Below are 72,089 nucleotides of genomic sequence, written 5' to 3'. Positions count from 1 at the left end.
CAATTGATGACTCAGGGATGTCCGCCTGATTGGACGAAGGGATAGGGAGAGTTGAGCCTGGGATGAAGTCCCGTAAGGTCGGCAGTGGAGGAAGGGGCCTGAGAAATTCTTCCTCAACTGATGGCTGAGGAATATAATTTCCTCGAAGAGCAAACATGGGTGCTCGTCTCCTTTTGGATCCCTTAGGAAGGGTTTGGTCAGCTCTATCGGGCTGGTGAGTAGCCCTAGCTTGGTGGACTGCCTCACACTTCAGGGGCTTGAGCCTACTACGTCCGTGGTAGAATTCCCAAGGTTGAGAAGTCGAGGGCTCTGAAGGGTCCAGTGTATGCTCATAGGGGGCCTGTAGAAGGACCTCCTCTTGAACAGAAGCGGTAGCTTGGAAGCATTCTGGGAGGGCGGCATAAACGATGTGGCCCTTCTGGACTTCCTCTGCGACTATAGCTTCGAACCAAGAGCATTCTTTCAGCTCGTGGCCCCATACCTAGTGGTATGGGCACCAAAGGTTTTTCGTACCCTGGGCAAGACGCTTAATCTTCCTAGTGGGCTTGGAAGTGACAAGACCTTGTTGGAGCATTTCCTCTAAGAGGGCCTGCAGAGGATCTAGCTCAGTGCTTCCCTGGGCTTGTGCTTGCACCGGTGGAGCAGCGACTTGAGGGTGTCGTTCTGGTTTACCCTGAACTTCTTGACATTACTGCATCTTCTTTGCCAAAAGATCGTGGAAGCCAATACATTCACTCAGGTCGTGGCCTCGTATCAAATGATACAGACACTAGAGGTACTCAGTTCCTAGAGGCAAGAACTTGGGCTTGCTTGTTGGATTGGAGCATTATGGAGAATAGTGAACAGAGGATAGCGGGTGCTTCGTCACCCTCTTGGATTGTCACTATTTGGTTAGCCTCAATTGCCCCGAACACTTTCTTTAACTCTTCGAGCTTTATCGAGCCCTTATTAATAGGCGCTTCGATAACATCTTTGCGTGTATAACAGTCTTGAGTGTGGTGGCCTACTCTCCGATGATAGGCGTAATACCTCTCATTTGTCTCCTGCCCGGCCAGCTCTGAGGTTTTGACCTCTAACAATTAGATCATATTTTTCTCTAGCAGTAACTGAAGCAACATAGGAACCCACTCCTTCTCGAAGGGGTACACCTTGTTCTGGTGATGGGTCCAGAAGTCATTTCGGTTTATATTCTCAGGGGGCTAGACCCTGTTGTAGGATTGTTGCGTGCCTCCGGCCTAAGGCATTTGTGCCTTGGAGAAGTCTAAGGTTTGAGGGGTGACGTTCTTAGTGTCAGTCACGGTGACAGCCACGCTAATTACTGCCTTTTTCTGGTTGCCTCGATTGTTGGAGAGGGAGTTCGAGCTAGAAGGTTGCTGACGAGATCCACTGTGGTGCTTGGACAGACCTTCTATACGAAATACTTTAGAGATGAGCTCTAATATGGGGGGTGGATTGGAGGCCTCAACATACAGGGCGATCTTGGGCAGCATATTACATATGCAGGTATGAACTGCTGCTTTTTCAGTCATGGGAGTGGCATGAAAGGTTTCCAACTCTCTCCACCGAGTAATGAACTTGTCACCTAGCTCACCAGGGTCCTAAGTCAGAGTGAGGAGTTCGATGGTTTCCACATTCCTTAGGACTTCATAGAAGCATTAGTAAAACAACTGCTCCATTTCTTGCCACGTGTGTACCGAGTTTGGAGGCTGCCGAGTATACCACTGGAAGGCTGGCCCTTCAAGAGTCGCGGCGAACTGATGGAAGAGGAGTCGCCTGTCAAGCCACTTGGAAGTGAGGAGTATGCTGGTGAGAGGACGTAGTACTGTTGAACAGGGGGAGCTTCCCTTTTTGATAGTTTGGGGGCAACGACACCTGATCAATATACAAAGGGTACGGCTTCTGGTAGAGTGGCGCCTCTTGCATGCCCGAGATCTTGTTCTTGAGACTGTGGGTCACCATGGCATCGATATCAGCTTGCGAAACCACGTGGGAAGCAAAGCTGTCTTAGGAGACGGAGTTTGCTTGGGAATTGTGTCTGGGCCAGGCGGGTGATCGGTCTCATGGTGAGAAGAAGGGGACCTAGAGGCTTCTAGGAGATCCATCTTTTTGAGGATGGACTGCATCATTACCTAGAACCTGTACATCCGCTCTTCTTGGGCGTCGTCCAGATGGTAGTGGATACTATGATTTCTGTTATATGAAACTGAAATATACATTTGATTTGTGGCCACTACGTAATGGGTCCTCCATTGGTAGTGGATACTGTAATTATGTTATATGAAACTGATGCATGTGAATTCTGACCCTTACGCAATGGGTTTTCCATTGGTAGTGGATACTGTACTATCGACAAGTTCTGACTTGACTCTAACTCTAATGACGGGAGTGAAGTCAGGAGGTATCTGTAAATAACAGGGTGGGTTGCACCCCCCAAATTGTTATAAGTACTACCCATTGGGTCCTTCAATGGTGGTGTAACGCCCTCTCGCCTGAAGGCACAAGGAGAGGGTTGTGTCTTGCAAGGCCTCAGCCTATCAAAAACCCCAAAGAGCGTTGGGGATTATGTGTGTGAGTAAGGACATTACAAAATGGGACCGCCATTTGTCCTCCCTCCTGAATGAGGGTAGAAGTCCCAAGTTACAAGACTGGCTTAGCCTGATCGATGGGGCTTCTATTTTAGAAGTAGGCTCCGTTAGCTTCTGTCCATATGAACTATATGCTTTAGCTGAGTTTCTGATTGTGTGATTTTTGAGAAATGTTCATATAACCATTAGCTCATGTAAATATGTGAAGTTTTAATACCTGAACTTTACTTTATTTATTTCGTCAGTATACTCTAATGCATGACCTTGTTCTGTAGCACCGCGTGAACTGTAATAATCTATGGGCCTATTATCCCTTATGTGCTAGATGATGGTAGTAGACTTTTGAAGCTCGAGTTTTTTCCAGGAATCTTTTGATTGTAGTTGTCAGGTAGCAATGCCACAATGTGATTCTAATGAATATTGTAATTTTGTGGACTGGCTGGTAGTGCCTTCAACATTATTGTAAAAGAATTTTTAGAGCCTGGGTATATATATATATATATATATATATATGAAATGGTTTTATTTTGAGCAGTTTTTGGCCTTTTGTTTATGAGTTTTATTTTTTTTCGTGCTTTGCTTTGATTCTGAAAGTATAGACGAGTTGAGTCACTCCCACCTGAGTGACGTACGAGACCTCCGGTCGCAATCCCGTACTTCGTCGTCATTCGGTATGGGATGGTAGGGGCCAGAGGGCGGGGTCGTGACACTTGACATATTACTTTATGGGAATAGAAAAGCACAACAAAGAAATAAGATAAAATAAGTAAAATTGTATGAGATTAGCTCAACCGGGCTTAGTACACCTCACATCAAGTTTCCGCCTTCTAATGGTGCTCGAGATCTATGGTCGGTCTCTTAACTCTACTATGTATGGCAAAACCCTCTCAAAAGCATATGGATCTCGATCTGGAGCCAAATTGCTAAGGATTCAATGCCTTAGATGTCTTTAAGCCCCCTTAGCTTGATCTTAGAGAGAAGATATTAATCAAGAGAGAGAGAGAGAAGATCTCCTACTTGGGACATGCCCCCCTATTTACCAACTAGAGAAAGAGAGAGAATATCTCTTACTTACGGCATTGCCCCTTTTTACCAACTAGAGAAAGAGATCTCTAAATGGGGTATGGCCCCTAGATAAAGAAAGAGAGAGACCTTAGAGAAAGATAACGCTTTAGAGAGAGAAGAGAGAAGAGGAGATGTGTAGAGAATTATGAGGGGGAGAGCCTCTATTTATCGATTTTATATGCTTTAGGGTTTACCATCTTTAATGAGATAAAATCTAAACCATTGATCTAAGGATATTTGTGGGGTGAGATTTGTGCGTCATCCTTTCATTCGATCCACCATCTAGATTCAAATAAAGGTGTTAAAACCTTATCCTCCATTTCCTAAACCTATTCCCATCAAATAGTGAAATAAGGAAAATATTACTCATACTTTCTCTTGTTATGGATAATCATTCCTTATTAATTTATTCTTTGAATAATCCAAATTCCTTAAATCACAAAACACTCCATCTTGTTTTAATCAAAATCTCTATAAAATACTTTTCATAAATTTTCAATTTAATTAATTGTCTTGAATCACAAGGTTAGAAAATAAGAAAGTACCCCCACTAAGTGGGGTGTGCCACCCATGGGCCCCCAATGTGGGCCCCACACACATCACAATGGTGGACTTAGTGGGCCCACATGAGCCCTCTCAAATATTTATGAATTAAATTGATTTTTAAAAATAATTTTTTATTTCTCTTTGATTATTTAAGACATTGAAAATTGATTTTATCTTATTTTATAAATCCAAATGATAAAAATAAATATCAAGAGAATAAAAAAAATTAAAATAATCATTCTAAAACCCATATAACATAAAATTAAGTAAAAAAATTAATTTTGATGGAACGAATCCGTATAGGTCTAGGAATTATCAATATATTAGAGCACTCCACCTTCAATTGTGGACCACGATCTACACCAGCTTTCTGAAATTGACCCAGCGATTCCTATGACCTACAGTCCACAGTAGGAGTTCATTATTGGACCACCAAAGTCAGCCAATAAGCTAGGGGATGTAATCCCAGTTTAAGGATTTCAGATTCTCACCTAGGGACAAATCCATGGTCCCCTAGACCATGATGCAACAACGGCTCTATGGTGCATAGGGGTAATCTCTCGAACATGTACACACTTCACCCTCAATGGTGAATTGCTATCTCGATACGTCTATCTATGTACATGTTGTGTGATGGTACTATGATGAGGTTTTAGCCTAATCTCTAAAGGCCAACCATTACACACATGGGTCACACAGTCTATCGACTCACTCATCCAAGCATACTCCGACCACATCGAGGGCTAACCACTGAACCCTCATCGATTTTAACTCTATGCCCAAGTACCTTGGGTTTTCTAACTCAACTGGCCTAGCACGTCGAGCCTAATCCAAGTATCGACAAAAAGCATGTGCCTAGTATGGTCCAAAAGAGGCCCACACTCCTACAAGCTCTCATAAGGCCTTTAATGACCACATAAACCAAACATATACGAGCATCCTTTACTCTATATCAAAACAGGCCTCTCTCTCTTGTGCATAATCTCTCTCTCTCTCTTTCCCTAAAGTTAGGACTGTGTCTTACAATCTCTATAGTATTAGGGTTCTTTCTTATTTTCATGACATATGTCCACCTCTTAACTCTGGGTTAACAATGGTTATATATATATATATATATATATATATATATATATATATATATATATATATATTTGTTATATTAGGATGCTCACACTATGGAGTAATTACTCAATAATTTTAGACACTTCTATACCCCTGTTTTGTACATAAACCATTTTTTTATTGAAGATATTTTTTGTCATTAAGAGGGTATGAAATTATCCATATGCAGCATTAATGCTACTAGGGTGCTTCATGTAGGTGATGTCACACCCCATGTTGATGACATCATTTCTTGAATGTATTTTTCAGCACCTTGGTGGTAGGAAGAAGGTTGATAAAGTCTACAAAACAATGAAAATTCCCGACAGTCTCATAAAGGCCTCAAAATTGGTCAAGATCGTCATCAGCACTTCAAAAACCACTTGTCGAGTTTTGTCAATTTCAGACATGTCTAAGGTAGTGAACACGAAGAAACAATTTCAGCAAAATCGATCTCTAACATCCTAAAATAGACACTGTAACTAGAGTCATACTTTTGATACGTCAAACAGCTGTGGGGACCACTACCATTAGATCTGGCATGGTCAAAACCCCTATGAGTTAAGTTTCAGCTTAATCGGACTCTCCGAGACAAAGTTATGGGGAAAATACCGAAAAGGGGTAGGCTGCACATTATTCTCGTGCTGATTTGATCGAAAGAATATTGTTTTCTTGTAGGGCTCGGCATGGCGATCATTTTCATATCAACTTCGAGCTATGAATCATGTTTTTAAGCCATGATCATGAGACTTGAATCTTGAAACGTTCGGATTGATTGTGTGCTCGTTCCTTGATGTTTCTTCATGATTTCTTCATTGAATCACATTGAGCATACCGTCATGGTCATGTTGCAACGAACGTAGCTTGATTTCATGTCTGGATGAAGATTTTGTCATCTTGAGTTTTTGGCTGGAATCTTGAAATCCGGCTGCCAGAATTTACAGCAGCTTTGATGCCTTCGTGTGTAAATTCCAACCGTTCATCATACTCAAGATTTGGACCAGAGATAGCCTCGGACCTCACGCACATAATGCAAATAGTTTCATGCCGATCGGGTATGTGAGTGTCGTGATCGGGCTGCTCGAACGAGGCGTGCTGCTGCTGAAGTTTTTGCAACTTCCTTCACGGATCAGCGACTTTCATTTAGTTTTTCTCTTTGCTAGGGCGTCACCACAGGGCATATCACATATCGAATTGTTCGTCTTGATAAGACAAACACACTCACCAAATATGGGAGCGATCTGACTTGGAATGAGTGAGATATAGGCCCCGAAATTGACTGTCTGTGACAATGTAAACAATCACCTTTAATGCTATTTTAGTGCAGGAGCATGTTGAGAAACAACGGCTGACAATTGACTTCTTCTCCGATAGTTCTTTGAGACCCTCGATGGCCCAGCATTTCAATGGTATGCCCGACTTCCTCCAAACTCAGTGCATATGTGCGAGGAGATGGAGAAACTATTCTATCGACGCTTCTATTAGGTCGAGAGAGAGGTTCAAACCATCGAAGTTCTCACCCTGACTCAAGACCCCGATGGGCCAGTAGATCAGTTCATATCAAGATGGAGAAACTTGGCTTCCCACCATCCTAATCCTATGCTTGAGATGGAAGGAGTCCAAACTTGGTGTGGAACATGCGACCCGAGATTGCTCTACATGTTGAGGCCTCTAATCTGACCTCCATGTCAGAGCTGATCTCTAAATCAATCCGCATAGAAAGTCTATCACGCCACCACGGTGCGACATGACAACCATCTACAAGTTCAACAAAAAACCGGGGCAATGGTAACCCTCAGAATAACACACAGGACAGCCAAAAGAAAGGGGTAATCAGTGCAGCTGTCATGATGGTTGATTCAAAGATGTCTCCCTTCCAAACTTTGGACCTCCCTAAAGAGGTCAGCACAGTAAAGGTAACACCCCAGGCTGACAAGCAACAACAGCTGTACAATCGGGTACCCCACCGGGTAAACTTGATTAGGGTGATTATTTCACCAGGCATAGGAACAAGGTCTACCCCTTTGAAAAGGATTGGGTCCCTGCGATGTTCTAGTTATTATTGGAACAGAATATGATCCACCTGCCAGAAACCAAATTCTCTGAGCAACCTGGCCTTGACACTCAGGTGAATTATTATGCTTACCATCGGAGGATCAATCATCCTAGAGATGACTGCTACACGCTGAAGGATATTATCGAGGACCTGATTCTGAAGGGTCAGATAAAGCTTGAAGACTTAAAGAAGGCCTTCGGGGCAGTCGAGGCCTCTCATGCTATGACTATCTAAGAGGAAGACGAAATACCCGATATCCTTTATGCCTTCTTCATTGTAATGCTTCAGGAAGGCATAATCACACTGAAGTAAGCAAGGCAACCTCATCACCTTGCTAAGGGGACTGAAGATTGATGGTGCCCGTATCATCAGATAAGAGGCCATTACCTGTCAGAATGCACAAGTTTCCTTGATATATTCGCAAAGAAAATACGTGAGTGTCAGGAGTTTTACGATCTCCCTGTAAGTGATCCCCAAGTCATTCCTCCATCAGGGCAAGGAGATCTCCCAAAGCATGAACTTCTTATCAATGATTTCGACTCTGCAGAACCCTCAATTCCTTAACCATTGATAGTCTAGCATGGTCGAAGCAGACTCAAGTCATTAACGGGCGAAGCAGTTCGCCAAGCAAGGGTTATTTGCCAGCCTAGCAAGATGAATCAAGCATCACCTCAGAAAACCAGAAAAAGGTGGCTACCAAGGGCTACTCATCGAAGAAACAAGACCGCTCAACCCACAATTGAGTAGGAATTTCTCAGGCCCCTTCCTTCACTGCCAACTTTACTAGACTTTATCCCTGGCATGATCCTTCTTCCTTCTTTGTCCTATCAAGAAGACATCTATGTGCCATCTCCCACTCAGCATATGTCCGATGAGGATGATGGCATTAAAAGCACTCCCCAACGGTCTAAGAAAGGGAAAGACCTAAAAGACCCCCTGCACCTGTCCAACTCTGGTGATGATGTAAAAAGCTGTCTAGATCAGTCTGATGAGGGGCACAACCTTATATTCCCCCCACCTTCTAACCCTTCTCCTCCTTCTTCTCCTGCTTCTCATTCTCTCTCTTCTATGTCCTCTGTAGGTACAACCTTGATATACCCAGACTTCGAGGCTCTCGATCGAGAATTCGAAGGAATCAATATAAGCAAGAAGCAGCGGACGATTAATAAAGACCTTGGCACAGGCAGCAGGATTTCTAACAGTTGTTGATGCCCTGGAAGCTAAAGCCAAGGCAGAGCCTCCTTCTTCAAGAAGCATAAGATGTCGAAGCCAAAGAAGCCCAGTGGCCCCCTAAGCCTGACTTTGAGCAGAGGTAGAGAGAGTTAAGAGGGCAAAGTTTCTACACTCAAGAAGCTTGCCACATGATACAAGTCTGTGAAGAACCAACCGGTTCGGAGAAAGCACTCCAGGCATTCGTATGAATACCATGTGATTCATATGAAGACACTCTTCACATCATTATCACTGAACCTCAATTTTCCTTTAACTTTCGAGATAAGTCTCTCCAACCTGATGTGTTTTCCACTTTTGAGGTAACCTTTCCGCCACTTAGTTCGAGAAAGGTGCAGAAATTATGATCCACTCTAGACCTCTATCAGAGGTAGAAATGTCAAGATCATGGGTCAGAGGTCAATCGAAAGATCTCTGAAAGCAACGATGAAGAGTTGCAAGAGGCCCTAAAAGAATGGGAAGAAGGTGGTCAGGCCACAGCTGACGAACTCGAGGAAATAAATCTTGGAGACGAAGTAGATCCTAGACCCGCTTTCATTTCAGTTAATATGTATCCAGAAGAGAAAGAAGATTTCACTACCTTCTTGAAAGCAAACCGAGACGTCTTTGATTGGCACTACCATGAGATGCCTGGTTTAGACCCTCAAGTCGTTGTTCCATCCGACTGTCAAACCTGTCAAGCAGAAATCTAAAAGGTTCAAGCCTGACCTTGAAATGCAAAAAGATGCTGAGATAACCAAGCTCAGACAAGCAGGTTTCATCCTTGAAGTCAAATACTCGAAATGGCTAACAAATGTCGTCCCCGTTAAAAAGAAGAATGGTCAAATCAGAGTGTCCATTGACTGTCGTGATTTGAATACCGCCTGTCCCAAGAATGACTTCCCATTGCCATTCACCATGATGCTCATAGACTCTACAACTCACTGTCAAATCTTTGCCTTCATGAACGGATACTCTTAGTATAATCAGATAAGGATGGCGCCCAAAGATGAAGATGCCACTGCATTCCTAACTTCAAAAGGGGTCTTCTGTTACATAATGATGCCTTTTGGATTAAAGAATGTTGGCGCCACATACCAGAGAGCAATGATGACCATTTTCAAAGACATGATGTACAAAGAGGTGGAGTGTTATGTAGATGACTTGGTGGTAAAATATGAAGAAAAGGATGCTCACAAGAGAGACCTTGAAAAGGTGTTCAAGCAGTTGCACCTTCATCAACTAAAATGAACCCGTTGAAATGCGCTTTTACTGTGCGCTTCGAGAAATTCTTGGGGTTGATCGTCAGACATCGAGGCCTTGAAGTTGAGCCAGTCAAGATCAAGGCAATCCAAGAAATTCCATCACCAACTACACTTCGAGAATTGTGCTCTCTTCAAGGGCAGCTGGCATACATTCATAGGTTCATCTCGAACCACTCGGGTCGCTGTAAACCCTTTACACACCTGCTAAAGAAAGATACCCCATTCATCTGGGATGAATCATATCAGGCAGCCCTTGACGACATCAAGCATTATTTACTCAACCCTCCAGTGCTCTCTACACCAATATTGGGAAAATGCCTCATTCTATATGTGACTGCTTTGGACAAGCCACTCGGAGCATTGTTGGCACAAAACAATGAAGAGGGATAAGAGACTGCATTATATTACCTCAGCTGAAAGATGCAAGGAGCTGAGAAGAATTATCCCCCTAATGAGAAGATGTATCTGACCCTAATCTTCACAGTGGGCACTATTGCTGATGGAATTCGACATCACCTATGTCTCGCAGAACGCCATCAAGGGCCAAGCCTTAGCTGACTTTCTCGCAGCACACCCCGTACCAGCAGAATCTCCTCTATCAAGCAACTTCCCTGATGAAGAAGTATTATGTGCTGACCTTACTCTTGTGTGGGAATTGTACTTTGATGGAGCAATCCAATTGGATCGAGGAAGCACCAGAGTAGTATTCTTGATGCCGACAAGAGGAATATTGCCACTTTCTTTCTCTCTCGCTCAAGCTGGTTCTCATAATGAGGCAGAATATCAGGCCCTTATAATCAGACTGGAGATAGCCTTCGACCTCGACTTGGAGCAGCTCAAGATCTATGGTAACTTTGAGTTGGTTGTCCAACAACTCAAAGGGATTTATGATGTGAGAAAAGACACTCTCAAGCCTTACCACGATACTACAACATCATATATGGCTTAGTTTGAGGACGTATCCCTGAGTCACATCCCCAGGAGGCTAAACTCACAGGTTGATACACTTGCAAAACTCGGTGCTATAAGTCAATTATCCTAATTAAGGCCCACACTTGTCTGGGTGGCAGAGTGGAGACACATCGAACTAAGAACCGAGGTCGATGCAGATGACGAAAGAAATATCTTCCCCGAGTGCCCTCCTTATCCATTTGGAGAACTTCTATCAGCCAAAGAAGTAATCAAGACTAAACAAGCAATAGCATATAGTCAAGGAGCTAAGGGTCGAAATCAAGAATCAGAATTCTTTAACCCAATGTGTGCAGAAATTGAGCATGTAGAAGATTGGAGAGAGCATGGCAGGCTCCCGAAAGATCGTAGCGAACGCAACAGCATACATCGAATGTCTACCAAGTATACCCTCCTTGAAGGAGATGCTCTCTTCAGATGGTCATTTGATGGCATTCTTCGTAGATCCGTCGATATCCAAGAAGAAAATAAGGTGTTAGAAGAAGTCAACTCAGACATTTGTGGACTACACTAGTCCGGTCCTAAGCTCTATGAACGAATACGTAGGTTGGGATATTATTGGCCTTCCATGATTGTCGATTCTTTAAGCTATGCCAAAATGTGTCAAGTATGACAAATACATTCCAGCCTGGGTCACCAGCCTCCAGAGCCATTACACCCTATGGTTGCATCATGGCCCTTCTCACAATGGGGTATGGACATCGTAGGGCCTATTGACCTTCCTTCCACAATGGGTCATGTTTTTATCTTAGCTGCAACAAATCATTTCTCTAAGTGGGCTGATGCGGTCCCCCTTAAGCACGTTCCTGGGACAGCGGTGGCGTACTGTATTCGACATCATATCATATATCGCTTCAGGGTGCCCAACTGGATTATATCCGACAATGGTCCTCAATTTAAGAGTCATCACATCAATTGCTTAGTTAACCAATGCGGTTTCGAATGGAGGTACTCGACTATGTACCACCCTCGGGCGAATGGATTCGTTGAGGCTTTCAATAAGACTATGTGCAACATTTTAAGAAAGTCAGTATCAAAAACAAGGAAGAACTGGCATGAGAAGCTTCCCGAAGCACTATGGGCTTATCGTACAACTACACAAAATGCTACTGATTCAACTCCTTATTCTCTGGTCTATGGGGGTGAAGTAGTTTTACCTCTCGAAATACAAATCCCTTCGCTGCGAGTCGCTATTCACTAAGGAATAACAGAAGATGAGAGAGTCAAGCTCAGGTATCAAGAATTGGATGCGCTCGATGGAAAGAGGTTAGAGGCTCAGCAGAGCCTTGAACTCAACCAAAAGAGAATGAAGAGGGCCTTCCACAAGTCTGTTAAGTCCGCTCATTCACCCATGGTGATCTAGTCTTAGCTGTCAAAAGGCCTATTGTTATGCATGGTCGGCGTAAAGGGAAGTTTGAGCCTAAGTGGGGAGGTCCCTTTATAGTTAAAAAGGTCTCGCCTAATGGAGCCTATATATTGACACATCCTAAAGGAGGGGAAGTAATGCCCCCTATCAATGGATGATACTTAAAGAAGTACTACCCATAATGCGTATTCAAAAGAAAGGGGCTAACCGCGAAAATAGGCAAGGTAGTCCAAACAAAATTCTAACTCTTTTTATTGCAGTAAAAATGAGTTACAAGTTACAAGAAGCCCATTACTAAGGAGGTTACAAGTCTCTTCCATCTAAGGATAAGAGGACAGTTACAAACCAAAACTTCTACTTTCGCTCGTGCTTCTGAGGATAAGAGGACGGTTACAAGCCAAAACAAATGCCTACCCCATGATGAAGAAGCAAACCCACCAAAGAAAGGCATACCTCATGAAGAAGTAGTGAAACCACTTGAGAGTTAGCTTTAATGCATGTGACGAGTAAGAGGATGGTTACAGGCCAGAAGACAAAGTAGAGCCACTCCAAGAAGTTAGCCTCAGTTCATCCAACGGGTATGTCAAACATGCAAGCCAGATATCTCATCTGACGTCTATATCAAATATACAACGAAGGATTCGTTTGACGTGCGTATCAAATATACAAAGTGGGCTGCTCTGGCAAGGAACTGACTTATGACGGAAAGCATACCCTATTCATAGTGGGTGCCCTTCCACATAACAACATGGACCTCATTGTAATCCTAGAGGATTTGGCTTCCAACAGGTACCACAAGCCATGTCCTATCATCATTCACCACTTTTTGCCGGCCCATGAACATCGTTGTATGTAGCTTGTCGCTGAGCATCGCAAATCCCGCATGTAACTTACTACCATAAGCGAGCATCACTCTCTTCACCATGATAAGCCACATGTGTTCATGAGCGCCGACTAAAGCCGACGCCGGCTGTGTCCTCCAAAGGCCAGCAACGGTTGAGATTGCCAACACCCAGCGCCGGTTGCGTGCCAAATGACTAGCACCGGTTGAGTCCTTCAACAATCAGTGCCAGTTGAGATTGCCAATACCTAGTGCCGGTTGAGCTTGTGATCAAATCTTTCGCCCGAATCTTAGTCGTGACACCTCGAACTTAGCTGCGCTGACTGACAACCGTCACTAAGTTTTCGCACCTCCTTAATGGTCGCATGATTTTCGGAGATAACCGTACACCTTCCCTACGACGGTTAACCTCCACGATGGCTCACCTCCTACAAGCGTACACCTTCCACGACGGTCCGCCTCCTACCGAAACTTCTCCTACACAGCTAGAAAACCTACTGAAACATTTTTTCACCAGCGTTTTTCACTTGGACGTTACTAGAACCCCACCGAAAACTTCTGCAAACTTCCCCTAAGTCCCCAGGAACCTCTGAAAACACCACTAATACGTCGAAAAGTACCACAATCCCTGGGAAACTTCTTAAAATCCTCGAAAAACTCCTAAGACGTGCGGAAATGCTCACAATTTCACTTCCCACCTCTTCTACCAAAAACTATTGTAGCTAGAACCTCTTTTGTTTCCCAGAAAATTCCCTGGAGAACTCTCCTTTCCCTCCAACTTCACCAAATTCTTGGCAAAGTCTGCACACCGAAGGTCTTCCTTGCAAAAACGCCTGGAATCCCACTGTTGGTCGAGAACCTTCCCTGCAAAACCTTTGCCGGAGTCCCACTGCTTGCCGAAACTTCAACCGACTACCCGCTCCTCACCGTTAAAAAAAATTCGCTGAAGTTTTTTTTTACCCTTAGTGAAAAAGTGAGGGAAAATAGGATTTTACCCCATTACATAGACCACACTAACCTCAAATGCCCCTCACAAACTAGGAATTCCAGTCGCGTCCAAGGGAAGCCAAGTGACGATGAACCAGGTAGGACTTTGACTCGAGGCCCGAGGTAACTCTCATTGATCCATCCCCAGCTTTGGGTGCATTTCAAACAACCGTAGCGTCAGTTGACGTAGTGCCAGATGAACGGGTGAATTTCAAAACAACCCTAGCGCTGTTTTCAAAACAACCCTAGAGTTGGGTGTGTTTTCAAAAAAACCCTCACGTCGGCTGACTTGACGCCGGGTGTGTTTCCAAACAACCTTAGCGTCTATTGATTTAACGTTGGGTGTGTTTCCAAACGAGCCCAAGCACCGGTTAACTCAGCACCGATTTTCTTCAAACAATATCACGGGTCGTGCACATCGCCAGCTGAGTCTTTAGCAACCTAGCACCGGTTGTATTTTTGAGAACTTAGCGCCAGTTGGCTACTCGCAAGAAACCACTAGTGTTACACCTAGCGCCAACCGTATTTCTAGCGGCCTATTGTCACCTACTCCAGATTGAAGTCTTGTGCATCCTACCACTTATCCTTAGTGGGGTTGCACCCAAGTCGTGACCTGTCATCCTCAGTGATGTTACACCCAGGCTGTTGCACCCAAACTGTGACCTATCATCCCTAATGGATTCAGGAGCTATCCCTCGTCCCCATAGGAGTCATGCCCATACTACAGCTCATTATCCCTAGTGAAGTTAGGGTCATTCTTACCAATTTTCGGTGGGTCTGTTTCACACCAAGCCATCTTTCACCCTAGAGACTATGCTTGCCCCCCACTGAGCCTTAGTGAAGTCCACTTTTGTTGGCCCTCCTTCATCAGGACACCATTTCCATCTGAGCCCTCAGTTTGTGAATGGGCTTAACCATTTTATCCCCAGGGAGTCAAATCGCCATCCACATATCTATTCCCCATGGAGCTTCACCTACATGGCGGTACAGCCTTAGTCCGTGCTGCATGACCCTAAATTGCACAGCCTCGGTCGATGTTGCATGACCCTAAACTACATAACCTTGGTCCGTGCTGTATGACCTTAAACTGCATAGCCTCGATCCATGCTGCAAGACCCTAAACTGTACAGCCTTGGTCCATGTTGTATGACCCTAAACTGCATAGCCTCAGTCCGTTCTGTATGACCCTAACTGCACAGCCTTGGTCCGTGTTGCATGACCCTAAACTGCACAACCTCGGTCCGTGCTGTATGACCCTAAAGTGCACAGCCTCGGTCTATGTTGTATGACCCTAAACTACACAGCCTTGGTCCAAATTGCATGACTCAAAACTGCATAGCTTTGGTTCATACTGTATGAACCTAAACTTCACAGCCTCAGTCCATACTGCACCACTGTCTTTGGTCTAAACTATATGACCCTTAAACTATAGCGGAGGTCTAGCTGCACGACCTTAAATTGCACGGTCTTAGTGGTATGACTTTAAACTGCATAACCACGGTCCAGTTGTATGACTTTAAACTATAGTACACATTTTAGCAGCATGACGTTAAAAGGCTCAACACCATGGCCTGAACTATATGACCTTAACCTGGAGTGGAGGTCAAGTTGCACGACCTTAAACTGCACGGTCCTAGTTGTATAACTTTAAACTGCATAACCATGGTCCAGTTGTATGACCTTAAACCATAGTGCACGTCCTAGCCGCATGACAATAAATTGCTTTGCATAGGTCCACGAGGCATGACCATAAACTCGCCCCCACATATGTACGTGCACTTTCACGCACACCTTCCCTGACTTACCTATTAGTGTGCGCTCACCACCTTCATTACCTCCCCAATGAGTTCATTCACGTCATCACCGTTCCTCACACCCCAGTGAGTCTCACCCACGCTCACAAAACGGCGAACCATCCCGCCATCCATACTCGTTGTAAGTTAGTGGGTCACCATCATCCACTCACATTTCATACATCATTCATCTCTCATTGGTAGCCTAATGTCAATTCCCCAAGTGAGTCAAACCACCACCATACTCACTTCATGGCCTCTACAGACTGCCATTCATCACCACCACGGTCCAGTTGTATGACCTTAAATCATAGTGCACGTCCAAGCCGCATGACGTTAAACTGTTTCGCGTAGGTCCCGAAGGCCTGACCTTAAACACTCCTTCACAAAAAAATAATGAAAAAATCACGGGCATGGTGTATACCTGGACAAGGGAACTCCATGAGTAAAAATGACGGACGAGCATGGTCATGAAACTATGAGTAAAAGAGTTCCGTGTATAAAACAAAACTGGGCACGGTGAAAACCTAAAAGGGCATTGTGAGTCAAAATGGAAGAATAAGGGTGGACATAGCCAAAAAGGTTATGGGTAAAAGAGCCCCAAAATAAAGAGAAGTTGGTGAAAATCGTCTCTAAGGCACCGCTTCCCAAGTTCAAGTGAAAATCCATGCAGGACGCATGGATCAATAAACAGGTTGATGTAGCACTCGCCTTAACAAGTGACTTCATCCCTCACTCAAACGAAGAAAATCTTTGGTGTCATAAATGTCAGAACTCCAAAAATATGAGCTTCAAGAAAAAGATTTTGACAGCCTGAGTCTAGTTGCAAAACGACTCAAAAGACAGAGGACTTGTCAAGACGGCAAGACAAGTCTCATGAAGAAGAACATTATTCCCACGAGGTCACAAACATACTCTAGAAATAAATGCTCCAAAGGCAAGAAATTGACAAAGCCAAGGGAGAACCTGCCAGAGACGTCAGCTCGGCTAGCCAGCACAACCAAACCTTTGGGATCGGCTAATAGAACTTTCCCCTGACTAGAATCGGTAGATGTGACTCATAGTGGTGCTCTAAACGTCAAAAGCAAACCTGGTGTAGCAGAAAACAGTGCCTACCAAAGAAAACCAATGAACCCATACCAAATGGGAACGATGCCCTTCTACATGGCACTCAATTGCCAAACGAGTCTGACTCTAACTGATGAGGTCCATACAAAAACCTCAGCTTCAGAATCACCAACAGTCCGCACGAGGGCGAGGACTTCAACAAGATCCCTAAAAAATATCTCTTCTCCCCTTAAAGTCTTCACGGACGGACCCTCGAACAATGCATCCCTACGTCTGAGTAGCTTAGTGACACCATTATGTGAATCTCCTCGGCGTTCACGTGGTCCTGTGCCAAGGAAGAAAAAACGGAAAAGCCGAAGGAAATTTTGTGAATGATTGTCCTTCTCGCTTCTCTTTAAGCACAAAATTTGGCGGGTCAAGCTGTTTGAATGTATTTTTCAACACCTTGGTCCCTGGTAGGAAGCAGGTCAATAAAGTCGACAAAACAGTAGAAATTCTCGACAGTCTCAAAATGGCCCCAGAATTGGTTAGGATTGTCATCAACACTTCAAAAGACCACCTGCCGAGTTTCATTGCGATCATACATGTCTAGGGTAGTGAACACAAAGAAACAATTTCAGTAAAATCAGTCTCTAGCACCCTGAAATGGATCATGTAACTAGAGCCATAATTTTGATGCATCAAACCGCTGTGGGTCTACTGCCATTAGATCCAGAACGGTCGAAAACCTATATGGGTAATGTTCCGACTTAATCGGGCACTCCAAGACAAAGTTATGGGTAAAATACCAAAAAGAGGGAGGTAGCACACTATTCCCGTGTGGCCACCCTGCACTAAAACACCATTAAAGGTGGCTGTTTTCACAGTCACAGGCAATCACTTTTGGGGCCTATATCTCACTTGTTCCAAGTCGGATCACTCCCAAATTTGGTGAGCTTGTTCGTCTCATTAAGACGAAAAATTCGATATATGGTACGCTGTAACGATACATGAGTAGAGAGAAAAACTAAATGAAAGTCACTGATCCGTGAAAGAAGTTGCAAAAAATTCAGCAGCAGCATGCCTCATTCGAACAGCCAGATCACGACGCTCGCATACCCGATCGGCATGATACCAATTGCATTATGTGCGTGAGGTTTGAGTCTATCTCTGGTCCGAACCACGCGTATGATGAACAGTTGGATTTCACACACGAAGGTGTCAAATCCACTGTAAATTTCGGCCTTCGGATTTCAAGATTCCGACCAAAAACTCAAGACGACAAAATCTTCATCCGGACACGAAATCAAGTCACATTCGTTGCAACATGATCGTGACGGCATGCTCAGTGTAATTCAATGAAGAAATCAAAAAGAAACATCAAGAAACGAGCACACAATCAATCCGAAGTTTTCAAGATTCATCCATGATTCAAGTCTCATGATCATGGCTCAAAAACATGATTCATGGCTCGAAGTTGGTATCAAAATGATCATCAAGCCGACTTCTACAAGAAAACAATAATCTTTCGATCAAATGGGCAACAAAATGACATCGGGTTAGTCATGCAAGATCATGCAAGTTCTCGAGCAGTAGCATGGATTGTTCTGGAATTCCACACATTGTTAAGCAGGGGCAAAGCGGTTCTTTTGCATCCATTTTTAGAATTTCTTTAAATTCAATTAAATTGTAATTATCTTCAATTCTAAGTAGTTTTTTGGTGTACACCCACGTTTTAGCCCAATTCTATATAAACAGACACTGCCTCATTAATAAAAAAGATGGATTCACTCTTCTTGGATCAATCAATAAAATTCTGATTTTTTCTTGAGTTTGTGGGTACGTCTTGGAGAGAGAGAGAGAAGAGAGAATAAAAGGGTTGGTACTCTTTAGGAAGGTAACTTTCTCTCTCCTCCCCTCTTTTTTCTCCTCCTCTCTTCACGTTTTTATCTCTTTCTCTCTCTCATCTCTATCTCTTTCTCTCTCTTCTTCTCATCTCTATCTCTTTCTCACTCTTCCTCTCATCTCTATGTCTTTCTCTTTATTCTTCTCATCTTTATCTCTTTGTCTTTCTTCTTCTTATCTCTTTCTGTCTCCTCCTCTCTTCTTGTCTTTATCTCTCTTTCTTCTCCCCTCTTTGCTTTCAATCGATGAAGCCTATCGCCTATTGGTTTTCTACCTCTTATGTCAATCGGTGAAGCCTAGCGCCGGTTGGTTTTCTCTCACTCTTTTCTGTCACACGACGAGCCTAGCGTTGGTTGGTTCTCTCTTTCTTCTGTCATAACCGGCAAAGCCTAGCGCCAATTGGTTTCTGTCAAATTGGTGAAGCCTAGCACCGGTTGGTCTTCTCCCTCATCTTCTATCAGTCGGTGAAGCCTAACGTCGATTGGTTTTCTCTCTCTTCTTCAGTCAATCGGTGAAGCCTAGCACCGATTGATTTTCTCTCTCGTCTTCTATCAGTCGGTGAAGCTTAGCAATGATTAGTGTTTCTCTATCTTAGTCTATCAGTCGATGAAGCTTAGTGTCGCCTGATTTTCTCTCTCCACTTCTGTCAGTCGGTGAAGTTTAACACCGACTAATTTTCTCTCTCCTCTTTTGTTAGGTAGTAAAATCTAGCATCGACTAGTTTTCTCTCTCTTCTTCTGTCAGTCTGTGAAGCCTAATACCGACTGGTTTTCTCTCTCCTCTTCTGTCAATCAATGAAGCCTAGTGGTGACTGGTTTTTTCTCTCCTCTTCTCTCAGTCGATGAAACTTGACGTCGACTGGTTTTCTCCCTCCTCTTCTGTCAGTCAGTGAAGCCTAGTGCTAACTAGTTTTCTCTCTCCTCTTCTATCAGTTGATGAAGCCTAGTGCCGACTAGTTTTTTGTCTCTTCTGCTGTCAGTCGGTGAAGCTTAGTGCCGACTTGTTTTCTCTCTCTTCTTCTATCAATCAGTGAAGCCTAACGTCGATTGGTTTTCTCTCTCTTCTTCTGTTAGTCGATAAAGCCTAACATTGACTAGTTTTCTCTCTCTTCTTCAAGTCAGTGAAACCTATCGCTGACTGCATTTTCTCTCTCTTCCTTCTAACACAGTCGGCAATGCTCAGCACTGACTGCGCCCTCCTTCCCTCTCTTTCCTTTATCCTCTCGTCTTTCATACTCTTATCTTCCCTTCTTCTCCCTCCCTCTTTCTTTCCCTTCTTCTCTTCTTATTCTTTCCTCATAGCCTTAATTCTGCCACTCCTTTGGTGCGACTAAGAGGGATTGAAGTTAGCCTCTCATGGTAGTCCTGCCGTCTATCCATAATGTTGTTGTGCCAGGATTACTTGGCCCGCTTTATTGCCACGACAGACATACCATTGTGTCTAGCTAATTGGCATTAGTAACGACGTCTAGTAGTATTCCTGTGAGCCGGCCTTGGTCACCGAGCCCGTTATGCTACCACGTCAGAACAATTATTCACTAACCTAGTTACCGTTTTGATCCTCTCACTGAGTCGAATTCTTCTCTCCCCCCTCTTTCTTCTCTTCTTCCTTTTGAATGTGCATGCTTGTGTATGTTCATCAAAGAGGAAAAGGGTGAGGTCTTACCCACCTATCTTACAACATTTGCCATATATGTGTGTGATTGCAGAAAATAAGAAAAATTCTAGCCAACAGAGGCGATTTCGAACCAGTTTTATTACTGAGGGGCTTTCTTCGTGATCGAAGAGGACGCAACCCATACGAGTCAACCCGAGTAAGTCTCGAACTTAGCTTTAAATTCCTCTCTCACTGGTTGGTAACACCTACCCCCGTTCTCAAATGAGGTAGCCGAGAGGGTGATCTCGAAAACATCTCGGGTCTTCCGTCGAAACGCGAGACGCGCGCCTCTCGATCCCCAAAGGATTAGGACGGCGAGATCGAGGCACCTAACCAATCGTACATTCCTAATGATAAAAAATACCCTTATTAAAAACATACTATATGCATAAAACAAGGATATAAAGTGTCAAAAATTGTTGAGTACGATGACAAATTATTCCATAGTATGAGCACCCTAACATAACCAATATATATATATATATATATATATATATATATATATATATATATATATATATATATATATATATATATATATATATATATATATATATATATGAGCAATGATCCAATACAACGGTTGTATCATAGTATTATGAAACGATACTTCTAGAAAACCATGTTTGTGGTATTTATATGACCCCAAATTTTACACACTATGAGCAGTGATCCAATACAACGGTTGTATCATAGTATTATGAAACAACACTTCTAGAAAACCATGTTTGTGGTATTTATATGACCCCAAATTTTACACACACTCTCTCTTCATCTTAATAATCAATTCCCAAAAAAAAAAAGTTCAATTTGAACCCTAGTTATGGTCAAAATGAGCCCCTCCAAAAACAAATCTAGGCCATTTATTTTGTGATTTTCATAATCTTAGCCTTTTTATTTTTTTCCTTTTTTAACATTGTTCATCTAATGATAATAAATTCAAAAAAATTGGAAATGAAAAAATCCTTCTAAGACCTAAATCTAAGCATCTCACCAAAATGAACGGCTTATGTTAATCGGGCTAAAAAAATACTTTTTAGGTTGTGTTTTTAATTTTTTTTCTTTTTTTTTTATTGTTCATTAGAATGAAAAGAGTGTATATATAGGGAAAAGATGGGATTAGCCCACTAGCTCATATGAACATATGAGCCCAACGGCCCATATTGAATTTGGGCCAATCTGACGATCACGGATGGCTGATAGTATTTGAATTTTATTTTTTTTCTACATATTCAAATCGCTTGAATTTTAGATGTGTGTTCTTCTCATCAAGGCACACTTAATAAAAATATTAAAAAATTTATTCGCTAAGAACAAAATGATCGAAATACCCCCCAAAATATTTGGGGGTATTTTTGTCAATTTATTTCATGTAAAATATTTTTTTTATATTTTTCAAAAATTAATCTATTTGTGATGAAGACACAAGTGATTTGGATTTATATAAAAAAAACTAAAATTCAAATACTATCGAACATTCGTGATCGTCATATCTGCCCATAATCAATCTGGGATATTCGGCTCATATGTTCATATGAGATATTGGGCTAATCCCATTTTTCCCATATATATATATATATATATATATATATATATATATATATATATATATATATATATATATATATATATATATATATATATATATATATATATATATATATATATATATATATATATATATATATATATAATGATTTCATGCAACCGTTGTATAGTAATATGATGCAACAATCTTAAAAAACCATCTTATGGCCATTTGTTTGATCCAAATTTTGAAATATACATTCCTTTCATTCTAATGAATAATCACAAAAAAAAAATTAATTGAAAACACAACCTAAAAAGTATTTCTTTAACCCAATTGTCATAGGCCGTTCATTTTGGTGAGATGCTTACATCTAGGCCTTAGAAGGATTTTTTCATTTCCAATTTTTTCGGATGGATTTATTATCATTAGATGAACATTGTTTAAAAAAAAAAAATATTTTGAGTTTATAAAGGCTAAGTTGTTGAAATTCCCAAAATGAATGGTCTAGATTCATTTTGGGAGTTAACTCATTTTGACCATATCTAGGGTTCAAATTAAATTTTTTTTTTGTTTGGGATTGATTATTGAGATGAAGAGAGTGTATGTACAAAATTTGGGGTCATACAAATACCACCAACATGGTTTTCAAGAAGTATCGTTGCATTATACTATGATGCAATCGTTGCATTGGATCATTGCTATATATATATATATATATATATATATATATATATATATATATATATATATATATATATATATATGAAAAAATTATATAAATATCTGTTATCCTTTGCGTTATTACGGATGTACCAAATAGTTTATGTTATTACATGTATGTCCATTTTTTACCTTTTATAACGTAATTTTTTTAAAAAGATGACTTTACCCTTTTTCGTATGTTAAACAACAGAATTGAAGGGTTATGTCGATACATTCGGATGTTGGACATCCGAAAATATCATATTTTCGGATGTCCAACATCCGAAAATGTCATATTTTCGGATGTTCATCATTCGAAAATGACTGCGAAATTTAAGAGACTTTTTTGAATGTCCAACATCCAAAAAACCCTTCAATTCGGATGTTCAACACCCGAAAATGGGAATGTGAATGTTAAACTTTCATCTTAATATCGGATGTTGAACATCTGAAAAACCCTCAAATTCGGTTATTCAACATCTGAAAAAGAGTAAAGTTGTCTTTTGTAAAAAAATTGTGTTATAAAAGGTAAAAAATTGACATACATGTAATAACGGAAACTATTTGGTACATCCGTAATCATGCAAAGTATAACATATATATATATATATATGGTTGCGGTTTCTATAAGGTTGCAACCTTAGACAATCTAATTAAGGCGCACCTTAAAATTTTATCATAACATGTAATTTTGTTGTAAAAAATTCTTAGTATTATCTTAAAATCTATTTTCATACCTAATTAGAAAATTTTAAAATCAGAAAATGGTTAAAATGAAGTAGATCTACAAACATATGAAAATTTTGAAAATGGACGGTTTAGATAATGTGTTGCAAGATGCACTATTTCGGGGGACTCAAAAACTTTTTTTTCATATTCATACATCTCGATATCGAGATGATTGATTAGAGGGTTTTTTCAACATTAAAACAACATTTTCGATAGATTTTTGAGGTGCATCTGTGATTCTACATTTTAAAGTTGCAACCTTATATAAACTTTTCCCTATATCTATATATATATATATAAATGTTACTTGACAAGTTCTAAAGGAGAAGTGCATTCATAAACAAGACAATTATGAATAAGATGACTATATGAAGATGATTGGTTGCCTCATTGATGCACGTTTTAGATGCAATAATGTTATTAGTTCAGTGGGTTGTTCCGAGAAGCCTTATTTATTTAATTCAACTCACGCTAAATTTATAGAGAGAAAGATATGTAACTAAGTCCATGTAAATTCGTTTAAAAAAAAAAAGCAGATAATTTTTGAAAAAGATGATGGTAGTGGGAGAATTCTTGTTTCTTTTTAATAATATAAATATAGAGTTGGCATGGGTTCAAATAGCATTATTAGGGACTTTTAACTTCTTTTTCTATGAAAGTTCCCCACAATTTAGATGGGATATTTGATAAGAGATAAAAGAAGACCCCTGCTCATGCTTGTGCTAAAGGATGGAAAGGAAAACAAAAGGCTGTGCAAAAGTCCTCGGTTCTTTTCTGGGCACAGGTTGTAGTAGGCGCATCAAAATTCTTGACATTGACCAAATGAGTTGAAACTTGAAAGAGCCACTTGAGGAGCCCTCCTCTGAATGTATATATGATTTCCACTAAATGAAGCGTGATTCTTTTAGAATTTTTAAAGAAGCCAACAGAATTCTCCGAATAAATAATGATAGAAAGAAAGATATGCTGGTCACGCGATAGTTCATGGTAACATCTAGACTTCAAGATTCTTAGCTTGAGCTTAAAGGCAATTTTGGAAGCCCTTTCTTTCAATTAAGTTCACACAAAATTAGAGAGATTCTTGAATAAATTTATAGGAAGCCCTAATTCTCTTAGTAAAGTAGGATGAAATCAAACATAAGGACAGAAAAAGGCAAAAGGTAGGTCAAAAAGATATAGTTGGAAGTACTCTGAAAAGATATATATGATATCTAATATAGGAGAGTGGAGAATCACGATTCATATAACCAACTCCAATTAATTGAAAAAAGACTAAAATGATGATGATGATGATAATGATGCGAAAGAACGTAGGTATGAGTACATGAGGTGACCAACCCCAATTAATTGAAAAAAAACTAAAATGATGATGATAATGATGATGAGAGAACGTAGGTATGAGTACATGTACATTCTAAAATGCCCACTAAATTTGGAGCTCTTTGAAATTTTATAAATGGGAAATATCCCCGTACCCCCAATTTTTGGTTTTCATATTTAAAATATATCTCCTAACCCCTTGACTAACTTTACCTACTTTTAACTATTTTTTTATCCCTAACAAATATAAAAAAGACATGCTCATTCGAAACCTTTCCTCTCTTTACGTGATATATTCCCCCCAAATTTCTCTCTTTCTCTCTTTTCCTTGAGATTCTCCCAAACCCATTCTTTCTCTCTCTCTATGTATTTTCCCCCACTTTTTCTCTCTAGGTCTCTCGTTCTGTCTCTCTACCCCTTATTTTCCGAAACCCCTTTTTCATTTTGGGTTCCAAAAACAGGTGCAATCTACATATAGTTAATCATCCATGCGAATAATATCCAACCAATCAATAGAAAAAATCAACAGAAATCAAGTAAATATATAAAGAAAAATAAACCATGGAAAGAGAGAGAGAGAGTGGGAAAATAGGGAGAGAGAGAAAGGGTTTGAGAAAAGTCATGTAAAGATATTTAGGAGAAAATCACGTGAAGAGAATGAAATGATGTTATTTAGAAAGGATATGTTTTTATTATATTTGTTTGGGGCAAAAAATTCGGTTTAAAGGGGATAAAGTTAGCTTAGGGGGTTACAAGATACAAGACTTAGAATTTCTGTGACCCAAGATATGTTTTGAAACTTTAAGTCTAGTGAAATATAAAACTTAAAAATGGAAAGTATGAAAATATTTTCCTTTTTATAGAATCCAATCATGTAATCAAGGGGTGGAAAGAAGGATGAGATGACACTCTAAAAATTGGCCATTCCCTAAGAGAAATAATAAGAAAGATGAGATGGTTGAGTAAAGATTCTTGGTTCTTTACTTGATATAAAATTTTCAGGTCTACGCATGAGTTGAGAGAGCCATTTTAGATATCCCTTCCTTTCTATTCTGGCCTCATACCGCTTATTCTTTGCTAAACTTTTAACATATTAATGAGCGGTGAGTATACTAACTTTTAATGAGCGGTGAGTATACTCACTTTTTAATTAAAAAAATTTACGCTATCCTTTTATTTGTGGGAAATATTTAAAGGGAAAAGTTTATATAGAGCCGAGCCTCTAAACAATCAAATTCGAGCCTCCCTCAAACATTTCACTAGAAGAGGTTGTTTTGATGCCCAAATATCCTCAAATTGATCATCTCGACATCAAGATGCATGGATATGAGAAAAAAAAAAATTCAATTTTTAAAAATTGTGTATTTTGTAATGCATTTTTGGACCGTCAATTTTCAAGTTTTCATAGATCTCTCGATCTACACTATTTTTTAAGCTTTAAACTTTATAAATAAAGATAAAAATATATTTTAAAGCTATAAAAAAGATTACCAGTATTGAAACCATATTTCTTGACACTATTTGAAGGTAGGCTCTAATTTGATTGTTTAGAGCCTAGGCTCTATACAAACCACACACATATTTAAATATGGTCATATGGTTTTCCTTCCAAACCTCGTCTTAGAGATGGATTAAGGATCTTAAACCCAAGATGACTAAATTTAGGTATACTTAATTTACCCAAAAAAAAAAAAAAAAATTAGTTGTGTTTCTGCTTTAGATCTAGATGTGTGAAGTATGAAGATGAATAGCTCAAAAACAAAAGCTATAACATTTTTTTAAGGTTCAATATTCATTTGTCTTAGATTCATGATTATGGGGATTGAGATCCCTTGTATGTAAAATTTTAGGTTCAAAATCTATATTTATGATGGATTTTTGTGAGAGATTGCTATAACCCAATCCTTTAGTAATCACTTTGAGTTTCAGTTTTGTTAAATTTTAGGTAAGCTATGTAAAAACTTGTTTTATTTTTTAAATTAAAAAATAATTCCATATATTTCATATTTCATATTCAAGTCCGCCTTTTCAAAAGCATATAGTATATTTTTTAACTTTATCTTTTCTTTACACAGCAGGTTAAGCTCAAAATTCGTATATATGTACCTCTCACAATCACACATCTATAAAAAATCATTAAAATAATTTAGTTCTTAATAAAATACCCGGAGGTATTTTGGCTACTCATTATTTTATTTTATTTTATAGGTGTGATAATATGTATGGATAAACGAATTTGAGGTTATCTAACATAGAGGAAAAAAGATAAATAAAACTAGACTTTATGCTATCATAAAGTGAGATGGAGTGTAAAATATCAAGAAGAATTGTTTGGTGCGACCAAGCCTGCATTTGTTACTATGCGGGCTTGAAGATCTACACCATCCACCAAGGAAATTGTTGATCTACACCATAAAATATAGTTAATTCAAAAAAAAAGTAACAATCAACTATTCAAATATTTTCTCCAAAAATTATCATTTGTACTTTTTAAAATTTATTCATTTTTACAAATTAATAATCTACATGTTAAAGATTATATACTCCTTGAAAATTAGGATTAAATTTTATTTAAAAAATAAATGAATAAGGGGCCTCATTTCTACATTGAGTCCGTGACTCATAGAAACCGTGTCCAAATATAAAACATATGAGACTAGTTTTTAAATTTTAAAACGAAGCGGATTTTCTGTAGATTTTCCCTGAATTTAAAAGAGAATATATTGTTCTTCAAAAAAGCAACAAAGTATATGACAAGCATCGGGTTCCTGAATGGGAAGTCTCACACGTGACTCAATTTTCGCATCCTCGTTTCTTGGAGACGGGGAAACAAAAACATGGAGAAACCATTTTTCTCTAAGGGAAAGGGTAGCGCACATTCCTTGCCCTTTCTGTTATGACTTTGCTGCTTACTTTTCTTACTTTCTGATCGGCTGGCGGCCACCAAATATATCAACCCCCATACAAGTAGCAAATAAAACTTGAGAAAATTTGTTTTAAAAAAAAAAATTTGAGAAAAGCCTATGTAAATAAGCCTAAGGAGCAAAAAGTCTTGTTATTGCAACATTAATAGAAATAGAGGGAGAGAAATTGACCACAGAGGCGCCTCCAGGATAAACTAAATGGCGAGTATATACCATTGCTCCCGTGGGAGTATATTGTACTGAAAAATAGATACTTGGGAAAAAATTTTGAGTCTAAGTTTTGGGATCCATCTTAATATCCCTAGATAATTATTAACAAAAAAAAAAAAAAAAATTTGGATTTCGACTTCTTGAACATCTAGATCTTTCCCTTCAAATATTGAACGGTGCAATCTTGGTATGTCACTTTTTTATTGGATTATATACAATATGACCATTTACCAGGGACATCACAATTACTTACAACCATCATGTAAAATCTTAGAGCTTGGGTTTATCGCAAAGTTCTAGAAAATTTCTTTTAAACTTTGATTTCGGTGAATGAAATTACTGCAACCATCCAATTTCACATTCAATAGTCAAGAGTAATTGTAACCACCTTGTACCAAAAGTAAATAGTCTTAAACATGTAGAGAGTGAGACTTATTTTATTTTATTTTTCTTGAGGTAGGTCCATCCCAAAATTTGGCATCTAAAAAATATTCATTGCACCGGATTTTCCTGAGGGAGTACAAAAACAAGGGAAAATATCTTATTATTCCTTATTTTTAACTTTTCTATCTCATCAGTCTAAAAAATTGAAAATATTACTTATAAGTAAAAAGATTCCATCTTTTCTATCTTCCAACCCCCTAAACCCTTTTGATAATGTATTATTAACCTTAACAATTTATAAAATGACATTATCTCTCTCTCACATCTTCGTCTCTCTCTCTCTAAACTCCATCTCTCTCTAAAACTCAAACTCCATCTCTCTCTCTAAAACTCTCTCTCTCTTAAATTCAAACTCTATCTCTCTCTCTAAAACTTCATCTCTATCATACACATAAGAAGGTGTGCTCATGTTCGAATCCAAGCTAGACACCTTGGCTAGTAAATTTATCGAGAAGCGAAAAAAGAGATGGAGTTTTAGAGGGAGAGATAGAGTTTGAAGAGGGTGTCATTTTAGTGTTTGTTTGGGTAAAAAATTTATGTTCAAAAGGATCCGAAGGTTTATAAAGATCGAAAAAATGGAAACCTTTTGTTTAAAAATAATATTTTAAATTATTGAGTATCATGAGATACAATAAAACCATATTTTTACTTAAGTACAATGTAATCTACAGGGTAGGAATTCTTTTGGCTGTAAGTAAAACATCTTGCAGTAAAGGGAAAAACTGACTTCCTTTTTTTTTTTGAAAGGTAAAAAGCTAGTATGAGTGTAGGTAAAGTAGATAAAGGAGAGAGCGCACAAATTGTTCGGGTTCAAAGAGCTAAGAAAGAGCGCAATCAGGATTGAGCGTTGATTTGAAGAAAAGGAGAGAGAGAAAGAACAAAAGCAAGAAGAAAGAGATATTTTCACACCGACGGAATCCAGGATTGGAATCCACGATTTCCATCTGGCTTTTGAGGTGGAGAAAGCGAGAGTTAACATTATTTCAGAGTTTGTTTGCCATTCGTGGCAAAGCGGAGAGGAATTCAAAGATGTTAGGTAATAGAGAGAAAGAGAGTCCCTCCCTCCTCTTCTTTGTGTGCCACTGCCACTGTCACTGCCACGAGAGAGACAGAGAAAAGACCCTTATAAGAGATCTGCTGACTCCCAAAGCAACATTTGCATGAGCCCTTTTTCAACAAGGGGCGCTCTCTCTTTGGCTCTGTATTTCTCATTCATTGTAGAGCTTAGGAATTGCAGGTTCTTCCTTTTCTTTGATGAAAGTGAAGATCTACCCCACAATGGTCTCCTCCTCCTCCTCTGCTTTGATAGTTATTGCTCCACTATTGCTAATGGCCTATTGTTTCTTTGATTTCGTGGCCGCATTTCCTGGAGAAAGCCCTGATCAACTGTGGCTGAAGAAGAAGATGGAGTTTCTCAGGCCATCTCCCTCTCTTACCCGCAGACTCACCGCAATTTCTCTTACTCCTGCTCCTGGTGGCTCTTTTCCCGTAAATGCCATCGGTCTTCCGATTCCCTTCTATTCTTCCCTGCTCGTTCTTCTTTGAGTTTGTTATTCTTACCCTGGATTTCCATCGTTTCTGCTCTTACTTAACAGCTGCAAAAAGGTCAAGCTTCTCGGATTCTATACGTTACAGCTTATGGTGCAGACCCCACTGGGAAAACGGACAGCACTGATGCCCTCCTCCGTGCCATCTCTGATGCCTTCCGTCCACAGAACAGCCACAGACTCATGCCCGGGATTCCAGACCTCGGTGGTGCCCAAATCCATCTCGAAGGCGGCTCTTATCTCATCAGCAGACCCCTTCGACTTCCGGCCTCTGGTGGTGGAAACCTCATGGTACTCGAATTTACCCAAATTTAAACACTTTAAATTGCAAAAACATACATACACAAATGGACTCACTTGAGTATTGTAATTCACAGATTCATAGTGGGTCATTGAGATCAACAGACGATTTTCCATCTGATCGTCACCTCATTGAGCTGTGGCCGGAATCTGTCCCGAAGCTTGACACTCGCAACGGTGATGCTGCAAAGGCCTATGGTGCCCCCTCCGGCGCCACCTTCCTCTACGAGAACATCCGACTCAAGGACCTGCTTCTCGATGCCAACTTCAGGGGTGGAGGCATTGCACTCATAAACTCCCTTCGCACCACCATCGACAACTGCTACATCACCCACTTCTCCACCGACGCGATCCTGGTCCAAGGTGGCCATGAGTCCTACATCCACAACTCCTTCCTCGGGCAGCACATCACAGCTGGTGGTGACCCAGGGGAGCGTAACTTCTCGGGCGTCGGCATCAACATAATGAGCAATGACAACGCTGTCACCGATGTCGTCATCTTCTCGGCTGCTGTTGGCATTCTTGTCTCTGGACAGGCCAACACGTTCTCCGGGGTACATTGCTACAACAAGGCCACAGGATGGGGTGGTGTTGGTATCTACCTGCGTCTCCCCGGTCTGACTCAAACTCGCATCGTGAATTCGTATTTTGATTATACTGGAATCATCGCAGAGGACCCCGTCCAGCTCCGAGTGGCAGATTGCTTTTTTCTAGGGAACTCTTACGTGCTTTTGCGCTCAGTGCACGGGGTGGCGAAGGGCGTCAGCATCGTCGGGAACATGTTTTCGGGGACAGGGAAGCCTCTGGACATTGTCCAATTGGACGAGTCGAAGGGTCCCCGGTTTGGGACAGTGGAGCAGGTGGTGGTGGATGGGAACAATGTAAAGGGGATGACAGCAAGATCGACAGTTGCAAAGCGGTCGGCAAGCACGAATGGCACAATGTGGACAGTCGATTTCTCGGATGCTTTGTTGTTCCCAGGGAGGATGTCACATGTACAGTACACACTCCAGGTGACCGGTGGAGGGTTCCCCGTCCATGCGCTCAGGATTGCGGAGGGGAACCGGGTGGTGGTCGAAGCAGACCGGCCTGTGCAAGGGACCCTACATGTATCTGTGGACCAGAGCAGCTAGGTTATGACTGCTGTGTAGCCACGTTATCTTTGGTTTGGAGGGGAGGGTTCCAGCTGAGGTGGAAGATGTGCAAGTACATAATTCCTTTTAAAATTTTAATTAATTAACAAGATCCCATTTCATTTGATTTTGATCCAACTGTGGAAGTATGTGTTAGTATATAAACATTGTCTCAAATTTCAATTTTTTTTTTTAAGGCCTCCAACGGATGCCTCTTCCCTGTTTTCAAAGGGTTAGGACCTGAAATACGTTCTGAATTCAGGTCATCTTCTCTGCAAATCCATGAATTTGTGGCTCCCAAAATACTGTAGATCTTTTGAAAATTGGAGAATTGAAGTCCCAAAAAGGCTACCTGTTGGGCCGTTTATAAGGCTCAAATTTCATTAGTGTTTTCAACTTCACAAGGGCGGTCGGCATATTTACTTGATTCATCTCCAAGATGAATTTTTGGAAGGTAGAAGGACAATGTAGGGACTCACCAAAACCCTACCCTTCAAATTCTACGGATTCGATCCCAGAATTGGAGTACTACTTGATTTGTGGCAAACCTCCTCCCAAAAGGCGGGAGTGATTACTCTGGGTGCTCACTGTCTCCCCTATGTATCATCATCGTCAAAGGCTTTTGCTCATCAGCAATGGAAGGTTCAACACGTTTATAGGAACGTCAATATGGTTGCGGACTCTTTGGCCAAAGCAGCAGTCTCTTTAAATGAAATAATTGTGTAGCGTGGTCGACGGCCCTTGATGTTGTAATGCCTTTTATTTTATTTAATGTTGCTAGTGTTACCTTGCCAAGGATATAAGAAATGTTCATGTAATACTTCTTTTGATTCTTTAATAAAATGGATAGGGATCCGATATCCCCATTCACTCATCCAAAAAAAACCTTTTTCCAACTAGTCGGGTGGCACAACCCTTTTATATATACTCGGAATTTCAATCCAAATTTGATGAGACATTACTTGGAGGTACATTGGGCTTTTTGTCCTAATTTGTTGATGTGCCGTGGAGATTAAATGAAACATGCTTGATCCCTCTTTTAGAATGCAATTTTTAGTGAATTTAATTGAGCCTAAAGACAGTTATGACAGATATGTTACACTTTATGCATAAAAATGGAAAAGAATGTACTAAAAATTGCCCAAGGTACACAACTTTGGCCAAGGCGAGTCCAAAAATGAGAAATGTATAGAAAACAAAGCCCAAATAAGCTCTGAGTTCCAGACAAATTAGCAAACGACACGTGGTTCGTAGTTCGTTGGTAATTCCCAACGTCAAGGGTTTCCAGCCGAACGTTGGTCAAAATTTGAACTTATAATTTTGAATGTATTAAACAATTGGTTTAAATTCGTTTCTTTGAACTTTGGTCAACAATAGATGTGATCTTGCTGAGTGAGTGGAAGCGTGGAGCCTCTGCCCAGAGTGACCGGTTGCTATTGAGGACAACTACTTCAAACTCCCTAATGTCCTAGTCTTGCAGTAAATTAGCGTTGTAAAATGGATTGCTATTAATGGTGGCTACTCGGTCACGCCAGCGGTGAGCCCGAGTTTCCTCGAGTTGGGTGTCTCATTCGGGAATATTAAAAGAAATTCAAAGAAATTTCAAAAAATAAAGAATTTTTTGTGAATATTTTTATTTTTTAAAATATTTTTTTATGTTTTCTATCATTTTAACAAACATTGAAAAATATTTTGGCTGTAAATACACATTTTTACATTTTCCCATCTTTTTTGGATTGTTTCAAAAATACCACGGTCGCAAGTAAATTTTTTAAAATATATTTGTACTACTTTTTTAACCTCATGTTGGTGTGTTTTTCTTAATCTTCCTTCAAACATACATTTCCTATTTTTTTGGATTATTTTATATTTTTTAACCTTTTTTTTGTTGCTATAGTACTCGACACTACTCGGGCTAGCTTCGAGCAGTAGTTTCGAACACTGGATAGGACTAAGAGTGAGAATGGTTCAAGTCGGGTCTGAGTCGACCTCGACTTGGACTTGAACCCAACTCATATCTAGGGATTTGGTCCTAGACCTGACCCATTGGGTCCATAACTTGGACTCGGACTTGACGTAGTTTAGGTCCAAGACTGGAACCTAACAAAAAGTTTTTTGAAAAAATATTCAAAAAATATATTTCATAGACACACACACACATCATACATATATCAAGAAATTTATTTAAATATTATATATATATATATATATATATATATATATATATATAGAGAGAGAGAGAGAGAGAGAGAGAGAGATAGAGGGAGATAGAATTTCTAAGGCTAGCCCACTAGCTGATAGCTGCAATGTTAGCCTAATGGATTATTCCTCCTTTAAACACCTATAAGCTCAACTTTGACGGAAGTTCCTTTAAAAATACAAGGACGGAGGGTTTTTGGAGGCTTATCAGAAATCATTTTGGACGAATCTTATTGTCTTACTCTAGTCCTTACGGTAATACAACAGTCAATAAGGCAGAAGCTAGAGGTTTATTGGAAGAAATTAAATTGCTCTCAAAATTGGATGGAGGATAGGGTATTGAAAGGAGTTTAACAAATATTATAGCATGTTGTATAGGAGAAGTGAGAGTTCCTTTGAGACTCTTCTATTTTTCATGAAATTGGTGGCATTCTTTAGTCTATTGAGTTTGGAATACACCATTGCTACCATGAAGAAAATGTTGAAGCAGGGTCTTTAGCCAAGGGAGGTGCCTTTCAATCGTCATTGGTGATTACCATTTTCTTGTGATGTTCTTTTATGTAGCTTGACCCCTTTAAAACTCTATCCATTTTTAGTTAATAATAGTATTGTGTTAATGTTAAAAAAAAAAAAAACATCTTATATACTTTCCCTCCTTTCCAACCGTTCAATTTAAATAGAGGTTACCTGCTTCAAAACGTTGAGTTTATGTGGCCTTTAAAGGCCTTATGAGTGCTTGTAAAATGAAATGATATGGTGGAACATGAACTCAGCGGGAGTGTGGTCCCTCATGGACCATACTAAGCAAATTATGGTTTCCTGATACCGATTTTTGTTTAACAATCTAGGCCAGTCGGTTGGGAAAAAATCATGCTACCTGGGCATAAAGAACAAACCGATGACGGTTTATGGGTTAACCATGAATAAGGTCGGGGAACGTGCCCAGATGAATGAGCCGAGGGACTTTGTGACCCTTCTGTGTGATGGTGGCCCACATAGATAGGAGCGAAAACCTCATCCATGTACCATCACACAGCATGCATATTGATAGATTGTTTGGGAAAGTTAGAAATCCACCTTTTAGGATGAAGCGTATGCATATGCGAGAGATACCCCTATGCATCATAGAGTTGTGGTAGCATAAGGTCGTAGTGACCTTGACTTGTCTCTAAGGGAGGACTTGTAATCCACAAACTGGGATTGCAATCCCTTGGCTCATTCGCCAAACTTTGGTGACCCGTTAATGAGGCCCTGCTTGGACTGTGGGTCATGGAAAACACTGGGTCGGTTCCATAAGGCAAGTGTAGTCTGTTGTCCACAGTTAAAGGTGGAGTGCCCCATGATTGCAGATTAAATTCCTTAACCATATGGATTCATTTCCCATCAAGTTAATTTAATTATGTTTGTTTTATGATAAAAATTATTTTAGAATTATTATTTGAATTTTTATAAGTCATTTGATATTTTATTTATAATTTTTTTTTTGACTTATAAAAATGAAGATATTGATTTTACAAAATGATAAAATTCAAATAATGTTTTAGATTTTTTTTTGATAATTTAAAATTATATAAAATATCATGGAGGGGTCCATGGTGCACATAGGCCCACCATGTGTCATGTGGGTGGGGCCCACATGTGCCACACATGGGTGGCACGCCCCACCTATTGGATCTTTTCTTGGAGTTTAAGTTATTTCATGTTTTGGTAATATTATGTTATGGAATGCGGTCAAATAAGATATGGAATAGTTTGACTTTATATTGACCAAATATTGAAAGTGTATATTGACTTGATATATTTTTGAAATATTTTGTGAAAGATTATGGAATGCATAATATTTTAATTACATTTAATTTATCTAATTTCTATTGATGGGAAAATGGTTAAGGAAAAGGGGATACTGGTCCATGCACCTTCCATAATGTTGATGGTCCATCTATGGAATGGATGACTCAAATCTCTCACCTCACAAGTCACCCTTAATCGATGGTCTATGTTCAATCTCACAAGAAGAGACAAGCTAAGGAAAGCCCTAAGAAACCCTAATCTTGTTCAAGCCTATAAAAAAGGGATTGTCTTTACCCAAAATATCTACACCTTATCTTTCTATCACTCTCTCTTAAGAAAGTTTTTCTCTCTCATGTATCTCCTACATTGTGAAAGAACCTAAGGGTTTAGGTTATGAAGTTCTTATCTATCCTATCTCTCAAATATGGATTTATGGTTAAGGGTTTTAGGGTTTAACAAAAAGAGAATTTATCTCTCTCTCAAACTACGTTGCTAAGAAAATTCATCTAGGGTTTGAGTTTGTGATAAAAAAGGTTTATGTTCCATTGGTGTGGTTTGGTTTGGTCGAAATTTGCTTTTCCGGTTGGAGATTGAAGTTAGACCGTTGATCCCGTGCTATCGGATGGTGGTGGCTTAGAGCGGGGTGTAATAAGCCCGATTGAGGCAATCTCTGGCACTCTTCCTTTTGTTTCTTGCAATCTTTTCTTTTATTCTCAAGTATAGTGCATAGTTGTTTCAATGACATCAAGTTGTTAAGATCTTGGTTTTATTGTTATGTTGATTTTATTTTGAAATTTATCTTATTATAATAAAGACCACATGTAAGTGATCTTTTGCCAAAAAAAAGGGGTGAAGAAATAAAATAAAATAAAATAAAATATATTCCCTAGTAAAATATCACATAAGTCTTTTTTTCATTACTATCAGAGCTATTGATACTTGATGTCATTAGTTATATTTTCTTTTTATTGAGTTTAGATCAATCTTGGAAATAAGATATAAGAAAGCTAATGACCTTTGTGGTCAAGAAATACACCCACGGTTAAAAATTATTGAAATATTCCAACACTGAAAAGGCACTCTGCATAATGAGTATTCTGGGCTATTTTGGAGTAGTGATATGAAGAATAGAATGAGGTATTTTTCTATTATATACTTTAGTGATATTTTGTGTCTTTAATATTAGGATTTACCTGCAAATTTTCAATGGGAGATCCTATTGGAATTGAGAGTTATGGACTCAACAATGAAGGGTGTCAGTTCTGACCATGCAAAATTTAGAAACTGTCCATTTAGTTCTGTGATTTTTCTCATCAATCATATGGTTTTATTTCTAGCTAAAATTGGATTGTGACTCATAAAATTGAGTCTAATTTAAAAAACAAAGTGTTTCATCAAGAAAGTCCTTGTGGTTTGAAAGATATGATCAATTTATTGAAGGATGCGCAAGTACTGTTTTCTGTAACAAAAATTAATTTTATGACTTGGAAGTTAAGATTTAATTTATATTTTTAACAGAATGTTTTATGGTTCACACTATGTTTTTAGACTTCTATTCTGAGTCTAATTTGTATTAATATTTATTTTAGAGAGAAATATATATGGGAAGAGAGGAATAAAAATTTTGGATTGAAGAGAGGTCATCCTGAATTTTCTCTAATTTGGTATTTCTTTTATTGAAGACATGAATAACTATATTTATCAAGCCTACTTAACATAGTGATATAAGGCTTATGAAAATATATGTGTTACTATTATGTGTCTAATTTCAAAGAAAATTGGTTTGAAAGGGAAACTCCATGATGGTAGAGAAAAAAAACAATTTTACTAGATAGTATTCATCTTCGAATTCTGCAGTATAATTTATTTTGTGACGTGAATGTCACTTATTTATTTCTCTGAAGAAAAAAATTATTTGGGATTCAAAGTATGATGTTATGATTTGGTTTTGAGTCTAGCTTTCAACGCAAAAGATTTCAAGAAGAAATTCTTTGAGGATTGAGATAAACAAATTTTTTATTGAGAGGTGGTCAACTTGATTTTATTGAGCACTATTTTATATTTTTTTGAGTCTATTTCAATACTCAAAAGGATTCAAAAGGTAACTCTTTATGAGTTGAGAGATATCATATTTTTATCATGGGATGCTCAAGTTCTATTCTGCATTAAATTAAAAAGATGTGGCATGTTAAGACACATCTTTGGATTCCTAATTATGAAGACCTTTTTTTAGAGCTCATTTAAAAAGGTTGTATAGTGTGTTATGAGTATGATTTATTATAATAAAACTTCAGAGAGAGGTAATACAAAGTTGACAAGATATGACACTCTATGTGAAGAGTATTCGGTTTGAGAATAACAGAAAGAAGAAGAAACACAATACTTATAAAAACATCTTGGTTTCGTCGAAATGAAGGGATATATAGAGAGACTTGGTGGTAGCATAGAAACGATTAAGATCAGTGGGAGAATCGAAAGTATGATAGTTGAAATAATGAGATGAAGAAGATATTTTCTTTACGGTGTAAGACAAGAAAATCTAAGTGCCGAATAGATAGACACTTCGTGACATGTGAAACCAATGACCAATATATTCTTCATCAGTTGCATGCACTTCCAAGATCATAAAAGCTTGTCAAACAAGTAAAAGCGATGAATCAAGAAAGCTCAAGTACCATACTACATGGTTTTGAGGTATGAAATCTATCCCACATTATATAGTAATGTCATATAATGAAAGGTCATATAGGGAAAGAGGATTCAATAACTTTGTTTATGCTTTGGTTATATTTTGACTAATTCTTTTATGAATATGTATGGAGTGTATGTACATTAAGTGATAAGTGGTAATAAATTTGAAAATACCTTGTGTTTTTGTGCCTCCTTGTGCTTGAGTATGAACTACTTAAAGTAGTGATACACATGGAGATGTGATTTGATCAAGGGCTTTGAGCCTTAAGAATGAAACACGAGAGATGGGTGTGGCTCACTCAAATATGTAAGCACAAAGGGAGTGTTTTGATGGAACTTGGTCTTCTTGACTATCCTCTCAATAATGTCTATAATATGATGTCTTGCATGTGATGATGATTTCTTGAAAAATTCTCTATAATTGCCAAAAAGGAAGTATTTTGTCAAGGCTTTAATAGACATTATTTAGTCGTGCTTTATTTTGGATAAAATTATAAGATGGTATATATGACTTGTTTTTGTGGTCATGAACTTGACTTAGTAGGAAATTAAAGGTAAATGCAGTAAAATGATTTATGAAGGCTAAGCATATATTTTATAATTAAATTGGATGATTTGAGAAAAACCTAAGTCTATGAATATGGTTTTGAGAAAACCACATAGTCTTGTAAGGTCCATTAAGTCTTTATGAAAATCATTTTAAACTATCATACTATTATATAACTATTGCTTGTGAATGCATATATATATACCAGGTCAATTTTTTTTTTTATTAAAAGAAAAAACATTATGTCTTGAAGGTATTTATAAAAGCGGGAGAAAAACTATCATGCAATGTTTTTTTTTAAATACCTATATGTCTTGACCCATGTTTCTAGTTATTTAGAATCCTTGATTATCTAAGACTTTAAACCATAGAGAACTTTGTAGGAATGCCATCATGCTGGGCTTCCCTAACACATACTGTGTTGATTAGATAACTTGGTTTATATGAATTTACTACCAAGATGTCTAGTGTGGTTGAACCTTTGTGATTCATGAAGGTTTTTGCATATTATGAAACCAACAAGTATTGAATTACATATTACATGAGACTTGATATGCTACCTCATGATATATGCATAAGAATATTAAGAATGTATATGTTGTATGTGTAATAATTAAGTGGGAGCAGCTACAGTCCCACGTTTTTTTAGCTGCATGGATATTTAGATATACAGGTGTAAGCTGTCTCACAGATCCAAATGATACGAAGTCTACATTTGGATATGTGTTCATGCTTGGAGGGGGTGCAATTTCTTGGATATCAAAGAAATAGGATGTGACGAAATTGTCTACCATGAAGGCAGAGTACGTGGCGTGTTGTTTGGTGATCGAGGAGGCCGTATGGATTAAGAAATTTCATAATCAACTTGACTTTCACCTCGTGCGTTGTGAGGCAATAAGAATTTTCTGCGACAACACCGTGATGATATGCGTGTGAAAGGAGCCACGATTCCATAACAACTCCAAGCATATAAAACTATGTTTTTATCACTTGAGGAATGAGGTGAGATTGAGAAAGATCGAGATCCAGATAAACTAAATATTCCAGTGAGAGCACGTGCTAGTATTTGACATGCCAAATGGAACAACAAACTATAATGTTATTCACCCATAGAACCAAAATGTTTGATGTTGGTTGTATGACTACAAAAAGGGAACAACTTATTTAAAAAACTCTTTTGAACCCATGAACATACGACCCCATGCGATGAGGGTACGTAATGGTCTTTTACGACAACAGGTCTATGATTCGTGATGCGATGTCAAAGATGAGCTACGATCATTTTTTGGATGAGATCCCAGTAGGAAAGAGAAAAATGTGTTGACTCTATAAATCCTTTTGTGAAAAGATTGATAGCGAAAGCCATGATTAATGTATTAATAGAATAAGTAAAAATGCTTGAGAGAGATTGTAATTGGGAGAGAGAGATGGGAATAAGAGAAAGTGAGAAAGAGATAATATAAGGCATTCAAAGGCCAAGTGGAAGATGTTAGGTTTATGTGGCCTTTAAAGGCCTTATGAGTACTTGTAAAATGAAATGATATAGTGGAACATGAACTCAGTGGGAGTGTGGTCCCTCGTGGACCATACTAATCAAACGATGATTTGCTAATACCAATCTGTGCTTAACGATCTAGGCCAGTCGGTTGGAAAAAACCCATGTTTCCTGGGCATGAAGAACAAATCGATTAGGGTTTATGGGATAGCCCTCGATGATGTTGGAGAACGTGTCCGGATGAGTGAGTCGAGAGACTGTGTGACCCTTGTTTGTGATAGTGGCCAAAACCTCATTCATGTACCATCACACGGCATGCATGTTGATGGATCGTTCAAGAAAGCTAGAAATCCACCTTTTAGGGTGAACCATATGTATGTGCGAGAGATACCCCTATGCGCCATAGAGTTGTGGTCGCATAAGGTCTTGGTGACCTTGACTTGTCTCTAAGGGAGGACATGTAATCCACAGACTGAGATTGCGACCCATTGGCTCATTTGCCAGACTTTGGTGACCCGCTAATGAGCCTCTGCTTGGACTGTGGGTCATGGGAAACACTTGGACGGTTCGATAATGTAAGTGTAGTGTGTAGTCCACAGTTGAAGGTGGAGTGCCCCAAGACTGCAGGTTAAATTTATTTAACCATATGGATCCATTTCCCATCAAATTAATTTAATTGTATTTGTTTTATGATAAAAATTATTTTAAAATTATTATTTGAATTTTTATGAGTCATTTGATATTTTATTTATAATTTTTTTTTACTTATAAAAATAAAGATTTTGATTTTACAAAATGATAAAATTCAAATAATGTTTTAAAATTTTTTTTTGATAATTTAAATTGATATAAAATATCATGGAGGGGCCTATAGTGCACATGGGCCCACCATGTGTCAAATGGGTGGGGCCCACATGTACCACACATGGGTGGCATGCCTCACCCATTGGATTCTTTCTTGGAGTTTAGGTTATTTCATGTTTTGATAATATTATATTATGGCATGCGGTCAAATAAGATATGGAATATTTTGACCATATATTGACCAAATATTGAAAGTATATATTGACTTGATATATTTTTAGAATATTTTCTGAAAGATTATGGATTGCATAATATTTTAATTAGATTTAATTTATCTAATTTCTATTGATGGGGAAATGGTTAAAGAAAGGAAGATAATGGTCCATACACCTTTCTTAATGTTGATGGCCCATCTATAGAATGGATAACTCAAATCTCTCACCCCCACATGTGACCCTTGATCGACAGTCTATGTTCAATCTCACAAGAAGAGGTAAGCTAAGGATTACCCTAAGAAACCTTAATCTTGTTCAAGCCTATAAAAAAGGGATATTCTCTACCCAAAATCTCTACACCTTATCTTTCTATCACTCTCTTAAGAAAGTTTCTCTCTCTCATGTTTGATCTCTCTATCCCATATTGTGAAAGAACCTAAGGGTTTAGGTTATAGAGTTCTTATCTCTCCTATCTCTCAAATATGAATTTATAGCTAAGGGTTTTAGGGTTTAGCAAAAAGAGAATTCATCTCTCTCAAACTAGGTTGCTATGGGAATTCACATAAGCCTTGAGTTTGTGATCAAAGGGGTTCATGTTCCATTGGTGTGGCTTGACCGAAATTTGCTTTCTTGGTTCGAGATTGAAGCTAGATCGTTGATCCCGCGCCATCGGATGGTGGTGACTCGATATGAGGTGTAATAAGCCCGGTTGAGGTAATCTCCGGCACTCTTCCTTTTGTTTCTTGTAATTTTATCTTTTATTCTCAAGTATAGTGCATAGTTGTTTCAATGACATCAAGTTGTTAAGGTCTTGTTTTTATTGTTATGTTGATTTTATTTTGAAATTTATCTTATTATAATAAAGACCACATGTAAGTGATCTTTTGCCAAAAGAAAGGGGTAAAGAAAAAAAAAAAAATGTATTCCCCGGTAAAAGATCACATAGGTCTTTCTTTCACAAAATGTCACAAGTGAGTCAGAGACTGTATCATCTAGATCTGATGTTTCATATTATTTTATTTTTATTTTTTTTATAAATTATATGAATATAAAATTTGGTATGTGTCATCATCTCAATGGGATACTCCTAAACAAAATATTAAAACAATATTTTTGATGACAAAAATGCTCCTGAAACTTTCAAGGGTATTATGGTCATTTTATTTTATCAAGAATATTCTTTTATATTTTTGTAGGTGCTAGTTTAAGAACAGAATGTCTGCCCCAAATTTGGTGTCAAAATATTTCATGAAAAAATTGAAAATAAAGTAGTATATAGGCATGACATTATGATTAGGGTCATCTCAACTATCCATTTAGATTAGATAGCTAAGAGATCGAGGAAGTATATAAGATGTATATAGGAGGAAAGTATAGAAAATTTTATTTGTCTTAAAGCTTGGAAACAAGATTCCAATTGCTCTTCTGGTGAACAAATCCTAATCAGTCCGGTCAAGAAAAAGGGTGTGTATACTGTGCTCCTGGAAGAGCATACTTTATACTTACTCATCTGGAAAAAAAAACTAACCTGGGAATGTTTTTTTATTCTAAATTTTGGTGCCACCTCACAAGATAAAATGGATTTCATCCTTCAATTTTGGATGTTTTCTATTTGAGGGATTACATTTTTCAAGCTTATAGAAAATACAATTTGGAGATTTTTTGAATTGGGAGGAGGATATGGGTTGAAGATGTTACACCCTCATAACTTGGGGTCTTAAAAAAACTCCTAGATTGTATAATGCCCAAGGGAATAAATGGATAGCATGCTCCCTCAGGAGCATGCAATCTTTGGGCTAAGAGAAATAATTATAAAAAATAAAAATGGTTGCATATAGTTATAGACTCGGAGCACCTCCAGCAAATGCAATGTGATGTGGATCGACTAAGGGTAGCAATGGGCTTGGTGTGCCTTGGCCCTGGCCCTGCCCCTGCCCCTATCCCTACAGGATCGGACTTAACCGGTCCAGCACTAACCCTAGCTCTGCTCTCGCGCCATAGTTTTTTAGGCTCTATTTTTTCAGAGCTGGGCTGTCCGGCCTATTGCTAGCCTTAGGATCGGGTAATTGGATTTGGATTGCCATTTTTTAGTGCCTATTTCACATAGAGGTGCAAGCACGAGGGCAAGGGCCACAGAGACACATGAAATGATTGATGCGTGTAAAAAAGAGAAGCTAAATGGATCAACAACAACCACCTTGCTGCTAAAGATACAATCAATAATTTGCAACACCCTAAGTTAGGCAAAGAAATAATGTGGAAATTGGAACTGAGCGCTCAGCATGTGATGTGCTTTCTCATCCTTGCTGCTAAAGATACAATCACTAATTTGCAATATGATAAGTTAGGCAAAGAAATCATGTGGAATTTGGAAACTAACGCTAAGCATGTGATGTGCTCTCATTGAGCTTCTCATTACTCCCTTGCACTTCAAACTTCACTTTACACGCCATCATCTAAAGGGAAATTTACGTAAGGATCGGATTTTTATACAATTATAACGAAATGGTTTAAAAATAGGCAGTTATTACTTGAAAGAATAGATTTCTAATTTTTTTTTTATTTTTCAATAAATTTACCCTCGATACGTTTTTCAAACTTTGGACTACTACTTGATTCACTTACAAAATTCAACCAAATCTGTGTTTTTTTAATTTTCCACTGTGCTCGAGATGGATTAAACCAAATCACAGTTGGGTTTGAGCTAAGGATCCTTTGGCCCATCTTGGTTGGATCGGGGTAGGGCTGGGCCTAAGCAATGGCACCTTGGCAGGGCTCAGGCTTGGCCAACGCCGAGCTTCTAGGTCAGACCAGCCATGACACAGCCGATCGCCAGACGTAGTGATACTCAAAAGGCACTGCTAAGGTCCTATGACTCTACAGTTCGCTTGCCATTTCTTTTGGCAACTGCCCCTGTGGCCGTTCTCGTAGTCCAACGCCATTGGAGAAGGAATAAAACGAAATATAAGACTTTAATTTGCTTTGGAGCGATTAGTCATCGTTGCTCCTGCGCTCAACAGCAGAAAAAATGGGGATGTTATTTGGCATGTTGTTCTCATTTTCAGGAACACCGTGCAACAAGGACTTCCATGCGCATCCAATTTTGAAATCAACGACTGAAGGTGTCGTGACCCGATTCTCTTGTTTGCTAGAGTGAGAGTTTCGAACTTTATGTTGATTTTAATGATGTAACGAAATTTCCACGTAATATGGAGACCATGAAATAAGGGAGGTCACGTTTAGGCTCTAGAAATCTCTCAAACTTTGAGTAATTGGGCAAATTCTTTCTCTCTAAAACTTAAAATTGAGACAGTTTCTCTCTATAAAAATTTGCGGATAGTTTCTCTCTCTAAACAATTTCATGTAGTTTCCGTCTCTAAAATATGATAGAGTTTCTGTCTTTAAAAATTTAAAGCACTTTCTCCATCTAAAACATCAAATTTGAGATAGTTTCTCTCTCTAAAAAATTTTAAGTACTTTCTCACTATAAAATTTGATATAGTTACTCTCTCTAAAATTTTAAGATCTTTTTCTCTCTCTATAACTTTAATTTCATATTAGTTTCTCTCTCTAAAAATTTTAAGCAGTTTTTTTATCTAAAATTTTACTCTACTTTCCCTCTCTAAAATTTAGAATTTGACATAGTTTCTCTATTTATTTATTTTTTAAATAGTATCTCTCAGGTACTTTCTTTATCTAAAATTTAATATAGTTTCTCTGTTAGGTGAATGTAGCCATTAAAGGGCTTATGAGTGCTGGAAAATGAAATGATATAGTAGAACATGAACTCAGTGGAAGTATGGTTCCTCGTAGACCATACTAAGCAAACGATGTTTGCTAATACCGAACTGTGCTTGACGGTCTAGGCCAGTCGGTAAGGGTTTTAATGGATTATCTGTTAATGAGGTCGGAGTATGCCCGGATGAGTAAGCCAAGAGACTATATGACCCTTGTGTATGATGGTGGCCTTCAGAGACGAGGGACAAAGCCTCAACCATGTACCATCATACGGCATGCAAAATGATGAACTATTTCGGGAAAGCGAATCACCTTTCAGGGTAAAGCTTAGGCATGTGTGAGAGATACCCCTATGTATCTTAGGAGTTGTGGTCGCATCAGGTCTAAGTGACATTGGCATATCTCTAGGGGAGAACCTGAAATCCACAGACTGTGATTGCGATCCCTTGGCTCATCGGCGAGACTTTGGTGACCCACTAATGAGCCCCTGCATGGACGGTGGGTCATAAGAAACACTGGGTCGGTTGATAAAGCAAGTGTGGATTGTAGTTTACAGTTGAAGGTGGAGTGTCCCAGATTATTTATTCCTAGACCATATGGATCCTTATCCCATCTAATGAATTTAATTATGTTTATTTTATGATGATATGATTTTAGAATAATTATCTGAATTTTTCTAAATCTCGTGATATTTTATTTATAAAATTTGGATTTATAAAAATTGAGATACTGATTTATATGTTTTAAATATTCAAATTAATTCTAAAATCATTTATTAATTTTTAAATATTTAAAAATAGCATTGGAGGCCCATTGTGCACATGGGCCACCATGCCCTAAATTGGTGGTAGCAACAAAGCCACCACATGGGTGGCACGAACTAATTTTTGGGGCTTCCTATTGCCATGGGGTGGCATGCCCTACTTTTAGGGGGTTTCCTATCTTCTATGGGATAAGTAGTTAAAGAAGATTTGAGTGAATCTTTTAAAAGGCTTGAGAATGCTTGTGGGGATAATGGACAACGTAAAGAGGGAGATAAAGGTTCTAACACCTTCCATATTGTTGATGACTCATCTATGGAATAGATGGCTCAATCTCTCACCCCACAAGTCACCCAAGATCAATGGTTCGTATTCAATCACACAAAAAGAGGCAAGCCAAGGAAAACCCTGACAAACCCTAATATTATCTCTATCCAAAATATCCACACCTTATCTTCCTATCTCTCTCTTAACAAAGTTTTTTCTCTCTCATAAAAGCCTAAAGGGGGCATGCCTCACTCTCCTTCATTGTGAAAGAACCTATGGGTTTAAGCTATGAAGTTCTTCTCTCTTTCATCTCTCAACTATAGATTTATGGCTAAGGGTTTTAGGGCATAACAAAAAGATAATTCATCTCTTTCAAATTAAGTTGCTAAGGGAATTCATCTAGGGTTTGAGCTTGTGATCAAATGAGTTCATGTTCTATTGGTGTGGCTTGGCCTAAACTTGCTTGTTTGGTTGAGATTGGAGGTTGATCATTGATCATGTGCCATCGAATGGTAATGACTCGATATGGGGTGTAATAAACCCGGTTGAGATAATCTCCGATACTATTTTTTTGTTTCTTGTTATATTTAATTATATTATTTTTATTTTCTCAAGCATAAGAATTGTGGTTATATTCTTTGATTAAAAGAAAATTGGTTTAGTGGCATCAAGGTTTTTATGATTTTGGATTTGTTAGTTTTATTTTATTTAAAGCAAGAGTTTTATAATAAAACTACTTGTAAGTGATCTTTGCCAAAAAGAAAAAGAAATAGAAAAGAAATAGAAAAGAAAAGAAAAGAAAAGGTGTGAAAAGAACAAAAAAAAAAAAAAAATTCCCTTGCAAGATCACATTAGTCTTTCTTTTATTTGTATCGCAGCTATTGATACTTGATGCCATTAGTTATCTTTTCTATTTAGTGAGTCTAGGTCAAGCTTGGGAATAAGATATAAAAAAGCTAATGACCTTTGTAGTCAAGTAATACACCCACGGTTAAGAATTATAAGAATATTCAAACATTGAAAAAGACACTCTACAGAATGGGTATTCGGAGCTATCTTGTAGCAGTGATATGAAGAAGATAATGATGTATTTTCTATTGCATACGTCAGTGATATTGTATGTTTTTGAGAGTAGGATCTACCTGTAAAATTTCAATAAGAGATCCTAAGGTAATTAAAAGTGATGGACTCATCAATGAAAGGTGTCAGTTCTAACCTCGCAAAATCCAAGAACTGTCCATTGAGTTATGTGATTTTTCCCATCAATCATATGACGTTATTTCTAGCTGAAAGTTTACTGTAACTTATCAAATTGAGTTTAATTTCAAACAAAAATAGTTTTATCAAGAAATTCTTTGTGGTTTCAAAGATATTATCAATTTATTAAAGGTGCGCAAGTGTTATTTTATGCAATGAAAACTATTTTAATGACTTGGAAATCATGATTTGATTTTCATTCTTAACACAGTGTTTTATCGTCTACACTAAGTTTTTAGACTCACATTCTGAGTCTAATTTATAATAAAAATTATTTTAGAAATAAATATTTATGAGAAGAGGGGAATAAAAATTTTGGATTGAAGATAAGTCATCCTGAATTTTCTGTAATTTGGTGTATTCGTCATTGAGACGTGAATAGTTATATTTATCAAGCGTACTTAGCATAGTGATATAAGGCTTGTGGAGATATTTGTGTTACTATTATGTATCTAATTTCAAACAAAAATATTTTAAAAGAGAAAATCCATAAGGGTAGAGAGAAAAGACAATTTTATTAAATAGTGTTCATCTGGAATTCTGCAGTGTGATTTATTTTGTGATGTGAATGTCACTTATTTATTTCTCTAAAGAGAAGTATTATTTGGGATTCAAACTATGACGCTATGATTTTATTTTGAGTTTAGTTTTCAACACAAAATATTTTAGGAAGAAATTCTTCGAGGATTGAGATAAACAAATTTTTTATTGAGAGGTGCTCAACCTGATTTTCTACTGAAAAAATTGCATTGTGACGTAACTGTCACTAAAATGAAGACTTACTAAATGGTATGATTTAGAGATGAAACTGAACATTATTTTATATATTTTAGCCTATTTCAATACTCAAAAGGATTCGGAGATGAACTCTTTATGAGTTGATATCATATTTTTATCATAGGATGCTCAAGTTTCTATTCTGCAGTAAATTAAAAGATGTGGCATGATAAAACACATCTTTGGATTCCTAATTATGAAGACCTTTTTAGGGCTCATTTAAAAATGTTTTATAGTGAGCCATGAGTATGGTTTATTATAATAAACCTTTAGAGAGATATAAAACAAAGTTGGCGAGATATGACACTCTATATGAAGAGTTTTCAATCTAGGAATAGCAGAAAGAAGAAGAAACACAATACCTATAAATGCATCTCGGTTTGTTCAAGATGAAGGGATACATAGATGGACTTGGTGGTAGCAAAGAAATGCTTAAGTTCAGCTGAAGAATTAAATTTGTGATATTTAAAATGATGGAATGAAGAAGAGAATTTCTTCACAGTGTGAGACAGAGAGAATCCAAGTGCCGAAGAGATTGACACTTAGTGACATATAAAACAGATGACCAATATATTCTCCATAAGTTGGTGCTCTTCCAATATCATAAAAGCTTATCAAACAAGTAAAAGCAATGAATTAATAAAGCTCAGGTACCACACTACATGGGTTTGAGGTATGAAATCTATCCCACATTACATGGTAATGTCATATAGGGAAAGATGATTCAATAATTTTTTATCTTATGTTTAATAAGCTTTGGTTATATTTTGGCTAATTATTTTATAAATATGTACGGAGTGTATGGACATTAAGTGATAGGTGCTAACAAATTTGAAAGAGCCGATTTTTGAATACCCTATGTTTTAGTGCCTCCTTGTGCGAGAGCATGAACTACTTAAGGTAGTAATACACATGGAGATGTGATTTGATCATGGGATTTGAGCCCTCAGGATGAAACATGAGAGATGGGTGTGGCTAATTCAAATATGTAAAATTGAAATGAGTGTTCTGATGGAACTCGGTCTTAATGATCATCCTCCCAATAATGTCTATAATATGATGTGTTGCATGTGATGATGATCTTTTGATAAATTCTTCATATTTTCCAAAAGGGATGTATTTTGTGAAGGCTTTAATAATGATTCTTTAGTAATGCTTTATTTTTGATAAAATTATAAGATGGTATATATGATTTGTTTTTGTGGTCATGAACTTGATTTGGTAAGAAATTAAAGGTGAATGCGGTAAAATGATTTATAAAGGCTGAGCATGTATTTTAAAATTAAATTGGATGATTTGAGAAAAACCTACGTCTATGAATATGGTTTTGAGAAAATCACATAGTCTTGCAAGGTCCAATTTAAACCGTCATATTATTATCTAACTATTGCTTATGAATGCATATATATATATATATACACACACACCGAGTCAATAGATTTTTTTTATTAAAGAGAAAAACATTGTATCTTGAAGGTATTTATAAAAGTGAGAGAAAAACTATCATGCACTGGTTTTTTTAATACCCATATGCCTTGATCCATGTTTCTAGTTAGTTAAAATTCTCGATTATCTAAGACATTGTACCATAGGGAATGTTGTAGGAAGGCCATCTTGCTAGGCTTTCTTGACACATGTTGTGTTGATTAAATAACTTGGTTTGTAAGGACTTACTACCAAAATGACTAGTGTGGTTGAAAATTTATGGTTCAGGAAGGTTTTGTATATTGTGAAACCAACGGGCATTGAATTACATATTGGATGAGACTTGTTATGCTACCTCATGATATAGGCATAAAGAATGTTGAGAATGTATATGTTATATGTGCAATAATTGTGTGGGAGCTAATACAGTCCCACATTTTTTTTAGTTGCTTGAATATTCGGATATACATATGCAAGCTATCTCACGGATCCAGATGATGTGAAATCTACATCTGGATATGTGTTCATGCTTGGAGGGGGTACAGTTTCTTGGAAATCAAAGAAACAAGATGTGGTGGAATTATCCACCATAGAGGCAAAGTATGTGGCATGCTGTTTTGTAGCCAAGGAGGGCATATGGATTCAGAAATTTCTTAATCGATTTGATTTTCACCCCGTGCATTGTGAGGTAGTCAGGATCTTCTATGACAATACGGTGGCGATATGCATGTCAAAAGAAGCTACGATTCCAAAAGAACTCCAAGCATATAAAACCATGTTTCTATCACCGGAAGAATGACGTGAGGCTGAGAAAAATCAAGATCTAGACAAACTAAATATTCCAATGGGAGCACCTAGTAGGATTTTATAGGCCACCTAAAACAACATAATATAATGTTGTTCACCCATGGAACTTGGATATGTGGTACTGGTTGTATGGCTAAATCAGCTTGTTTGAAGAACTCATTTGAGCCCATGAACATACGACCACATGTGATGAGCGTACATAATGATATTCTGCGACAACATGTCCATGATTCGCGATGCGATATGAAAGATGGACTGTGATCACTTTTGGGATGAGATCTGAACAACAAAGAGAAAAAGACGTTCTCTCTATAAATCCTTTTGTCAAAGGATTGATGGCGAGGGCCATAATTAATGTATTGAGAGAGAATAAGTAAAAAATGCTTGAGAGAGAGATTGTAATTGGGAGAGAGAGATGGGGATGAGGTGTTCAAATACCAAGTGGGAGATGTTGAGTGAATGTGGTCATTAAAGGTCTTATGAGTGCTTGTAAAATGAAATGATATAGTGGGACATAAACTCAGTGGGAGTGTGGTCCCTCATGAACCATACTAAAGAAACGATGTTTGTTGATACCGAATTCTTCTTGACGGTCAAAGCCAGTCGGTTGGGAAAACCCTATGTTACTTAGGCATAGAAAATTAACAGATAAGGATTTTAGTGGGTCATCCCTTGATGAGATGGAGTATACCCGGATGAGTAAGCCGAGGGACTGTGTGACCCTTATGTATGATGGTGGCCTTCTAAGACAAGGGCCAAAGCGTCATCCATATACCATCACATGGCATGCATAATAATAGACTATTTTAAGATAGCGAATCATATTCTAGGGTGAAGCTTATATATGTGTGAGAGCTGTGGTCGCATCAGGCCTAAGTAACCTTGATATGTCTCTATGAGAGAACCTGAAATCCACATACTGTGATTGTGACCCCTTAGCTCATCGGCCAGACTTTGGTAACCCACTAATGAACCACTGCATAAACTGTGGGTCATGAGAAACACTCGATCGATTGATAAAGCAAGTGTGGATTGTAGTATACAGTTGAAGATGGAGTGGCCTAGATTATTTAGTCCTAGAACATATGGATCCTTATCCCATCTAATGAATTTAATTGTATTTATTTTATGATGATATGATTTTAGAATTATTATTTGAATTTTTTTAAATCTCTGGATATTCTATTTATAAAATTTGGATTTATAAAAATCGAGATATTGAATTTTAATGTTTTAAATATTCAAATTAATTGTAAAATCATTTATTAATTTTTAAATATTTAAACATAACATTGGGAGCCCATTATGCACATGGGCCCACGATGCCCTAAATTGGTGGGGGCAACAAAGCCACCACATGGGTGACACACCCCAATTTTTGGGGGCTTCTTATTCCCATAGGGTGGCACGCCCCACTTTTAGGGTGTTTCCTATCTTTTATGGGATAAGTGGTTAAAAAAGATTTGAGTGAATCTTTTAAAAAGCTTGATAAGACTTGTGCATATTTTTGATAAAATACAACATTATGATTGATATTATTTTATTTGATTTATATTGATAGGATAATGGTCAAAGGAAAGTAGGGATAAAAATTATAGCACCTTCCATAATGTTGATGACCCATCTATAGAATATATGACTCAAATTTCTCACCCCATAAGTCAACCAAGATTAATGGTTGATATTCAATCTCATAAAAAGAGGCAAGCCAAGAAAAACCCTAAGAAACCCTAATATTGTTTAAAGCCTATAAAAATGGATTGTCTCTACCCAAAATCTCTGCACATTATCTTTCTATCTCTCCTGATAAAGTTACCTCTCATGAAAGCCCAAAGGGAGGGCACGGCCCACACTCTCATCTTTGATCTCTCTCTTCCACATTGTGAAATAACCTAAAGGTTTAGGTTATAGAGTTCTTCTCTCTCTCATATCTCAACTATGGATTTATGGCTAAGGGTTTTAGGGTATAGCAAAAAGAGAATCCGTTTATCTCAAACTAGGTTGCTAATTAAATTCATCTAAAGTTTGAGGATGTGATCAAAGGGGTTCATGTTCTATTGGCATGGCTTGGCCTAAACTTGCTTTTCCGGTTGAGATTGAAGGTTGATTATTGATCCCATGTCATTAGATGGTGGTGACTCGAAGTGGGTGGAATAAGCCCGGTGAGATAATCTCCAGCACTTTTTTTTTGGTGTGGCTTGGCCTAACTTGATTTTATAGTTGAGATTTAAGGTTGATTATTGATCCCGATGACAGTGACTTGGTGTGGGTGTAATAAGCCCAGTGAGGTAATCTCCAACACTTTTTTTTTGTTTCTTGCTATATTTAATTGTATTATTTTTATATTACCAAGCATAAGAATTGTAGATATTTTATTTGATTAAAAGAAAATTGGTTTAGTAGCATCAAGGTTTTTAAGATCTTGGATTTGTTAGTTTTATTTTGTTTGAAGCAAGAGTTACTGTAATAAGACTTCTTATAAGTGATCTTTGTCAAAAAGAAAAATAAAAAGAAAAGAAAAGAAAATAGGTGAAAATAAGAAAAATAAAAAAAATATATTTCACAGCAATATCACATTAGTCTTTCTTTCATTCTCTCTCTCAGGTTTAAAAATATTTTCTCTCTCTAAAACTTAAAATTTGAAATAATATCTTTGCTAAAAATTTTGATATAGTTTCTCTCTCTAAAAATTTTTAGATACTTTCTCTCTAAAATTTGATATAATTTCTCTCTCTAAAATTTTGAGATACTTTCTCTCTCTAAAACTTAAAAGTTATGATAGCTACTCTCTTTAAAAATGTTGAGATAGTTTCTCGCTCTAAACAATTTCATGTAGTTTCTCTCTCTAAACAATTTCATGTAATTTCTTTTTCTAAAATATGATATAGTTTGTCTTTCTAAAAATTTAAAGTATTTTCTCTATCTAAAACTTAAAATTTGAGAATTTCTTTCTAAAACTTTTTAGATAGTTTCTTTCTCTAGGAAATTTTAGATATTAGAAACTTTCTCACTCTAAAATTTGATATAACTACTCTGTCTAAAATTTTAAGATGGTTTCTCTCTCTAAAACTTTAATTTGGAGTAAGTTTCTCTCTCTAAAATTTTCAAGTAGTTTGGTTCTCTAAAATTTTATTATACTTTCTCTCCTAAAACTTAAAATTTGAGATAGTTTCTCTATCTAAAATTTTTGAAATATTTTCTCTCTAAAAATTTAATATACTTTCTCTATCTAAAATTTGATTTAGTTTCTCTCTCTAAAGTTTTAAAATATTCTCTCTCTTTAAAACTTAAAATTTGAGATAGTTTCTCTCTTTTAAAATTTTCTGGTAGTTTCTCTATATAAAATTTGATATAGTTTCTAATATTTAAAATTTTAATATACACTCTCTCTAAAAGCTAAAATCCGAGATAGTTTCTCTCTCTAAAAGTTTTGACATATTTATCTCTAAAAAATTTTAAGTACTTCCTCCCTCTATAATTTAATGTAATTTCTCTCTCTAAAATTTTAAGATACTTTCTTTCTTTAAAACTTAAGATTTGAGATAGTTTATCTCTCTAAAATTTGATATAGTTTCTCTCCCTAAAATTTTAATATGTTCTCTCTCTAAAATTTGATATAGTTTCCCTTTCTAAAATTTTATTATGTTTTGGTTCTTCAACAACAAAATGGGTTGTTTTCATGAAATGTCAATTCCACCTATTTTGGTGGAATTGAGATTCCAAAATTTAGGCTTAAAATGAGTATTCAAGAATCCCTTGAAAATCTCAATTCCAATAGAAATGTCAGGTGAACCAAACACGATTGCCCCGCTTTTTCCAGTAAAAGTCACTCCAGGAAATCTGAATCCAATGAGCCAAACGGCCCCTTAGTAGATAAGATCATGTCCTAGTTTGGGGTCCAACACATTCCCCAAACTTGATGGCCCAAGTATGCAGTTTGGCTTTGGGGAACACCCAAATCTTGTTCTTCATGCGTCAATCTACACAAATCACTAGCACTCACAGGAAATTGAAACGAAAATATCATAAAGTCGACTGGACATGGATTCATCACTATCCTAGCTTCCCATGAAGACATCAACCTACTCAACTCTGAAGAGGAATAAGGTGTTTTATAGATTGTATATGCTATGGCAGTGGTTTGTATAAGGCCGAGGCCCCAAACAATTGAAGTAAAGCGCACTTTTATCGAAATATGTTGTTTCATAACTCTTTATGATGGCCTTAAAGTTTATTTTTATATCTAATTATAAACTTTAAAGATCCAAAAATAGTGTAGATCGAGCATATCTATGAACACTTGAAAATCTAGATAATATATTACCAGATGCATTATTTTCGAGACTTGAAATTTATTTTTTCTAATGTTCATACATCTTGAGTTCGAGATGACCGAATTGAAGGTTTTTTAGCATCGAAACAATAAATTCTAGTGAATTTTTAAGGTGTATCTTAATTTGATTGTTTAGGGCCTCACCCTTATATAACCGTATTTCATTATGTATAACAATTGTGTCGGTTTTTCTCTTAAGAGTTTCTTGATAAGGGATTTTATGACAAAATTTTCAAATTGGAATTCCTCTGATGACGATATTATGAAAATATGAGAAAAAGAATGTTTTGATACAAAACAAATTATAGATAGTTACAAAAATCAAAAGAGAAAAAGAAACTACACAATATTTTTTAATATATATATGTGTGAGGTTTAAATAAGGCTGAGGCCCTAAACAATCAAAATAAGGCGCACCTTCAAATAGTGTTAAAAGATGTGATTTCGGTATTGAAAATCTTTGTAATGGCTTGAAAATTTATTTTCTTCTCTAATTATAAAATGGGAAAATTTCGTACAGACCCCTAATTCCCCATCTTATTTCACGGTAGACCCTCGTTCTATTTTTTTTAAAGCCGCATAAAAAAATCTTCAAATATTTCACCGTACCCCCTCATCTCTTCTCTCTGACGTTTATTCACTTTTGGCCACAGAATCTAATCCCAACAAATTGTTTTATTCCATCTCATTTATTTCCAATAGGGTTAAAAATGTTTTTGGATTGAGATGAAATAAAACAATTTATTGCGGCTAGTTTCTGTGGCCAAAAGTGAATTAACGTGGGAGAGAAGAGATGAGGGGATACGGTGAAATACTTGAGGGTTTTTTTATGCCGTTTGAAAGAAAAATAGAATGAGGGTATACTATGAAATAAGATGGGGAATTAGGGATCTGTACGATATTTTCCCTCATAAAATTTTAAAGCTTAAAAAAATAGTGTAGATAGAGCAGATCTATGAGTACTTGAAAATCATAAAAATTGACAGTCTGAAAAATACAGTACAAGATACACTATTTCCAGTACTTAAAATCCATTTTTCTCATGTCCATATATCTTGAGTTCGAGATGATCGAATTGAGCGTTTTTCAACATAACAATAACCTATTCTAGTGAATTTTTTTGATGTGCCTTAATTTGATTGTTCAGGGCCTCATCCCTATATAAACATTTCCCTATATATGTTGCAATATGTAACTCTGGATGATTATTGAGTTTGAATACTTTTAACAGATTCCAATTGCTTTTAACCATCATATGTGAATGTGTGATCCGTTCCAGATAGCCTAGGAGTTCCGGCATGCCACATGATCTCGTGCCCAAAGGATGCTCGAGATCAATCGTCTAACACCCGCTATATGCTTCGTATAAGCTTTTTTTTTATGCCATTGAAGTAAGTTGCACATGAAAGCTATGCTGAAAGATGCAGTTTTAGCGCTGAAAAGGCACGGCCCAAAAAAAAAAAAAAAACGCACAAGACCCATCGCATCTCGGCTTATGAGTGGGCTAGATTGGGCAAAGGCCAAGGGCAAATGCAGGGGGGTATTTTTCCCCCTTATTTTTGAGTTTTTTAAAATTTTCCAGTATGCTTGAGATGGATTAAACCAAATCACGGATGAATTTGAGCTAAGGCTCCTTTGGCTTGTCTTGGCTGGGTCGGCCCAGGACTGGGTCTAAGCTAGTGTCCCTTCACAGGGCTCAGGCCTGGCCAACACCGAACCTCTAGGGGCCATGGCACAGCCCGTTGCCAGACCTAGTGATACTCAAAAGGCACTGCTAAGTTCCTATGACTCTGCATTTCTCTTGCCATGTCTTCAACTACCCTTGTGGCTTTTCTCGGATCGAACGCCATTGGAGAAGGAATAAAGCGAAATATAAGACTTAATTTGCTTTGCTGCGATCAGTCATCTTGCTCCTGAGAAGAAAAAAAGGGGATGCTATTTGGCTTGTTTGTTCTCATTTTCAGGAACACCGTGCAAGAAGGACTTCCATGCGCATCCAATTTTGAAATCAAAGACTGATGGTGTCGTGACCCGATTCTGTTGTTTGTTAGAGAGAGAGGGAGGGAGTTTCCAACTTAATATTGATTTTATGGATGTAACGAAATTTCCACGTAATACGGAGACCGTGAAATAAGGGAGGTCATGTTTAGGCTCTAGAAATCTCTCAGACTTGAGTAATAGGGAAAATGCTTTCAAACATGAGCCTTGAAAGAAATTTAACAACTCAACATTTAAAGAAAAAAAAGAAAAGGGGAGACTCGAAAAAAAAAAAAAAAAAAACGAAACAAGCAAGTCTAAAGATTCTACTCTCTTGAGAGAGCATCTATTTGCTTGGTAAAACTCAATTTCTGAGTACTTTTGGAATTCTAAACTTTGGGGATGTAACTGCATAAGAAAATTTAAAATTCAAATCTTACTAAAATAAATAAATAAATAAATAAATAAATAAAGCATGAGTATCCTACGAGATTGAGCAAAGACGGTCCAATTATTGGAAGGTGGGTTATTAAGTGTTAAAGAACTCAAAAATTAAACTTGTGTTTTTTTAAAAAAAATAATCATTTTTTAAATTTTTTAATAGATACTAAAGTTTCAATTAAAGTAAAAACAAAGGTTTAAAAAAATTGGATCGGTGACTTAAATCGGTCACACCCAATACCTGTGTCAGATAAGGGAATCAATGGATCGGATCGGTGAATCGGCAATTTTTGTCCGAAAAAATCTTTAAAAAAGCACTATAAATCTCTAAAAATAGTGTTCTTTTAGTTTCTAAGAGAATTTAGGAGTGGTGCATTATGTATTTTCATTAGTTTATAAAAATAGGTGAATACTGAGACGGTTTTCTGTCTGGATGTCTGTACTCGGTATAATTATCAATTATAATACTACTAATATAGAATTATAATATTACACCAAAAATATTTAATAATATTAAACTTCCATATTATAAGATTTAAAAAAATAATTTCCCATATAGAACATATTAGAAAACACTTTCATAATAGAAATATTTTTAAAAAATATTATAATTTCTAAAAATCTAATTTTTTAGGTTTCTAGAAGAAATAATGATAAATATCTTATTTACACGTATAAGAAAAATAATATATTACATAATTATAATGAAAAGAAAAAATACAAGATTTAGTTGGTAATGTATAATTATAAATTAATATTATAATAAATATTTTTGCTTATTACTAAAAATATCTGTAATTAGTATTTTTTAAAAAAAATTTAAAAATCGAAGGTGTTATACCCTATGTGCTTTCATTTGTTACAAATATACGTGACTTCTGACACGTTTCCCTCTTTGGATGTATATATAATTATTAATTAAACTTCATACTATAGTATTTGATCAAAATGAGTAAAATGTTTTTTAAAAATTACATTTTAAATGATTAAAAAAAGGGAAAAGTTTATATAAAGCCGAGGCTCTAAGCAATCAAATCGGAGCCTACTACAAAAATTTCACTAGAAGATGTTGTTTTGATGCCCAAATATCTTCAAATTGATCATCTCGACATCAAGAAGCATGTACATGAGAAAAAAATGAATTTCAAGGTTTGAAAATAGTGTATTTTGTAACGCATTTTTGGACCGTCCATTTTCAAGATTTTCAAGTTTTCAAAGATTTGTCGATTTACACTACTTTTTGAAGCTTTAAACTTTATAAATAAAGATGAAAATATATTTTAAGGCTATCACAAAGATTTCCAACGTTAAAACCACATTTCTTGATACTATTTGAGGGTAGGCTCTAATTTTGATTGTTTAGAGCCTAGATTCTATACAAACTGCATCCTTATAAAAATAATACCCCTTATTGATTAGTATGACATTAAATATTGATTACTTATCTTTGCTCATCTAAAATTATAACAACTAACTAGCTATAGTATTATAGGGAAAAGTTTATATAGAGCCTAGGCTCTAAACAATCGTATTAGAGCCTATCTCAAAACTTTCACCAAAAGAGGTTGTTTTGATGTCAAAATATCATCAAATTGATCATCTTGACATCAAGATGCATACACATGAGAAAAAATGAATTTCAAGTTTTGGAAATAGTGCATCTTATGATGCATTTTTGGACCGTCAATTTACAAGTTTTTCAAGTTTTTATAGATCTGCTCAATTTGCACTATTTTTGTAGCTTTAAATTTTATAACTGAAGATAAAAATATAATTTAAGGCTATCACAAAACTTTCTAGTATTAAAACCATACTTTTCGACACTATTTGAAGGTAGGCTCTAATTTGATTGTTTCGAGCCTCGGCTCTATACAAACAGCACCCAATATTATATATTGAAATTAGAGTTATTAATTTATATTTTATAATTATTTTACTATATAAATTAGAATAAATTTAAAATTTGTCTTATAATATCATCTAAATTAAAAAAAATCTTAATTACAACTATTATAAAAAATAATACATTACATAACTATAATACAAATAAAATAATACATCACATAACTATAATACAAATAAAATAATACATTACATAACTATAATATAAATAAAATAATACATTCCATAACTATAATAGGATATTGTTAATAAAATACGAGTTTAGAGAGAGAGTGGCCAAGGCGAGAGAGAGACCCAAAGTTTTTCTTTGGCTAAGTAAGAGTTAAGGGGGAGAGAAGGCGAGAGAGACAACGAGATGCCAGGTGAAGATTAATTAGTCCCCGTCGAAAATAGAATCAGGGTTTTTACTCTATAAAGTCTCTAGTCGATACTGCGCCGGACGTTTACTACATTTGGGGTGTGGCTCATCATTTGTTGGTCCACTTGGCTTATTGATTAAGAAGGGTACTGCACGTTGGGAGTTTATACTGTCCTTGGTTTTAAAAAACCTTTTAAAAAAGGGTGCGGTTTGTATAGAGCCTAGGCTCTTATTTTAAGAGCATGATTTCAAATAGCATCGAGAAATGTGGTTTTAATATTAGAAATCTTTGTGACAGCCTTAAAATATATTTTCATATTTATTTATAAAATTTAAAACTTTAAAACTAGTATAGATCGACATATTGAAAACTTAAAAATCTTGAAAATTGACAGTCCAAAAATGTGTTATAAAATACACTATTTTCAAAACTTGAAATCCATTTTTTTCTCGTGTCCATGCATCTTGATATCGTGATGATCAATTTAAAGATATATGGGCATCAAAACAACCTCTTCTAGTGTAATTTTTGAGGTAGGCTCAAATATGATTGTTTAGAGCCTCGGCTCTGTATAAAATTTCCCCTTAAAAAATGCTCTTCTTGCTTAAGAAGGGACCTTTTTAAAAAAGGCAAGCATTCTATGCTTCCCCTACAACATAAAACTTATACCCTTATCCAACCGCCCATTCGGAGTGGAGGGCTAAGATTGCCCCAATCACAATGTTACGTCTCTACATTATTTTATTTTTAATATTTTTCTATAAACTATTTTGGCACCAAATTTTGTACATCCAATTCTCTATTAAACTCGCACTAGCGGAAAAATATAAAAAACATATTTCCAATAAACTAAAATGACCAAATTACCCCTGAAAGTTTCAAGGGGTATTTTGACCATTATATTTTCTCGAAAATTTATTTTTAATATTTTTTTATAGGTGCGGCCCAATGAGAATATGAAACATACCAAATTTCATATTCGTATAATTTGTATAAAAAAATTAAAAATAAAATACTTTGAGACGTCGGATCTAACATCAAACAATGAATAGCTCTCTTGATCAAAATTGGACAGCTCGCTGGTAAGGGAAGTATAGATCTTCTATGCTGTACGGAAAGTATAGAAATCTTTCCTTTTAAACAATGCTCTTCTTACATAAGAAGGGTGCATTGGTAGTTTATTGTCCTTGGTTTTAAATAGTCTTTTCTAAAATGCCCTTGTTCTATGAAATCTTTTAAAAAATGCCCTTGCTCTACAACACACGATTTACTGTAGCAGCAACCCCGGATCCCGTTTTATTAGCGGATTCAGGATGGCCTAGCTGATTATCTATCCGGATGGTCCGATTTTCCGCTTTATTAGCGGATTTATGACTGTCAAGCCGATTCCCGTTCTAGATCGCTCGCTTTTGGATCAAGTCATGGATTTCATGTAGCGGCATACCCAGATCCCGTTTTATTAGTAGCTCCAGGACAGCCTAGCCGATTCTCGATCTGGATCGTCCGATTTTCCGTTTTATTAACAGATCCAGAATGGTCAAGCCGATTCCCAATCTGGATCACCCGATTTTGGATCGGGTCACCGAGTTTTAAAACACTCGTAAAGTTTACCAATCCTTTGTCGCTCTTTAGCCTCTCCTTTATCGCTATTTTGCCTTTGAAGGAATACGTGCACAATATGCAGTGGAAAAATTAGGGGAAAAGTGGTAGGAGTAATGATCCTATAGGACCCTGCCACTTCTAATTGCACGAGACCCCAAAGGACCACCGTCAGATCCTGATTCCAATCTCAATAAAGAGATGGGGCTTTATCGGGTAACCTACTTCCAAGGAGGTAACCAGTGACCCACAAGAACTCTATCCCAGTCTATTATAAAACTCTCTTTCTCTACATGAGTAGTTCTCTCTCATAAAAATAGCAAGATAGAGTTCTCTCTCTATCAAGGCAGTAAAAACCAAGACCAATCTCCCCCCGCCCTCCCTGCACGAACATCTCTCCCTCTACACAATCATGGAGTTCTCTCTCTAAAAACTAGGGTAAAAGAGAAAATATGTGACGTCTCTAAAATTTGTGGAATTAAAACATAATATTAATAGTATTGATAGAAATAAATACAAAATAAATAAATAAAATAAAATATTTACAATAAAAAAATATTGAGAGCGTAGTTCACTGTGCATCATAGGAACCGTTACTTTCACTTATATACGATTTTGGCAACTCTTTTCTCAAGTTCGTGCCTGACTATTTTGTTAGTACTTGGTCCACCAACTTTTTGTAAGAAGTTTTGTGTAAAGGTGGTCCCATCTCTACCTTACGTGACAACCCACTTACATCATGTTAAAACACACTTGAGGGTTCAGCTTCATTTGGGTGGACCTTAAGTCCACCGTCTTGAACTTCATTTCTTACATACCTTTGCTTTTAATGTGGCAGCTTTATATCCCTCTCATCTTGTTTTTAAAACACCTCGTAAGTGTTTCTTTTTTTATTTGAAGCTCTTTTTTCTCAATATCTCATACCTTGAGCTGCGTTTCTCTTTTTAAGCCACAAGTAAGCTATGGGCCTTATGAACATCAGCACTCTCTCTGCCTCTCTCTCACAGTCTCTCCTTTCGCCAGGCTTTTTGTAAGTTTTGTTTTTATTAATTCTCCTTTTAAGCCACAAGTAAGCTACGGGCCTTATGAACATCAGCACTCTCCCTGTTTGTCTCTCATAGTGTCTCCTTTCGCTAGACTTTTTGTAAGTTTTTTTTAACTAATTTATATCCCTTAATGTCAAAGATTGAGGAATGGCTGCTTCTCTATCGTCTAGGTTAATCCACAATATTTGTACATTGAGGCCCTTTTAGGAATGGCTACTTCTCTATCGTCTAGGTTAATCCACAATGTTTGCACATTGAGGCCCTTACTTTTATCTCCTCTCTGTCACGCCCCATTTTTTTAGTCCTCTGATTACTTCGACTCTGGCTGCAAAGTTACAAGTAAGTGATCTCATTCTCCTGAAAACTAGTCCCCTTTTAATATAATTGTGTTATTTCCGTCCATCATCTTTAGTTTATAAGTTTTTTATGTAAGTGCCTCATCCTCCTGAAAAATAGTCTGTTTTTAATAAAATTGTGATATTTCTGTCCAATATCTTTTTTTTATAAGTTTTATGTGTAAGTGATCTCATTATCCTGGAAAATTGTCTGTTTTAGCAAAATTATGATATTCCAGTTGCTGTTATGACTTTTGGTTACTTCTGCTTTCAATAAAAATTGTAATATTGCCAATACTGTAAGACTTACGTATTTATACATTTAATTGTATTTTTGCCCATCTATGAATTTTAGATGCTATAAGTTGTACCCATTCTTGTAAAATGATTATACGCGTAATTACATTTCCATAAAATTATGATATTTCCGTGTTTAACTTTGGATTTCCATAAAAGCTCATCTATTGATAATGAACTGTTTGTCATGTTACATTTCAAGAATGTCCTTCAGAACTGCCACCTTTTAGAAATTATTGTCAAAATGTTTGACTGGTTACATATAGATATTTCAATGAAAGTGATTGTTTAAATTGCTTCAAGTGAATTCCTGTTAATGATTTCAATGATACTTTGCATATATGATGTTGCTTCTTTCTAATATTAAAAGAGTCTCAGAGATAATTTGAATATAAGTAGACCTATCCGATTATGCTGGTAGAAATTATTTGGACCTGTAGGGATTGTTAGAACCTATCAGTTATGCTGGTGGGACTATTTGGACTCATCCAAGATGCCGGTGAGATATGTTTGAACCTGTAGGTATTGTTAGGACCTATCCAGTTATACTGGTAGGGACTATTTGGATTCATCCTGGACACCAGTGAGGTATGTTTGGACCTGCAGGGATTGTTTAGACCTATTCAAAACGTTGTGGGGTATATAAGTGACCAGTATTGCTATTAAAATGTTTATATGCATTTCAATCATTTGGATTATGTTTAACTGTATATTCTTGAAAGAGAAATTGTTCTTCATAAATGCTTCTTCCTATTGTTTTTAATAGACCTCCCTTTTGAAAATGTTTATATCTTCCAACCATGATTATTTTTGAGAACCATGATGATCACTCACTGAGTAGCCAAACTTATCAAATTATGCTAAATATTTTTCAAGATAATTGCAGGTTCATAGTTTGAATGCAGCAGGACCATCTTTGAAGAATTTGTAGGCATGATTGACCTTCCCCTTGTAACTATTGATCAACTACACCATTGTAATTTTTGTTTGATCAAAGAGATGTATATATCCAGACCTTTATGTTAATATTGGTAATGAGTAGACTATGTATAGATTTCTAAAAATGAAAAAAAAAAAAAAAATCCATTTTGATGAAATATTTAAGTAGAATTTGTGAATTTCTTCTATGCATATATAATATAAGAATAATCTGTCATACTTCAAGAATGTTAGAAAACTTGGGGTGTGACAAAATGGTATCAGAGCAATAGGTTAAGGATCTTATGAAATTTGAACAAGAGTATACTCTTAAGTCATATTTATTGTATGTAACCATAGAGCGTGGAGAATATGATTTGCTTTTATGCATCTAAGTCCTATTTATTCTATGTAACCATAGAGTCTGGAGAATATGGTTGCTTTTATACATCGTTGAATGGGGAATGCAATCCACCCAGGAAGGGAGTTATTAGAAATGGTGGGTGTATATCAAACATTTTTTTTTAAAACACTTGTAAGGTGTTTTAAAAACGAGATGAGCACGTTAAACGCTAAGGTACGTAAGATATGAAGTTCAAGACGGTGGACCTAAGGTCCACCCAAATGAAGCTGAACCCTCAAGTGTTTGGCAAGGTGTTTTAACATGATGTAAGTGGGCTGCACCCACCTTTACACAAAATTTCTTACAAAAAGTTGGTGGACCAAGGGTCTATACTAACAAAATGGTCAGGCACAATTTTAAGAAAATAGTTGCTAAAATTATATGAGTGAAAATAATGGTCCTTATGATGCACAATGAACTATCATTTTAAATATTTCTTTATTGTAAGTATTTTATTTTATTTTATTTATTTATTTTATGTTTATTTCCATCAATACTATTAATATTATGTTTTAATTTCACAAATTTTAAAGTTATCACAGAAAACATATTTTTCTCTCTCTAAAAATCAGGGTAAAAGAACTGTGGAAAGTTCTCTCTTTACAAGAGCAATATCTCTCTATGGATGTACAATAACAATGCAAGGCACGTATGAGCTGTCGCTCTAAAACCCAAGGGAAAGGAGAAAAGAAATCTCTCTACAAAACAGGATAAAGAAAAAACAGGATAAAGAAAAAGGTGAATCTCTCTCTATCTAAAAACCAAGGCAAATGTATTCTCTCTCTCTTAATATTATGATTTCTTTATTTAGTTTCAATGAATTACTGATCTGTGAAAGGGAAACAAGCAAGGTACCTTCTTCTTCGGTAGAGCCACTTATTTTAGAGAGATATGTATCTTTTCTCTCTACGAATGTACACGAGCAAGACATGTATTTTGGGTAAAAAAATAGTTATTTTTCTTTATAAGATATGAAACCTAGTCATGATATTTGTAATGTGTATTCTAAAAAGAAGGTTATAATGAGTGGATTGTGGATCTTCCTTCCTTCTTCTTCTTCTTATTTTATTGTATTTTATTTTATTTTATTTTTATTTTTATTTTTTAATGTTGTGGATTTTCTGAGCTTCTTTATTCAAAAAATTGAGAAGTTCCTTGGATAAAAAAAAGTGACACTGTCAGTTGCAGCTTAGCTAATTTTGAATGGCAAAGTATCGGTTGTTGCTTGGAATTTCTGTAAGTTCTCCAAGTGCCTTCCAGTAGAGGTCCAAGAAGGATGGGTTGCTATGAATTCAAAATTCTATTGCTGAGCAAGACAAGGTCTTTTTTTGAAGAAACTGAGCAAGACAATATCGTATGTCAATCCAAAAAAATTGTTAAGGATATCTTGTGTTTTGCTTGCTTCTTAATTTGTAGCAGTCCATAATGCATGACTTGATAATTATCAGCAATATAAATTTCGTTTTATGCTTTCTATGTGCCAAAATTCCTTAACATTCTTCTTGTTGATGTGTTTGTGGGTATTTGAGAGAGAGAGAGAGAGAGAGAGAGAGAGAAAGAGAGAGAGAGATGAGAACTAGTTGTTGATGTGTATTTGAGAGAGTTGCCAAATGCCTTTTGTATGGCCATTGTGCATAAGTGCTTATGCCTTTTGGACTGATACTCATTAATTTGGCGCTCGGCTTGAATTTGGATGTTTGTCATGGTGACATTTCTCGTATCGTTTGGATCGACTGCATCGAACATGAAATCCAATGCCCAGATGGTGCAACCAAGCCTGGCCAAGCTTGGCGGCGTCTCTGTTGCCAATCCAATCCCGTGATTGTTGGGTGCCCAAAATTTACAGGGAAACATGCGGATGAAGAAACCAATGAATTTTCTGCTTTGCTGACATTCCCTAATGCATTTTTTATACAACATAAATCCCAAATCTTGTATATAACTTCTAAATCGATGTATAATAATTTTAACAAATGAAATCTGGCTTTGTTATTCCCAACACAAGTAGTTCATCAACATTGTATAAACTAATTACCAAGAGAGCACATATTACATGAGATAAAATACATACATGTATAGAAAAAGAAAGAGACATAAAATGATCTACAGTTGTGGAGATGTAATGAAGCATATGACCATTCTTTTTATAAGGAGAAGAAGGGCGGGTGTGAATGCCAGATGGCTATACTTATCACAGTAAGTTTTACAAATACAAAAAAATAACACCATGAAACAATAATCAAGGTAACTAGCATGCAAATATATGCTATAAAGAAACCAATTAGTAGCTCCCACAATAAAAATAAAAGGAAAATCTATCCCCACATAGGCTACTGCTTCTTTTTTCTTATTATTATAATATGTTCATTGTTGTATTAATATAGAGCCTAACGCAAATACAAGTGTTAGGCAGCCCACTAATAGGTTGTTGTATACAAAAACCTGCAAGGCGGCTCAACAAATATTTTACATCTAAAATATAAACAAGATATTAATAAAAAAAAAATGGAAGACCATGTGCTCAAAATATTGCCCCCAAGAGATATTTCTCTACATTGTATCATTCATTTTACATTACGCCCATTTCACTTGCAGCAGAAGTTATGATACTTGACAATGACTAGAAGTCTACAACTATAGTTGTGCCATTAGCTCAAGAGTTTGTTGAGCTGAATAAGAATTTAGCAACAAACATAATAAGAGTTTGCGAACAACCAAAACATACATAAAACACTTGAAAAATCATTCATACGAGCTGTAAGAACCACTCTTCAAATAAAAATCAATCAGCCCTTCAAATAAAATACAATCATCAGAGAAATAGAATCACATACAATGTTGTTCATCAACTGCCATTAATCCAATAAATACAATCAAATATACAATATTCAAATATAGTTAATAGCTGCCACTAATCCAATCACCCCTTCGATTCAACAATATCCAATCTTATTCATTTTCCATAAATTTCACACCAAGGAAACAAAATGTATCAGAAATATTGACAATATATCAAAAAACGAGAAAAAGAAAACCATAATTGCAAATAGCAATTACTATCTTGTAAGGCTGAAAAATCCCTTAAATTTTGAAATAAATTTGTGCGTATGAGTTGTTTTTGCACATTCATCACACCACATCTTGCTGGCTAATTCACAAGCGCACGTGGGTTTTTCTTTAGAGAGAGAGAGAGAGAGAGGGGGTTTTCTTGAGAGGGAGAAAGGGTTTTCTTGCTGAACCAATAGCAGCAAGGAGAGAGAATAGAAATGGTGACCATAGGACAAGGAGAGAGAAAATGGAGAGAGAGAGGCACGGGATAGAGAGAGAGGGGAGGCACAAGATTAGTATCAAAACCCAGGGAGAGCGTGTACCTCTTCGATGTTGTGAGAGAGAAGAGGTGCCCCGCCTGATTTGTACCGAATACTCCTTCGCTGAGAGAGGTTGCTCCGTTGTCGAGAGCTTTGGAGACAACATAGAAGAAGTGGGAGGGAGGAAGGGACACTGAGATGGGGGTTTTGTTCCTGTATAAGGGAGGGCGGTGGAGAGAGAGAGAGTAAATTCCAATTACAGTTCCTATGTGCTTTGCCTTGCTACTGTACATCCATTGAGAGAGAGTTGCTCTTATAAAGAGAGAACTTTCGTCCTCTGCCTTGATTTTTAGAGAGAGAGAAATACTTTCTATTTTACCCTAGTTTTTAAAGAGAGAGCTTCTGCCCTGATCGCATAGAGGAGAGAGATGCTCGTGGTGGGGGGCTTGGTAGAGACAGAACTCTAGCCTACCATTTTTATGAGAGAGAACTACTCGTATATAGAGAGAGTGTGCTTTGAATAGAATGGGACAAAGTTATTGTGGGTCACCGGTTACCTGCTTGGGAGTAAGTGAACCGGTAAAGCCCCGTCGTTTTCTTGAGATTAGAATCATGATAAAACAGATATCCTTTGGAGTCTTATGCCATTGAGTGCGGCAGTATCATATAGGATCATTACCAAAATGATAAATACCTTCAAAATTAAATTTTTAGATATCTCAATACTATTACTATCACACCCTAATACTTTATTTTATTGTATTTACCCTGTCAAAGAATCAATTAATTCATGGCTAAAATGCCCTTACCCTCTCTCTTCTGTAATAGGTACTAACTTGTTATTAGGTACTCTTCTCTCCATATATGCGCGAACCCTCTATCTAAAAAAACCCATTTCATTCTCTCTTGTGCCCAAACTCTCTCTATAGAAAAACTCGTCGGAATACACGTTGGAAAACTCAGATCCTGACGGCTACCTCACCGGTAAAATATCATTCCCATTTCACAATTACCTCACCGGTAAAACTTGTCAGAAAACTTAGATCCCGAGGACTTACCAACTCGATAATCATTGTTAATATCAAATTCCGGCTGAATATCCGGTAAACTCAAATTTGCAGCCATATTCGAATATCAAGTTCACTGAAAGATCAACAAAGGCGCCTAGTTAGGTGCCTCAATCTCGTCCTCTGGATCCTTTTGGGGATCGGACAACACGCGTCTCGAGTTTCGAGGGAAGACCCGAGAAGTTTTTGAGATCGCTCTTTTGGGAACCTTGTTCGAGAACGGGGGCAGGTGTTACTAACCAGTGATAGAGGAATTTAATGTGGGTTCGGGACTTACTCGGGCTGGCTCGCGTGGGCGCCCTCTTAGATCACGAAGAAAGCCCCCCAGTAATAAAACTGGTTCGGAATTGACTCCCTTGGCTTGTATTCTTCTTGTTTTCTGCAATCACACATATATGGCAAAGGTTATAAGACAGGTGGGTCAGACCTCACCCTTTACCTCTTTGAGGAACATACACAAGCATGCGCATTCAAAAAGAAAAATAAGAGAAGAAAGACGAGGGAGAGAAGAATTTGATTGAGCGGTGACTAAGCTGATGAATAATTGGCCTGACGTGGTAGTAAAACGGGCTCGGTAACTAAGACCGGCTCACATGATTACTACTAATCATCATTACCAGTACCAACTAGCTAGGCACAATGGTTAGTCTGTCGTGGTAATAAAGTGGGCCAAGTAATCCTGGCACAACATGATTACGGCTAGACGACAGGACTATCGTGAGAGTCTAACCTCAATGCCTCTTAGTCGAATGAAAGAGTAACATAATGATGGTTATGAAGAAAGAATAAGAAGTGAATTAATAGAAGAAGGGAACATCAGGAGGGAGGGAGAAGAAAGGAAGAGAAGAGTATGAATGGCGAGAGAATAAAAGAGAGAGAGGGAAGGAAGACGCAATCGACACTAAGCATTGCAGGCCGTGTTAGAAGAAAGAGAGAGAAAATGCAGTCGGCACTAGGCTTCACCGACTGTATTATATAGAGATGAGGAGAGAGAAGATACTGTCGATGCTAGGCTTCGTCAACTGTGCCTGAGGAAGAGAGAGAAAATATAGTTGATATTAGGCTTCACCGTTGTGAGGAGAAGAGAGAGAAAATACAATCGACGCTAGGCTTCGTCGATTGTGTCAAAAGAAGAGGGAGAAAATACAGTCACTGCTAGGCTTCATCGACTGTCAAAAGAAGAGAGAGAACGTAGTTGGTGCTAAACTTTGCCGACTGTCAAAAAGAAGAGAGAGAAAACGTAATCGACGTTAGGCTTCACCAACTGTGTTAGAAGAAGAGAGAAGGAGAGACCCAGCTCGCGCTAGGCTTGCGCTAGTTGTGATGAAAGAAAAGTAAGAGAGAGAGATCGAGCCGACGCTAGACATCACCCGCTGTGACAGAAAAAGAGAGACAAATCCAATCGACGTTAGGCTTCGCCGACTACAAGAGAAGGAGAGAGAGAAATCCAAGTGGTGCTAGGCTTCACCGATTGCAAGAGAAGGAAAGAGAGAAATCCAACTGGCGTTAGGCTTCACCGACCGGCTTCAAAAGAGAAGGAGAGAGAGAAATCTAGTCGGCGTTAGGCTTCGTCGACTGGCTTCAGAAGAGAAGGAGAGAGAGAAATCCAGCTGGTGCTAAGCTTCACCGATTGGCTTCAGAAGAGAAGGAGATAGAGACGAGAAGAAGAGAGATCGAGATAGAAATGAGAAACAGGGGGAGGAGAGAGAGATAGAGATGAGACAGAGGGGAAGAGAGAGAAAGAGATAGAGACGAGACAAAGGGGAATAGAGAGAAAGAGGGGAGGAGAGAGAAAGTTACATGCTCGAAGGGTACCGACCCTTTTCTTCTCTCTCCTCTCACTCTCCAAGATGTACCCAAGAACTTAAACAAGAATGAAAATTTTATTAAATCAATAAAAAATGAACTGAAGGTCCTTACAATTTAGCTTTGCATGTTTATATAGAGTTGGGCTAAACCGTGGGTGTACGCCCAAAAACTAGCTAAAATTGAAGATAATTACAATTTAATTGAATTTAAAGAAATTCTAAAAACTGGATGTAAAAGGACTATTTTGCCTTTGCCTAACAATGTGTGGAATTTCAAAACAATCCCTACTGTTGCCTGAGAACTTGCGCGATCTTCCGTGGCTGACTTGGGGTCGTTCTGATGCCCGTTTGATCGAAAGATCGGCATGACGATCATTTTGATACCAACTTCGAACCATGAACCATGTTTTTAAGCCATGATCATGAGACTTGAATTTTTGGTGAATCTTGAAAACTTCGGATCATTTGTGTGCTCGTTTCTTGATGTTTCTTTGTGATTTATTCATTGAATCACACTGAGCATGCCGTCACGATCACGTTGCAACAAACTTAGTTTGATTTTGTGTCTGGATGAAGATTTTGTCGTCTTGAGTTTTTTACTGGAATCTTGAAATTCGATAGCCCAAATTTACAGCAGCTTTGACACCTTCATGTGTGAAATCCAACCGTTCATCGTACACGAGGTTTAGACCAGAGATAGCCTCGGACCTCACGCACATAATGCAATTGGTTTTGTGCCGATCGTGTATGCGAGTGTCGCGATCTGGCTATTTGAACGAGGCGTGCTGCTGCTGAATTTTCTGCAACTTCCTTCATGGATGAACGACTTTCATTTAGTTTTTATCTCTGCTCGGGTGTCGTCACGGGGCGTACCACATATCGAATTGCTTGTCTTGATGAGACGAACACGCTCACCAAATTTAGGAGCAATCCAACTTGGAACAAGTGAGATATAGGCCCCAAAAGTGACTGCCCGTGACTATAAAAACATCCACCTTTAATGGTGTTTTGATGGAGTGAGGCCACACGGGAATAGTGTGCGGCCTACCCATTTTCGGTATTTTACCCATAACTTTATCTTGGAGTGTTTGATTAAGTCGAAACTTGATCCATTGGGGTTTTCGACTATGTCGAATCTAATGGCAGTGGTCCCACAACTATTTGACATGCCAAAAGTATGGCTTTAGTTACAGGGTCCATTTCAGAGTGTTAAAGACCGATTTCGCTGAAATTATTTCTTTGTGTTCACTGCCTTAAACATGTCTGATCATGATGAAACTTGGCAGGTGGTATTTTGAAGTGTTGATGAAGATCTTGACCAATTCTGGAGCCATTCTTAGATTGTTGGGAATTTCCACTGTTTCGTAGGCTTTATTTACTTGCTTCCTGTCAAGGACTAAGGTTCTAAAAAATACGTTCAAAAAGCTTGCCCTACCGAATGTTGTGCTTCAAGAGAAGCGAGAAGGACAATCATTTAGAAGATTTCCTTCAGCTTTTACTTTTTTTCTTCTTAGCCACAGGACCACGTGACCACCGAGAAGATTCACGTAACGGTGTAACGAGGATACTCAGACGTAGGGATGCACTGTTCGGGGGTCCATTTGTGGAGACTTTAGGGGGAGAAGATACTTTTTTGAAGGATCTTGTCGAAGTCCTCACCCTCATATGGAGTATTTGTGATTCTGAAGCTGAGGGTTTTGTCCGGACCTTTTCGGTCAAAATCAGGCCCATTTGACAATTGAGTGCCATGTTGAAGGGCATTGTTCCCATTTGGTCTGAGTTAGTTTGTTTGCTTTTGGTTGGCATTGTTTACTGCTAAACCAGTTTTGCTTTTGGCGATCATTGTAGGTCTCATCTACCGGGTTCAGTCGGGAGCAATTTTATTAGCCGATCCCGAAGGTCTAGGCTACCGGCTAGGTGAGCTGAAGTCTCTGGTAGGTTTCTCCCTAGCTTTGTCAGTTTTTCCTTTGTAGTGATTGTTTCTAGAGTGTATTTGTGACCTCGTGGGAATAATGTTCTTCCTCATGAGACTTGTCTTACCGTCTTGACAGTCTTTTGTCTTTCGAGTCCTTTTGCAACTGGACTCAGGCTGTCGAAATCTTTTCCTTGAAGCTCATATTTTTTGATTCCTAGCATTGTGACACCAGAGATTTTCTTTTTTTTGAGTTAGGGCTGAAGTCGTGAGTACTGCATCAACCTATTTATTGATTCAAGCGTCCTTTAAGGATTTTCGCTTGAACTCGGGAAGTGGCACCTTAGAGATGGTTTTCACCAACTTCCTTTTATTTGGG

The 72,089-nt window shown here is 37.4% G+C and overlaps 1 protein-coding gene across 1 annotated transcript; it reads left to right on the top strand.

Moving 5' to 3' along the window:
* The first annotated feature begins 28,925 nt into the window (after nucleotides 1-28,925).
* Nucleotides 28,926-31,356, top strand: LOC18440182 (polygalacturonase QRT3). The gene is made up of 3 exons (XM_006850334.4): nucleotides 28,926-29,739; nucleotides 29,847-30,089; nucleotides 30,176-31,356. Exons 1-3 carry the CDS (start codon nucleotides 29,506-29,508, stop codon nucleotides 31,229-31,231), a joined length of 1,533 nt encoding a protein of 510 aa, XP_006850397.4. The 5' UTR covers nucleotides 28,926-29,505; the 3' UTR covers nucleotides 31,232-31,356.
* The last annotated feature ends 40,733 nt before the right edge of the window (nucleotides 31,357-72,089 follow it).

Source organism: Amborella trichopoda, chromosome 2 (assembly GCF_054954075.1).
Source record: "Amborella trichopoda isolate Santa Cruz 75 chromosome 2, AtrichopodaSantaCruz75HAP2 v2.0, whole genome shotgun sequence".
NCBI lineage: Eukaryota > Viridiplantae > Streptophyta > Magnoliopsida > Amborellales > Amborellaceae > Amborella > Amborella trichopoda.
This window is presented reverse-complemented; position numbering and strand designations above follow the sequence as displayed.

Excerpts from the sequence above, each read along its gene's own strand:
- LOC18440182 (XM_006850334.4), top strand. The coding sequence starts at position 29,506 with ATGAAAGTGAAGATCTACCCCACAATGGTCTCCTCCTCCTCCTCTGCT. Across the intron at positions 29,740-29,846 it reads CTCCTGGTGGCTCTTTTCCC|CTGCAAAAAGGTCAAGCTTC; the intron begins GTAAATGCCATC and ends CTTACTTAACAG. Across the intron at positions 30,090-30,175 it reads CTGGTGGTGGAAACCTCATG|ATTCATAGTGGGTCATTGAG; the intron begins GTACTCGAATTT and ends TGTAATTCACAG.